Source organism: Bufo gargarizans, chromosome 4 (genome assembly GCF_014858855.1).
Source record: "Bufo gargarizans isolate SCDJY-AF-19 chromosome 4, ASM1485885v1, whole genome shotgun sequence".
Lineage (NCBI taxonomy): Eukaryota > Metazoa > Chordata > Amphibia > Anura > Bufonidae > Bufo > Bufo gargarizans.
In genome coordinates, this window is record NC_058083.1 from 518,064,920 (window position 1) to 518,137,008 (window position 72,089).

General features: G+C 43.8%; 1 protein-coding gene and 1 long non-coding RNA gene across 3 annotated transcripts; both read left to right on the forward strand.

The window, feature by feature from the left end:
- The first annotated feature begins 10,731 nt into the window (after window positions 1–10,731).
- LOC122934039 lies at window positions 10,732–11,229 on the forward strand. Its single transcript, XR_006388626.1, has 3 exons — window positions 10,732–10,786; window positions 10,916–11,095; window positions 11,178–11,229. It is a non-coding gene; the product is annotated as an uncharacterized LOC122934039 (long non-coding RNA).
- An 18-nt stretch (window positions 11,230–11,247) lies between these two features.
- LOC122934016 (gastrula zinc finger protein XlCGF57.1-like) lies at window positions 11,248–57,508 on the forward strand. Of its 2 annotated transcripts, XM_044289141.1 has the most exons (4): window positions 11,248–11,301; window positions 32,736–32,863; window positions 33,876–33,978; window positions 54,885–57,508. In XM_044289141.1, the coding sequence occupies exons 1-4, from the start codon at window positions 11,268–11,270 to the stop codon at window positions 56,735–56,737; spliced, it is 2,118 nt and encodes a 705-aa protein (XP_044145076.1). In that variant the 5' UTR covers window positions 11,248–11,267; the 3' UTR covers window positions 56,738–57,508. The 2 variants fall into 2 exon arrangements, with proteins under 2 accessions (XP_044145076.1, XP_044145077.1); XM_044289142.1 differs by lacking the exons at window positions 11,248–11,301; window positions 32,736–32,863; window positions 33,876–33,978 and adding an exon at window positions 40,110–40,246.
- The last annotated feature ends 14,581 nt before the right edge of the window (window positions 57,509–72,089 follow it).

Here is a 72,089-nt window from a genome sequence, read left to right on the forward strand (position 1 = left end):
TTAGAAAAACAAGCATCAGAGAGGGGTCAAAATACAAGGCGAGATCGGAACTAGATAGGAAGCACAGAACAAATCACGTGAGACAGAGTGTGGTCAAATGACAAGCCAAGGTAAAAAATAAAATAAAATATGAATAATCGAGGCAATTCCAATAATCAGGAACCTAGCTAGTGAGCCCAAACAAGACTATCACAAGCACTGTTATCTGGTAAGGAGTACCGAGTCCCTGGATCAGCATCACCATTAGTTAGAAACTACAGCACACAGGAACAACGTAGCTTAGCAATGAACCCCATAACTATCTCCTCCAGCACATGCCCGCTGCAGGGAGAAGCAGAGCATTGTACCCTGTTGCTAAGGATGCTGTCATGTCACCATGGGGCGTGGCCTGGCAGCATGTTTCTCCCGATGCAGCTGCTCTGTCGCTCGGACATGATTTACTATTACTGTCCATGTGTTCAAGAGCTTGGGGGGGAGCAAAAATTCCTTAAAAAGTAATGATAACAAGTTTTCCTAAAACTTCCGAGGAGGCTAGTGAGTGTTATAACAATTCCCAGGGCAATTGGAGTTAAACTGGTTCGGCCCAAATCAATTCTGGTCCAAACCAAACATTTAGAAAAATTCTGTGAACCTGAACCAAACTGAACCTCGACAGGTTTGCTCATCTCTACTGTCAACTAATATTCCCCAGTCCTTTTCCATGTCAGTGTTACCCAGTGTTTTACCATTTAGTATGTACGGGTGACTTTCATTATTCTTTCCCATGTGCATAACCTTACATTTATCAGTGTTAAACCTAATTTGCGACTTCTCTGCCCAAGCCTCCAATCTATCCAGATACATCAGTAGCAGTATACTGTCCTGTGTATATACAAACCGGATTCCAAAAAAGTTGGGACACTATACAAATCGTGAATAAAAACTGAATGCAATGATGTGGAGGTGCCAACTTCTAATATTTTATTCAGAATAGAACATAAATCATGGAACAAAAGTTTAAACAGAAAATGTACCATTTTAAGGAAAAAATATGTTGAATCAGAATTTCATGGTGTCAACAAATCCCCCAAAAGTTGGGACAAGGCCATTTTCACCACTGTGTGGCATCTCCCCTTCTTCTTACAACACTCAACAGACGTCTGGGGACCGAGGAGACCAGTTTCTCAAGTTTAGAAATAGGAATGCTCTCCCATTCTTGTCTAATACAGGCCTCTAACTGTTCAATCGTCTTGGGCCTTCTTTGTTGCACCTTCCTCATTATGATGCGCCAAATGTTCTCTATAGGTGAAAGATCTGGACTGCAGACTGGCCATTTCAGTACCCGGATCCTTCTCCTACGCAGCCATGATGTTGTGATTGATGCAGAATGTGGTCTGGCATTATCTTGTTGAAAAATGCAGGGTCTTCCCTGAAAGAGATGACGTCTGGATGGGAGCATATGTTGTTCTAGAACCTGAATATATTTTTCTGCATTGATGGTGCCTTTCCAGACATGCAAGCTGCCCATGCCACACGCACTCATGCAACCCCATACCATCAGAGATGCAGGCTTCTGAACTGAGCGTTGATAACAACTTGGGTTGTCCTTGTCCTCTTTGGTCCGGATGACATGGCGTCCCAGATTTCCAAAAAGAACTTTGAATCGTGACTCGTCTGACCACAGAACAGTCTTCCATTTTGCCACACTCCATTTTAAATGATCCCTGGCCCAGTGAAAACGCCTGAGCTTGTGGATCTTGCTTAGAAATGGCTTCTTCTTTGCACTGTAGAGTTTCAGCTGGCAACGGCGGATGGCACGGTGGATTGTGTTCACTGACAATGGTTTCTGGAAGTATTCCTGAGCCCATTCTGTGATTTCCTTTACAGTAGCATTCCTGTTTGTGGTGCAGTGTCGTTTAAGGGCCCGGAGATCACGGGCATCCAGTATGGTTTTATGGCCTTGACCCTTACGCACAGAGATTGTTCCAGATTCTCTGAATCTTCGGATGATGTTATGCACAGTTGATGATGATAGATGCAAAGTCTTTGCAATTTTTCGCTGGGTAACACCTTTCTGATATTGCTCCACTATCTTTCTGCGCAACATTGTGGGAATTGGTGATCCTCTACCCATCTTGGCTTCTGAGAGACACTGCCACTCTGAGAAGCTCTTTTTATACCCAATCATGTTGCCAATTGACCTAATTAGTGTTAATTGGTCTTCCAGCTCTTCGTTATGCTCAAATTTACTTTTTCCAGCCTCTTATTGCTACTTGTCCCAACTTTTTTGGGATTTGTTGACACCGTGAAAATTTGAATCAACATATTTTTCCTTTAAAATGATACATTTACTCGGATTAAACATTTGATCTGTCATCTACGTTCTATTACAAATAAAATATTGACATTTGCCATCTCCACATCATTGCATTCAGTTTTTATTCACAATTTGTTTAGTGTCCCAACTTTTTTGGAATCCGGTTTGTACAACTGTGGCCTACCACCACTACTACTATTACTTCGGGGCGGCAAGCTGGTGCTGCTACTACCAATATTCTTACTCTGAGAGAACAAGGCCTGCCCCAGGGTCATTCATTTGGAACCCGTCTGTATTCTGGACATTTTTTAGGCTTATGTACACAGTCATACAAAGTACAAAATGGTTTGAAAGTCTGTTTTCTGAAACTTAAAGGGGTATTCCCATCTGAGACAATGGGGGCATATCGCTAGGATATGATGTCTGATGGGTGCGGGTCCCACCACTGGGACCTGCACCCATATTGAGAATAGAGTGGGGAAGGTCTGGCCACCACCAAGTGCTCTTCCCCATAGAAGTAAATGGAAACAGCGCAAAAATAATCAGAAAATCAGAAAATCCCAACTGCATTAAATAAAGAAATAATATACTGGGAGGAACCAGACGTACATTTTCTGGGTCAAAATTGTGAATGTATTAAGGCAAATCTATACCTCAGATCAAAAAGAGGGACAATTAAGGAGCAAAGAGGGACTTGGTTCAAAAAGAGGGACTTGGTTCAAAAAGAGGGACTACACTTGGGAGGTCTGCTCTTCCAGTAGCACAACCTGGAGCGTGACTCCTCCCACACAGGATCACATTGTCACAACATCATCACAGGTCCTTTACCTCCTCCAGCAGCACAGCCTGGAACCTGACTCCTCCCACACAGGATCACATGGTCATGACATCATCACAGGTCCTTTACCTCTTCCAGCAGAGCCTGGAGCCTGACTCCTCCCACACAGAATCACATGGTCATGACATCATCACAGGTCCTTTACCTCTTCCAGCAGAGCCTGGAGCCTGACTCCTCCCACACATGATCACATGGTCATGACATCATGAAAGGTCTTATAGCCCACTAATTCCTTTCGGTAATGCTTAGAATGTATGGGCTCTAGAGAGCTTTTGGTCACGTAACGAGGTTAGTCTGAGATCGGTGGTGGTGATAAGTAAGGTTTAGGTAAGTGTCCTGTGTGTTGGGCTGCAGGACGTCCTCTCCGTGTTCTGTGCGGTCTCCTGTGGGGGTCAGGATTAGGGACAGGTTTAGAGTCGGGGAGGTTTTGGTGGAGAACAGTAGGTCATAGAAGCCCATACATTCTAGGTGTAATAACGCTGTGTACAGAGGTGCGAGTAGAGGTAAGTGTCATTAACTTCTATCTTCACCACCAGCTCTCTGCTCTAGAGTTACCGCCTGGTCACTATTCACACCAGGAGGCGGTTAAAGGGGTTCTCCGAGCGCAGACCTCCTGGGAGTGTTACCTCTATGCTGTACAGTGTTATAGGGTCATATGTTTCATCTTTCCTGGTATGTCTACATTGCATTTGGACAATATTGCTTCACTCAGCTTTCCACAAGCCTAATAGTGCAGCTTCTATCTCCCCTGGTAGATAACTTTGCATATTCATCAATGTATACTATTTTCTGTAAGTGTGATAGCCTGGTGATTAGTCCTAGAGATGTTCTTCCAATTGACCTGTGATTTATGTGACTGTTGTAATGCTTGTGATCTGTAGTGATTTTAAGGCCCATCCAGATCCTTAGCCTTGTTTGTTTACTTACATGTAGCATCTCTTCTCAGGTGCCTTACTTCAGTGATTAATGAGCTAAATTACCCCTAGTTCTCTGATCACACTTCCTATAAATATAGACCCAGTCTAATGGGAAGCACTCGCAGGGGTCGGCACGAGCCAAAAGCACCATCTCTGCCAAAGCGCCATTTTGCCTAAGTAGCAGTTGATTATGACAGTTGGGCAGGAGACGGAGATGCTGTGTGTACTACTCAGACAAAGTTACACACAGCACAGGTATGCTGCGATATTGTCTCACTCAGGCTCTGGCTGCTCTTCTCATCACTCTGGCTGTCTACTTTCAAATTCAACCACACTGTCCACCCTCTGTCCCTTCTCTCCACACGTTATACCCTCATACATCACCATGAACTATCTTTCTCCATGGTGCAGCATAAAAAACACCAATATAAATCTCTCACCCACTTGCTATCTCTTTCTGTTCTCCTGCTACTAGCTGCAGGGGATATTTCACAAAATCATGGCCCTCCGTCTGTTGCCAACTTCTCCTCTGCCACACACAGAAACCCCAAAAATCTGATTAATGTTCACTGCACATTCTCTCCAGTCTCTTTTAACTGCGCTCTCTGGAACGCTGTGTCTAACAAACTACCCACAATCCACGATTTCTTTCTCTCAGTCTCTGAACTTGCTAGCCCTTACAGAAACCTGGCTTCAATCCTCTGACACTGCTTCCCCTGCTGCCCTATCTTATGGTGGACTTCACTTCTCCCATACCCCCAGACCTGATGACCGGAACGGTGGAGGAGAAGGCATACTACTTTCTCCACAATGCACATTTCAGGTCATTCCCCCTGTACCATCTCTCACATTCCCCTCTTTTGAGGTTCACACCATTTAGACTCTTCGTCCCCCAGGCTCCCCCCCACCAATTTCAGGATCACTTTGCAGCTTGGCTTCCTCAATTCCTACCTTTTCAATCACCAACTCTTATTATGGGTGATTTTAATATCCCTATTGATGATCCTATCTCCCGATCAGCCGCTTACTTTCTCTCTTTAACCTCCTCTCTTGGCCTATCACAACTTACTTCTTCTGCCACGCATGAACAGGACAATATACTTGATCTAGTATTCTTCCGTCATTGCTCAGTCTCAAACTTTAGTAACTTATCCTTCCCACTTTCTGACCACAATCTTTTTTTATTTACCATAAAAAAACTCTCACTTTTCTCATGGCAATCCTAGTTTTCACACTTACAGAAACCTACACACCATTAACTGCCAGCAACTTATTAACACCCTACAACTAGCTCTTACCCCAATCACTTCCCTCCCCTGTCCAGACTTGGCTGCCAATCATTACAACCAGACCCTCAAAACCACCCTAGATGAAGTTGCTCCAATATCAATCCGACACAGAACACGGCAACCCTGGCACACACCTGAAACACGTTTTCTACAGCGCTGCTCCAGATGTGCAGAACGCTTTTGGAGAAAATCGCAAATATCAGCGGACTTCCTCCATTATAAATTTATGCTCAAAACATATAATTCGGCTTTCAACATTGCCAAACAAAAGTACTTCACCTCTCTTATCTCCTCACTCTCAAATAACCCAAAACGACTCTGACACTTTGCATTTTATTCTAAGCCCTAAAGTTCCAGAACCTGTCACTGACCTCTGCGCTGATGGCATGGCCACTTACTTCAGAGACAAGATTGGCAGTATCCAGCAGGAAATAATCTCCCTGTCCCCAAATAATTTCAATCCTCCTCCCTCCAATTCCTCCACATGCTCTCTCTCCTCTTTTGACCCTATAACAGAGGAAGATGTCTCCAGGCTTCTCTCTTCTTCTCGACCCACGACCTGTAGCAGTGATCCTATTCCATCACACCTCCTCCAGTCCCTCTCTCCGGCTGTCATCACTCACCTAACTACAATTTTTAACCTCTCTCCTCTGGTATCTTTCCCTCCTCTTTCAAACACTCTATTATCACCCCACTACTAAAGAAACCATCTCTTGACCCGACCTGTGCTGCTAACTACAGACCTGTTTCTAACCTCCCCTTCATCTCTAAACTCCTTAAACATCTTGTCTACTCTCGCTTAATAAGCAATCTCTCTGCAAACTCTCTTCTTGACCCCTTACAATTTGCCTTTCGCCCTCTTCACTCTACAGAAACTGCCTTTACTAAAGTGTCTAACGATCTCCTAACAGCAAAAAGAAATGGTGACTGTTCGCTACTGATTCTGCTGGATCTCTCTGCAGCATTTGATGCTGTAGACAAACTCCTCCACACCATGCTCCACTCAATTGGCCTTAAGGACACTGCTCTCTCTTGGTTCTCTTCCTATCTTTCTGGCCGCTCTTTTAGTGTATCATTCGCTGGCTCTTCTTCGTCTCCTCTTCCTCTTGATGTCGGCATTCCACAGGTCTCAGTACTAGGTCCTCTACTCTTCTCCCTCTACACAGCCCCCATCGGACAGACTATCAGTAAATTTGGCTTTCGATACCACCTCTATGCTGACGACATCCAACTATACATTTATCCCCTGACATCACCCCTGCTCTACTCCAAAACACCAGTAATTGTCTGGCAGCTGTCTGTAATATCATGCCCTCTTTGTATCTAAAACTGAACCTTTCAAAAACTGAACTTCTTGTCTTTCCCCATCTACTAACTCACCTAAACTTGATATTTCAATTTCGGTCTGCAGCACTATCCTAACTCCTGTGCAACATGCCCTCTGTCTTGGGCCCACATTTGACTCTGATCTTTCCTTTGTTCCCCATATTCAATCACTTACACGCTTGAATCCGCCCTTTTCTTACAGTGGAAACGGCAAAAACTCTTGTTGTTGCCTTGATTCATTCTCGTCTTGACTACTGCAACGCATTACTAATCGGTCTCCCTCTCACTAAACTCTCCCCCCTTCAGTCTATCCTAAATGCTGCAGCCAGGCTCATCTATCCATCCAACCACTACACTGATGTTACTAGTCTGTGCCAGTCACTTCACTGGTTGCCCATCCACTACAGAATACAGTTGAAACTTCTCACCCTCACCCACAAAGCTCTCCACAGTGCTGCACCTCCATATATCTCCTCCCTCATCTCCATCTACTACCCTACTCGTGCTCTCCGTTCTGTTAGCGACCTAAGATTAATAACCTCCATAATTCGTACCTCTCACTCCTGTCTTCAAGACTTTTCTCGAGCTGCACCTACTGTCTGGAATACTCTGCCCCGGAATACTAGGTCAATTCACAACTTCTCCACCTTCAAACGTGCCTTAAAAACACATCTTTACAGGCAGGCTTATCAAGCTACCTAAAATGATTTTTCCCAGACTAAACCTCTCCCCCACCAACTCTATCCTCTAGTAGTCCCAAACCCAAAGCAGGTCGGCCAGCACCACTCCTGTCAGTTCAATAATGGCTCAAATCATACTTATCACAATCAACTACCTTATGTGTCAACTCCAATTCCTCATAGATTGTAAGCTAGTGCGAGCAGGGCCCTGACTCCTAGTGTTTTAGTTGCATATTAGCCAGTTAGTTTTATTTTGTACATGAACCCTATGAATTTGCAAAGCGATGCGGAATATGGTGGCGCTATATAAATACTTTTTCTTGCAACTGTATAATAATAATAAAATGTATGTGAACCCTTTGGAATGATATGGATTTCTGCACAAATTGGTCATAAAATATGATCTGGTCTTCATCTAAGTCACAACAATAGACAATCACAGTCTGCTTAAACTAATAACACACAAAGAATTAAATGTTACCATGTTTTTATTGAACACACCATGTAAATATTCACAGTGCAGATGGAAAAAATATGTAAACCCCTAGACTAATGACATCTCCAAGAGCTAATTGGAGTGAGGTGTCAGCCAACTGGAGTCCAATCAATGGGATGACATTGGAGGTGTTGGTTACAGCTGCCCTGCCCTAAAAAAAAAACCACACACACCAGTTCTGGGTTTGCTTTTCACAAGAAGCATTGCTTGATGTGAATGATGCCTCGCACAAAAGAGCTCTCAGAAGACCTACGATTAAGAATTGTTGACTTGCATAAAGCTGGAAAGGGTTATAAAAGTATCTCCAAAAGCCTTGCTGTTCATCAGTCCACGGTAAGACAAATTGTCTATAAATAGAGAAAGTTCAGCACGGCTGCTACTCTCCCTAGGAGTGGCCTTCCTGTAAAGATGACTGCAAGAGCACAGCACAGACTGCTCAATGAGGTGAAGAAGAATCCTAGAGTGTCAGCTAAAGACTTACAAAAGTCTCTGGCATATGCTAACATCCCTGTTAGCTAATCTACGATACGTAAAACACTAAACAAGAATGGATTTCATGGGAGGATACCACAGAGGAAGCCACTGCTGTCCAAAAAAATACATTGCTGCACGTTTACAGTTTGCACAAGAGCACCTGGATGTTCCACAGCAGTACTGGCCAAATATTCTGTGGACAGATGAAACCAAAGTTGAGTTGTTTGGAAGAGCACACCAACATCAAAACCTTATCCCAACTGTGAAGTATGGTGGTGGCCTGGACGGATTGCTATCATCAAAGGAAAAATTAATTCCCAAGTTTATCAAGACATTTTGCAGGAGAACTTAAAGAATAACTGTCACATTTAGACCCTAATTTCAATTTTCATATATGTAGTTACTAATAACATGATATTCCAGAATCAGTTACTATTAGACTGACTTATCCCATATTTAATAAGATTCAGCCCTTAGCAACCAGTCTGCATAAAACTGCAATTTTACTATTCAGTCCTCATTAGCCAGTAACAATAGCCCCCCAAAAGTGTCAGTAACCAGAGCCCTCCCCCCTAAAGGGTTAATCTCCTGCAGCACAAAGGGGTCCTCTTACCACATGTTGCTTTCATTTATACACTGAGCAGACGGCAGATCTCCCTTCCCTGCTCTGTGCTGCTTCAACTCTGCATTCTCCAGATCTGCTGAGTGAGGGAGCGTCTGCCAAGCGCAGGGACAGGGAGAAGTGCACACAGCCCAGGCACTGTTATCAGCTGCTGGGGAGGACCTGGCTTTAATCATTTACTTACAGTCCCTGGCTGTCAGTAATGTGAGCCTGCACGCTGCCTGCTTCTGCGTCCTCCGTCCTTCTACAGATAGACGGACCATGCCTAGCAACCCTATTTTAAGCACAGGTAAAAGTAGGCATTACAGGGAACAAAAATGTGGAATTAAGGGGTAATTGAATACACAGTGAAAAGTTGAAATAGGGCCACCAAGGTGATATTAATCACCACAATCCAATACTCAAAATAATAATAATATGACAGTTATACTTTAAGGCCATCTGTCCACCAGCTGAAGCTCAACAGAAGATGGGTGTTGCAACAGGACAACGACCCAAAGCATAGAAGTAAATCAACAACAGAATGGCTTAAACAGAAGAAAATACGCCTTCTGGAGTGGCCCAGTCAGAGTCCTGACCTCAACCCGATTGAGATGCTGTGGCATGACCTCAAGAAAGCGATTCACACCAGACATCCCAAGAATATTGCTGAACTGAAACAGTTCTGTAAAGAGGAATGGTCGAGAATTACTCCTGACCGTTGTGCACGTCTGATTTGCAACTACAGGAATCGTTTGGTTGAAGTTATTGCTGCCAAAGGAGGTTCAACCAGTTATTAAATCCAAGGGTTCACATACTTTTTCCACCTGCACTGTGAATGTTTACATGGTGTGTTCAATAAAAACATGGTAACATTTAATTATTTGTGTGTTATTAGTTTAAGCAGACTGTGATTGTCTATTGTTGTGACTTAGATGAAGATCAGATCACATTTTATGACCAATTTGTGCAGAAATCGATATCATTCCAAAGGGTTCACATACTTTTTCTTGCAACTGTATGTGACTGATTAGCTGCAGAATATCTGCTTGTAATCTGCAGCAGAAGAAAACGCAGAAATGCTGCAGATTTCATTCTCTGCACTGGGCAGGGTGAAATCCGCAGTAGAAATTAACATCCAGCAGATTTATAATCCGCTCTACAGGTCGGTTTCTGCCACGTGTTACTGAGAATTAGGGCTCATGCACACGACCGCATGCCCCCTGTGGCCGTATTGCAGCCCGCAATATACTGGGCACCAGCCGGGTGCAGCCACATCACGGATCACGGACCCATTCACTTGAAAGGGTCCGCAATAAGAGAGATGCGGTGCGGAAGCACGGATCGGAAGCCCACAGAAGCACTACGGAGTGCTTCCGTGGTGTTTCTGACCATGCCCCCGCACTGCAAAAAAGTAGTGCATGTACGGTGAATGGGTCCGTGATCCGCTGCGGACGCCCCACGGCCAGTGCCCGTGCAATGCGGACCACAATTTACAGTCCGCAGCACGGGCACAGAGCCCTTACGTTCGTGGGAATGAGCCCTTACTAAAAGGATCATTTCGTGGATGCTGGGGGGTCTGATGAGGGTCTGAGGGTGGAGGAACTGCCTTGATACACTTTATTATCTCCTCCAGTGTTTCCTCTTCTTATCTCAAGTAATTGTATTTTACATGGGATTTTCTAGGATTTCACATCGGTTCATCTTCTTTCCATTCAGGTTCCTACAATATAGGATCCGCTCAGCGTATATCTTCTATATAAGATCATTCTCCTGATTGACCCATCAAGGATGGATAGGGATGGGGACAAGATGGCAGAGAGTATAATAAATCTCACCCTAGAGATCCTCCTCTGGCTTACTGGAGAGGTGAGAGATTCTGATGATGTCAAATTACATCATCTTCTCTATGTTACTAACAGATGGACATGACTGGAGAGGTGAGGGACTCTGGAGATGTATGGAGTGATATTTAATACTGCGTCTCTCCTTAACCAGGAATACACAGTAATGAAGAAGACCTCTAGGGAGCATTGTCAGGCCCCGGTATCTGAAGGACGAGGAGGAATCCTGAGCCCAATATCCAGGCCAACACCTCACATCCCGATACATGAGAACATCAACAGAGAGAAGATCCTAGAGCTCACCAACAAGATCATTGAGCTGCTGACTGGAGAGGTGACATAGCTGGAAATGCCGTGACATTATACAGTAACACTATGAAGGGATCTGGGTGATGACTGTATCATTGTGTTGTCAGGTTCCTATAAGGTGTCAGGATGTCGCCGTCTATTTCTCCATGGAGGAGTCTGAGTATTTAGAAGGACACCGAGATCTGTACAAGAACGTCATGATGGAGGATCACCAGCCCCTCTCATCATCAGGTAATAGACATGACTAAATATACATGGCCTTTCATTATTTATATGTAAGAAATTAATCAGGGGTGTAGCTAAAGGCTCATGGGCCCTAGTGCAAGAGTTTTTCTTAGGCCCCCCTTTCCTCAGTGCTTTGTGACAAGGGGCAGGGATGCACATAGCCTTTCTGTTGGCTGAGGTAAAAACTGAAACGGCACTGCCCTTCCCATGTTAAATTCTCAACCTAACCCCTTCCCTCCAGCCCTACTGTTAAAGACATACTTAGAAAACATTACACACAGCGCTACAGAACATACAGGGTAATAGAGCGCCACATGCCTCTTACATCCAGTGATGTCCCCTCTGATGTAGATGTTCTCTTTCTTCATCTTCTCCATTCAGACCAGACTGCCATGATGATTTCTTTCAGTCATCTCTTGTCTCTGCAGAGTATGACAATAAAACATCTTAGTTTCCTACTTTTCCATCATCCTCCCACCTCCTGAACACCCTGTCCTGCCACCCCCAATGCTGTGCCCACTGTGCTCCCCAATACTATACTGCAGAAATAGCCCCCTCTGAAAATATTAGTACCACACAGATAGTGTCACCGCCAGATCTCTGAGAAGTTCTGACAGACGTTTTTCAGTACCTCCTGCATGATGATGTTTTGTTTTTGGTTTCGCTTTGACATCTCTTCTCCCTCTTCCAGCTGTCATCTATTAGCAGTGATTGCCTCCCTTTATATCCCTTCCCATACTGCCTCATTTTGCGGTTTATACTACTTCCCGGATTGTGCTCACTGCTAGAAGTTTGTTACTGCTGGTTTCTCAGATAAGTCTATCCCTTTATTTGTGTTTTCCTGTTGGCTTGATTCTAGGTGACCCTGACTCCCACCGTATTAAGTGTAGGGAGCTGGTGGTCACGTCCCCTCACTATTATAGGGTTTTCAGGTGTCACTCAGTCTAGGTACGTGGACATGCAACTTGCTATCACAGAGATCTTTGCATGGGCTAGGCAGTCAGGGAGAGCTATAGGGCTTTAATAGGGGTCACCCTTTTGTTCCTTAGTTTGGGATCAAGGCAGTCGGATCTTTATTTGTTACTTCTTGTTTTCTGCAACACCATCCGTGACATTATAAACCGCCTAAACCGTCTTAAGCATGAATCCGGTTTCAGCCTTGATTCACTGCATGCAGGGTCTTTCACTGGAGGTAGCAGATCTCCGGAAAACTGTCTCTCATTTTGAGGTGACCGTTTCTGCTTGCGTTCATGGAATTTGTTCTGAGCCTAAAATCTCACTTCCGGATACGTTCTCCGGGGGTAGTGAGAATTTTGTTTGTTTTAGAGAGGCTTGCAAACTCCATTATCGCCTACTTCCCCATTCCTCTGGTGATGAGGAGCGGAGGGTGGGGATCATCATCTCGCTACTCAGGGATAACGCTCAGTCCTGGGCCTTTTTGCTGCCGGTCGGGGCACGGCCCCTCCTTTCAGTGGATGAATTTTTTTAGCCCTGGGTCAGATATATGATGATCTGGATTGTATTGCTCTGGCTGAATCTAAACTGCATCATTTATGCCAGGGTAAACAGTCCGCAGAGATATACTGTTCAGAATTTCGGAGATGGGCAGCTGATACTGGTTGGAATGATGCTGCACTCCGAAGTCAATTTTGCCATGGTCTTTCAGAGGGATTGAAAGATGCATTTGCCTTTCATGAGAGACCTACCTCCTTGGAGTCTGCCATGTCTCGGGCTGTTCTTATTGACAGGCGTCTTAGAGAGAGAGAGGAGAGATCACTCCTTCCTGTCATACTCAGTCCAAGGACAGTGGGGTGGTCTCATTCAGTGCGCAGGAGCCTCAGTCTCTCTCAATCCTCTCTGAGCAGCTGGGTTTGCTTGCCTCTAATAATAGAGGATTCAGCTCTCAGAGGAGGGTTTGTTTCTGTTGTGGAGGTATAAATCATTTGGCAAATGTCTGTCCCTCTAGGAGATTCAGGGAGTTTTTTGAGGGTAATAAAGAAACAAAAAGAAAAAAGTCCTCTAAAAACGTTCCATCTGTTACTATTGGCAAGGTTGATGTAGAAATTGAAGGTTTTCTGTTTGCTTGTAGTTCCCGTTTTGTCCTACCTGCCAGGGTGGCGCTAGAGAGCAAGAATATTGTTTGTGAGATTTTTGTAGATAGTGGAGCAGCTGTCAATCTCATTGATAATCAATTTGCTATAACACATGGTTTCCAGGTATGCACTTTGGGAAAGGACATACCTGTTTTTGCTATTGATTCCGCTCCACTTTCTCAAAAATCGTTAAAGGGCATAGTTCACAATATCCGTTTGACTGTGGGTGATGCTCATGTTGAGGATGTGTCATGTTTCGTCCTAAGCAGATTACCAACTCCTCTGGTGTTGGGGCTACCCTGGCTCACTAAACATAACCCCACCATTGATTGGCAAGCGAGGCAAATAAATGGTTGGAGTGACTTTTGAAGAGAGAATTGCCTCTCGACGTCTCTTTCAGAGGTTTCTACTAAGACTATACCATCTTTTCTCTCAGAATTTTCAGATGTGTTTTCTGAGAGTGGTGTTCAGGAGCTACCCCCTCACCGGGAGTATGATTGCCCTATTAATCTCATTCCAGGCGCCAAGCTGCCTAAATCTCGCTTATACAATCTCTCCCAACCTGAAAGGGTCGCTATGCGTACTTATATCTCTGAGACCCTCGAAGTCACCTGTTGCCGCTGGTTTTTTTTTGGTCAAGAAAAAATATGGTTCTTTAAGACCATGTCGGGATTTTAGGGAGCTAAACAGTATCCCAATTCGTGACCCTTATCTGCTTCCTCTGATCCCGGATCTCTTTAACCAGATTGTTGGGGCTAAAGTTTTTTCCAAGTTGGATTTGAGAGGGGCATACAACCTGGTCAGGGTCAGAGAAGGGAACAAATGGAAGACGGCCTTCAATACCCCTGAGGGCCATTTTGAGAATTTGGTTATGCCTTTTGGTTTGATGAATTCTCCAGCCGTCTTCCAACATTTTGTGAACAGTATTTTTTATCATTTAATGGGGAAATTTGTACTAGTGTACCTAGATGACATTTTGATTTTTTTCTCCTGATTTAAAGACTCATAGGGACCACCCATGTCAGGTTTTGCTCATCCTGCGGGAGAATAAATTGTACGCTAAACTGGAAAAATGTGTGTGTGCGGTTCCAGAAATTCAATTTCTGGGTTTTCTTCTCTCCGCTTCTGGTTTTCGCATGGACCCCGAGAAGGTCCGCGCTGTGCTTGATTGGGAGCTTCCTGAGAATCAGAAGGCGTTGATGCAGTTTTGGGGTTTTGCCAATTATTACAGGAAGTTCATTTTTAATTATTCCTCTGTTGTTAAGCCACTCACTGATATGACTAAAAAGGGGGTAGATTTTTCCTCCTGGTCGGTAGATGCGCGTAAGGCCTTTTCTAGTATCAAAGAGAGTTTTGCTTCCGCTCCCATCTTGATACAACCTGATGTCTCTCTGCCTTTCATTGTTGAGGTGGACGCCTGTCACGACCCTTGGTCATGGTCGTGACGCCTTGGGTGCCGCATGCTGTTGCCCGCGGTTTTCCGTTGTCAACCGCAGCTGGGAGCACTTCGTTGTTGCCTCAGGTGCGGTTGCCGCGGACAATAAGCATGCGTGTGGTTGCCCTTGGCAACGTGTGATATTGTGCACTTCCTTGTTTGTTTGTTGTGCACGAGGTGATGTTTAATATGCACCTGGACTCCTCCCTTCACCTGCGGTTGTCCGCGGCAACGTCTGGTGATGTTTGCATGCTGTGGAAGTGTCTCGGCCTGTTGGCTGTTCTGGAGGACACGGTTGCCACGCATGCCGTTGCCGTCGGAGACAGGTGAGTGAGGTTGTGTGCTTTCCCCTTTATGTGAGTTTCCCTTCTGTGTTGCTGGAAGAGTTAACTCCCTTCCCAGTGTGTGTGATTTCACTGGGTGTGTGCTGATCGTTGGGTGTGGCCTCTTGGCCTATATAGCCTCAGTCCCTGGCTGGGTTCAGTAGGTTGCTCTCAGCCATGCTGGCTGGAGCAGCCTCCTGTCTCCTCCATCTGCCTGGTGGGGACCATCCTTCTGGTCATAAACCTCTGTTGGGAATTTCTATGTTTCACGGTGTTATTTAGGTGTGTGTGGGGTTTTATGTTAGTGCAGCTTGTGGTCCTGGGTTCCTGTGGGATGTCTGGTGTGTGCTGTGTTCGTTGGTGTCTGAACTGCAGCACCTGCACATGGGATCCAGGGTTTGTTGTCTGTGGCAGGTGAGTGATGTGTTGGTCCCATTTGCCTGTCACTGCCATAAGTCTGTTATTGTTTTCCCCTGTGTTGCTTGGCCGTTGAGACTCCTGCTCCTCCGTGCCTAGGAGGAGCAGGTCGTCTCACTCTGTCCCCTAGTACAGGGCCGACTTGAGGGCTCGTAGGGACTTTAAGGTTCCGGCGTATGAGTCCTCCTACCACCAAGGTCGGCTCATACAGATAGGAGACAGGGTCAGCGTTAGGGACGCAATAGGAGGTGACCTGCTCCCTAACTCTGTGGTCCCGGCCAAGGGGTAACCCTACCATCTCCTGGCACCGCACGGCTGGGGGTTTCCCCCACCGCCAGCCGTGACAACGCCTCTGAGGTGGGTGTGGGTGCGGTCTTGTCTCTGGGTCCCTCTCCTGCCAAATGGCAACCGTGTGGCTTTTCTCGAAGAAACTCTCCTCCGCAGAGAGAAATTACGATGTGGGAGATAGGGAGTTGTTGGCCATCAAGTTAGCTTTTGAGGAATGGTGCCATTGGCTAGAGGGAGCCAGACACCCTATTACCGTGTTTACCGACCATAAGAATCTGGCCTACTTGGAGTCAGCCAAGCGTCTGAACCCGAGACAGGCCAGATGGTCTTTGTTCTTTTCTAGGTTTAATTTTGTTGTCACGTTCCGCCCTGGGGTTAAGAATGTGAAGGCGGATGCCCTGTCACGTTGTTTTCCGGGAGGCGGGAACTTTGAAGACCCGGGTCCCATTTCGGCTGAAGGTGTGGTGGTCTCTGCTCTTTATCCTGAATTGGAGGCAGAGGTGCAGGCAGCCCAGGCAGAGGCTCCTGATCCTTGTCCTCCTGGGAGGTTGTTTGTACCTCTCGCTTTACGACATAAGGTTTTTAAGGAGCACCACGATACTGTCCCTGCTGGGCACCGGGGGTAGAGCCACAGTGGATCTCATTGCTCGGAGATTCTGGTGGCCGGCTGTTCGTAAGTCTGTTGAGGGTTTTGTGGCAGCCTGCGAGACCTGTGCTCGTGGCAAAGTCCCTCATTCACGGCCATCAGGTCCTCTCCTCCCGTTACCCATTCCTTCCCGTCCTTGGACACATCTCTCCATGGACTTAATTACGGACCTGCCTCGTTCCTCGGGGAAGACTTTGATTCTGGTCGTGGTGGATCGTTTTAGCAAAATGGCACATTTTATTCCTTTTTCGGGGTTGCCCAATGCTAAAACGCTGGCATAGGCATTTGTTGATCACATTGTCAAATTGCATGGTATTCCTTCAGACATAGTCTCTGGTAGGGGCACGCAGTTTGTTTCCAGATTCTGGAAGGCTTTCTGTTCTCGCTTGGGGGTTCAGTTGTCATTCTCTTCTGCTTTCCACCCGCAGTCGAATGGCCAGACAGAGCGCGTCAATCAGAATCTGGAGACATATCTGCGCTGTTTTGTGGCGGAGAATCAGCAGGATTGGTGTTCTTTTTTGTCCCTTGCTGAGTTTGCTTTAAATAACCGTCGTCAGGAGTCCTTTGATAAGTCGCCATTTTTTGGTGCATATGGGTTTCATCCGCAGTTTGGGACATTCTCTGGAGAGAGGTCTTCTGGTTTACCTGATGAGGAGAGATTATCCTAGTCTTTGTCATCTATTTGGCAAAAGATTCAGGATAATTTAAAGAGGATGAGTGAGAGATAAGCGTGTGGCGGATAAGAGACGTGTGCCTGGTCCGGACCTGAATGTTGGTGATCTGGTGTGGTTGTCTATTAAAAATATCAAGTTGAAGGTTCCCTCCTGGAAGTTGGGTCCTAAGTTTATTGGGCCTTACAAAATCTTGTTCGTCATCAATTCTGTTGCCTTCCGTCTTGATCTTCCTCAGACTTGGAAGATCCATAATGGTTTTCACAAGTCCCTATTAAAACCTTATGTCCAACCCACTGTACCCTCCTCTTTGCCTCCTCCTCCGATTGTGGTTGATGGTAATTTTCAGTTTCAGGTCTCTATGATTGTGTATTCTCGTGTTATCCGCGGTTCTCTCCAGTACCTTGTTCATTGGGAGGGTTATGGTCTTGAGGAGAGGATGTGGGTCCCAGTGGCGGACATTAAGGCTACTAGTCTTATCAGGGCGTTCTATAGGTCCCATCCTGAGAAGGTGGGCTCTGAGTGTCCGGAGTCCACTCGTAGAGGGAGGGGTACTGTCATCGCCAGATCTCTGAGAAGTTCTGACAGATGTTTTTCAGTACCTCCTGCATGATGTTCTTTTGTTTTTGTTTTGCTTTGACATCTCTTCTCCCTCTTCCAGCTGTCATCTATTAGCAGTGATTGTGTCACGGACGGTGTACAGGAAACAAGGCAAAGCAACATGCATAAATGACTTGCTGGATCCAAAAACTAAGGAACCAAGGGGAGACCCCTGCAGAAGACCTGGCACTTTCCCTGGCTGCTCAGCCTATGCAAAGATCCGAATGGTGGAGGTTTGCATATCCACGTACCTTGACTATATAACCCCTGAGCACCCTACAATAGTGAGGGGACACGACCACCGGCTCCCTACACAAGATACGGAGGGAGTCAGGGTCACCTGGGATCCAGCAAACAGAAAATAACAGATAAATGTTCAACCCTTAGCTTTTGTAGCAGACAGGAGAACAAGATCAGCATGCACACACACACACTCCAGGAAGAAGTATAAGCCGCCCAGAAAAGCATTCTGGGGAGGAATTTAAAGGGAAGCAATTAGTCCAACACATGACAGCTGAGAGAGGCTAACGAGATGAGGAACTGAATACCACAACAAAGAAAGTCAAGGAGGAGGTTCTGAAAGGCCTCTGTCAGAGCTTCTCAGCTGTCTGGTTGTGACAGTACCCCTCCCTCTACGAGTGGACTCCGGACACTCAGAACCCACCTTCTCAGGATGGGACCTATGGAAAGCCCTGATGAGACGAGAGGCCTTAATGTCCGTCACTGGGACCCACATCCTCTCCTCAGGACCATACCCCTCCCAATGAACAAGGTACTGAAGAGAACCGCGGACAAGACGAGAATCCACAATCCTAGAGACCTGAGATTCAAGATTCCCATCAACCACGATCGGAGGAGGAGGCAAAGGCGAGGGTACAATGGGTTGAACATAAGGTTTCAATAAGGACTTATGAAAAACATTATGGATCTTCCAAGTCTGAGGAAGATCAAGACGGTATGCAACAGGATTGATGACAGACAGGATTTTGTAAGGCCCAATAAACCTAGGACCCAACTTCCAGGAGGGAACCTTCAATTTGATATTCTTGGTAGACAACCACACCAGATCACCAACATTCAGGTCCGGACCAAGCACACGTCTCTTATCTGCCACACGCTTATATCTCTCACTCATGCTCTTTAGATTATCCTGAATCTTTTGCCAAATAGATGACAAAGAGGAGGAGAATCTGTCCTCATCAGGTAAACCAGAAGACCCCTCTCCCGAGAAAGTCCCAAACTGCGGATGAAACCCATATGCACCAAAAAATGGTGACTTATCAGAGGACTTCTGACGACGGTTATTTAAAGCAAACTCAGCAAGGGGCAAAAAAGAACACCAATCCTCTTGATTCTCCGCCACAAAACAGCGCAGATATGTCTCCAGATTCTGATTGACGCGCTCTGTCTGGCCATTCGACTGCGGGTGGAAAGCAGAAGAGAATGACAACTGAACCCCCAAGCGAGAACAGAAAGCCTTCCAGAATCTGGAAACAAACTGCGTGCCCCTATCAGAGACTATGTCTGAAGGAATACCGTGCAATTTGACAATGTGATCAATAAATGCCTGCGCCAGCGTCTTAGCATTGGGCAAACCAGGAAAAGGGATGAAATGCACCATTTTGCTAAAACGGTCCACCACCACCAGAATCACAGTCTTCCCCGAGGAACGAGGCAGGTCCGTTATGAAGTCCATGGACAGATGTGTCCAAGGACGGGAAGGAATGGGTAAGGGAAGGAAAGGACCTGATGGCCGTGAATGAGGGACTTTCGCACGAGCGCAAGTCTCGCAGGCTGCCACAAAACCCTCAACCGACTTACGAAGCGCAGGCCACCAGAATCTCCGAGCGATGAGATCCAGTGTGGCTCTTACCCCCGGGTGCCCAGCAAGGACCGTATCGTGGTGTTCTTTAAAAATCTTGTGTCTTCAAGCGAGAGGCACAAACAACCTCCCAGGAGGACAAAGATTAGGAGCCTCTGACTGGGCTGCCTGCACCTCTGCCTCCAATTCAGGAAAAAGAGCAGAGACCACCACACCTTCAGCCAAAATGGGACCCGGGTCTTCAAAATTCCCGCCTCCCGGAAAACAACGTGACAGGGCATCTGCCTTCACATTCTTAACTCCAGGGCGGAACGTGACAACAAAATTAAACCTAGAAAAGAACAAAGACCATCTGGCCTGTCTCGGGTTCAGACGCTTGGCTGACTCCAAGTAGGCCAGATTTTTATGGTCAGTAAATACGGTAATAGGGTGTCTGGCTCCCTCTAGCCAATGGCGCCATTCCTCAAAAGCCAACTTGATGGCCAACAATTCCCTATCTCCCACATCGTAATTTCTCTCTGCGGAGGAGAGTTTTCTTGAGAAAAAGGCACACGGTCGCCAATTGGCAGGAGAGGAACCCTGAGACAAGACCGCCCCCACACCCACCTCAGAAGCATCAACCTCAACTATGAAGGGTAAAGAAACATCAGGTTGCACCAAGATGGGAGCGGAAGCAAAACTCTCCTTGATATCAGAAAAAGCCACTCCAACCATTTATTTGCCTCGCTTGCCAATCAATGGTGGGGTTATGCTTAGTGAGCCAGGGCAGCCCCAACACCAGAGGGGTAGGCAAACCGCTAAGGACGAAACATGACACATCCTCAACATGAGCATCACTCACAATTAAACAGATATCGTGAACTATGCCCTTTAATGATTTCTGAGAAAGTGGAGCGGAATCGATAGCAAAAACAGGAATATCCTTTCCCAAAGTGCGCACCTGGAAACCATGAGTTATCGCAAATTGATTATCAATGAGATTGACCGCTGCTCCACTATCCACAAAAATCTCACAAAAAATGTTCTTGCTCTCTAGCGCCACCCTAGCCGGCAGGACAAAACGGGAACTACAAGCAAATGGAAAACCTTCAATTTCTGCCTCAACCCTGCAAATAGTAACAGACGGAACATTTTAAATTTTTTTTTTCCTGTTTGTTTCTTTATTACTCCCAGAAAACTGCCTGATTCCCTTACGTCCTAACCAGTGGCACAGATGGGGTATTCTGCCCCTGTGGACTGGTTAGGACAGGTGGAAGTTTAATGAAACATAAAAATAAAAAACACTGGCATGCACACGCCCTCCCTGCCCCCTATAAAGAGGGGCGTAGCCCTCATGCTGTTGTGTTTCTTTCTGTCCTGCGGACAGGACGGGACGGGTGGTGCACTCCTCCATCCTTGTGGTGGAGAGAGTGCGATTCCCTTTTTTCTTTATAGGTTCCTAGGACCTGTGCCGCTCCCCCTATGCGGCCGGAGGATACCCTCCGGCCTTAGCTGGTCTCCTTATGCCCTGTCTAGGTTGTACCTCTGTTCGGGGTGGAGTGGCTGGAGCGGCGGTAGCGGTGCCCGCATGTTCGGCTGGGCGCCGCCATCTTGCGGAAGTGACGTCGGGTTACGTCACTTCCGGGTTTTCGCTCCGACCGACGGATGGTTGGCTGGAGCGGTGAAGCGGCGTCCCGCATGTTGCTGGGCGCCGCCATCTTGCGGGAGTGACGTTAAGTAACGTCACTTCCGGTTTTTCGCTCCGGCCGTTTGTTAGCGCGGCCGGAGGTGTATTTTAGTGAAATTAGGCCAAGGGGCCTTTAATATGTGCTGGGTCCCTTTCTGGGCCCTAATACAGAGATCTTTTTCCTTGTTTTTCAAGGAATTAAAATCGGAGGTTTACCCCGCCCCCTTTGGGGGCGGGACTTTCGTTTTGGCGCCAATAAGCCCTATTTAAACCTGGTGAAGCTCCAGGTTCAGTCTCCTGGAGCGCAGCTTGCTGTCAACCTTGAGTGTGGTTTGGTGCTAGAGAGTCTTGTTACCTCTGTGCTGTAAATCAGTTGTTGTCTTATTATAAAGAGCTTGCTAGGATCTTCTGGGTAAAGATCCTGAAACTTGCGATTAAGCTCTATTTTTCTTGAATTTTGTTAAATTCATGTTTCTTTGATTTTCAGCCATGTCGTCTACCGGTGACGGAGGAGAGCGTGACCCCAGCCGGAAATCCGCGGGCAAGAGGCGCCACTTGCAGTGCCATGATTGCCAGATTGTCCTGGAGGACTCGTACGATTTCTCCCGCTGCCCACCCTGTAGGGCCAAGTCACTCCCCCAGTTGGAGCCATCTGTCCACGATGTGGTGGATTGGGTAAAAGGGTACATGGAGTCAAACATGTCCCAAGTCAACGCCTCCATACAGGAGCTGAAGAGTGCCTTGGTCGCCAAGCGTCATCGTCCCTCCTCCCCCCATCGTGCGATGGAGGTCTCGGGGGGTCAGGAGGCGAGGGAGGGCTCCGCTTCCTCCTCGGACGAGGAGGATGGTTTCTCCTATTTTTTCCCGCTGGAGAAGGCCCAGCGGCTACTAAAATCCGTCCGGTCGGGGGACCAGGACGTTGACCCGGGGGAAGCCTCATCCTCTGCCTCTAGGGGGCCTAGGGCCTTCAAAGCGGATGATTCTCTCCTGTCTCTGATGAAAACAGAGTGGAGAAAGCCAGAAAAAGGTCCAGTGTTGACCAAAAGGTTTAAGGCCGTGTTTCCGGTCAAGGAGGACCAGGTATCTTCCTGGGGGCCTGTCCCTAAGGTGGACATGGCCATCGCGAAGCTTTCCAGGAGGACCCTGATCCCTTCAGACGACGGGTCAAGTTTGTTGGACCCGATGGACAGGAAGGCGGACTGCGCCCTTAGGCGCGCTTATTCTTCAGCCTCGGCCTCCGCCTCAGTCGCGATTGCGTCGTCCGAAGTGGCGAATTTCTTAAAAACGAGGTTTTCCCAAATTGAGTCTGACCTGGACCAGGGGGTCTCTAGGGATGACATTCTGGCCTCATGCAAGACGGCCAGCCTTGCCATTGACTATTTGTGTGACGCAGCTCCACAACAACTTAAGCTGGCATCTAAGTCTATGGCTCTGTCAACCGCGGGCAGGCGTCCGCTTTGGTTGAAGCCCTGGAAGGCAGATACGACCTCGAAGCACAATCTTTGTGCCATGGCGTACGAACCCGGCAGGCTCTTTGGTGCAGAGCTAGACCATATAATGGAGGGGCTGTCGGACAAGAAGGGCAAGTCCCTTCCCCAGCAGTCCTTTCGTGGTCGGGGCAGAGGGTATGGTTCCAGAGCGGAACCGCAACCCAGACCCCAGAGGAATTGGGGTTCCCGTAGAGGAGGGAAATCCTCTCTGGGTTCTAGACCCCCCAAGAAGTCCTCGGCGCTCTGATTGCGGGCCTCCTCGAGGCTCTTGGTATTTTGCCGGTCTGACTGGAGATCTCGGGCTCCCTTCTCCCCACATTCCCGTAGGCGGTCGCCTACGACACTTTCTACCTTGTTGGCAGGATCATATCCAGGACAGTTGGGTCCTGCGTGTAATCTCCCAGGGCTACCTTGTAGACCTGAGCAGTCGGCCTCTGGACAAATTTGTCCAGACAAGGCTTCTTCCCAGCAACAAGCAGAAGATTCTAGAAAGTTACGTACTAGAATACTTCCAGAAGGGGGCCTTAGAAGAGGTTCCTCTCCTAGAGAGGGGAAAAGGTATCTACTCCCCAGTTTTCCTGGTACCCAAGAGTACAGGAGGGTGGAGAATGATTATAGATTTGAGGTTCTTCAACCGTTTCATAAGACAAAAGAAGTTCCGTATGGAAACTATCCAGTCAGTGACCAATCTTCTTATGCCGGGAGATTTCTTGGCAACCTTGGACCTCAAGGATGCTTATCTCCATATTCCCATCCATCCTGGGTCCAGAAGATTCTTAAGGATCGCGGTAAATATCGGGGGGGTCCTAAAGCATTTTCAGTTTGTGGCCCTCCCGTTTGGGATCTCTTCAGCCCCACACACTTTCACCAAGGTGGTGGTCTCTGTGGTGGCCGCACTAAGGCTTCAAGGCTTGAGTATAGTTCCATACCTGGACGACTGGCTCCTCAGAGCCCCTTCCCAAGCGATCCTGTCCCAACACATCCAACAGGCTGTTACATTCCTACATCAGTTAGGATGGGTAATCAATTGGGACAAATCCCAGCTTCAACCAGCCACCTCAGTAAGGTTCCTGGGGTTCATGGTGGATTCAGTCAGGATGATGATTCATCTCTCTCCCGAAAGAAAGCAATCCGTGCAACAGACAGCCCATTCCCTCTCTGTACCCAAACGGGTAACAATCCGAACATGGATGAGGATGTTGGGACTAATGTCTTCAACCGCAGAGGCGGTACCTTGGGCATTATGGCATCTACGTCCGCTCCAGTCGGAAGTATTAGCCAAGTGGAATCACAGTCCAAGGGGACTCAATTCCGTGCTCTCCCTGCCTTACAAAGTCCGATCCTCTCTGAGGTGGTGGTCCCACCTCACGGACGGCAAGTCCCTGATCCAGCCCTCTTGGATCATACTTACTTCAGACGCATCCCTAGTAGGCTGGGGTGCGCATCTTCAGGACAAGACAGTCCAGGGAACCTGGACACCTCAGGAGAGGTTATTGTCATCGAATCTCCTGGAGATCAGAGCAATCAGGCTAGCTCTTCTTCATTTTGCTCCCATCATTCGGGGGAAGGCAGTGAAGGTACAATCAGACAGCATGACCGCTGTGTTGTATATCAACAAGCAGGGAGGCACGAGGTCACAAAGTCTCCTGAGAGAGATAGGGGTGATTTTGGATTGGGCAGAACTGAACCTCACCCACCTATCAGCCGTTCACATTCGCGGAGTTCACAATGTGATTGCGGATCGCCTGAGCCGAGGTCTTCCTACCGGAGAATGGTCACTTCATCCAGAGGTCTTCAAGGAGATAACGCTCAGGTGGGGCATGCCAGAGATCGATCTCATGGCAACGAGGTTCAACACCAAGGTGGAGAGGTATTGCTCCCTTTACAGGGAGGACAACCCGGTGGCAATAGATGCACTGTCAATCCCATGGAGGTTCAGGCTGGCCTACATCTTCCCTCCAATTTCCTTGATACCAAGGGTCTTGATGAAAATCAGGCAGGACCAAGCGTCAGTTATAGCCATTATCCCATACTGGCCGAAAAGAGCTTGGTTTACCCAACTCTTACAGATGAGTCGGGGTCAATTTCTGAGGCTTCCCCCAGAGAGAGTACTGGTGTCGGGGGGCACCCAGGTCTCCTCAAATCTTCAAATGTTCAACCTGACAGCCTGGAGGTTGATCAGTCCCTTCCAAGGATAGAAGGGCTATCGGGGTCTGTCTTGAGAACCCTGGAGCACTCCAGATCGGAAGCTACCAACAAGGCCTACTCCAGAATCTGGAAGATTTTTTCGTCCTGGTGTTCTAGGCATCAGCAAACATCCGCTGAAGCTTCCATCCCGATGATCCTACAGTTTCTACAGGACGGTCTGGATAAAGGGCTATCACCTGCTACCCTTAAAGTGCAGATTTCAGCAATCTCTGCTTGTCTCAACAGAGCGGTTTCTCAAGACCCCCTTATCAAGAGATTCCTGAAGGGAGCCTCAAGATTAAAGCCTACAGTAATCAGACCTATCCCTGTTTGGGATTTATCGGTCGTGCTCAGGGGGTTAACATCTCCCCCCTTTGAGCCCCTAGAGGAGGCGGGATTCAGGTTCCTGACCTGGAAGATCACCTTCTTGTTGGCTGTTACCTCTGCAAAGCGAGTTGGGGAACTCCAGGCTTTTTCTGCCTTTGAGCCTTATACAAAGTTCCTGCAGGATCGGGTACTCCTCAAATTTTTACCCACCTTCATCCCAAAGGTTCCCTCCTTTGATAATATTAACCAGGTGATCTCCCTACCAACATTGGCTCCATCCCCCTCCTCTGAGGAAAGAGGGCTCCATACCCTCGACATTGCGAGATGTCTTAGGATTTACCTGGAACGCTCCAAGGTATTTAGGAAGGATGAAAACCTCCTTATCCTTTTTTCCGGTACCCATAAGGGGAGGAAAGCCTCTAAGCCCTCCATCAGTCGCTGGATTAAAGAGGCAATTCGGGAGTCTTATATGTCTCAGGGCTCGGAGCCCCCTGAATTTGTAAGGGCCCACTCTACTCGAGCAGTGGCCACTTCTTTTGCAGAGAGAAGCTCGATCCCATTGGATGTGATCTGTAAGTCAGCTTCTTGGAGTTCTCACTCCACTTTTATCTCACACTATAGAGTGGATACTAGAATACATAGTTATTCCTCATTTGGCCGGACAGTGTTATCTTCCGCCAGGCATGAGGACCCTCCCATGGGGGTTTCTACTTGCTAAATCCCCATCTGTGCCACTGGTTAGGACGTAAGGGAATCGTTAATTTCTAACGATAATTTGTTTTCCCTTAGTCCTAACAGTGGCACACAAATTTCCCCCCCTTGTTTTTTAATTATGGGTTTGTCTACTTGTTACTACACAACAGCATGAGGGCTACGCCCCTCTTTATAGGGGGCAGGGAGGGCGTGTGCATGCCAGTGTTTTTTATTTTTATGTTTCATTAAACTTCCACCTGTCCTAACCAGTCCACAGGGGCAGAATACCCCATCTGTGCCACTGTTAGGACTAAGGGAAAACAAATTATCGTTAGAAATTAACGAATCTCCTAGAGGGACAAATATTTGCCAAATGATTTATACCTCCACAACAAAAACAAACCCTCCCATGCGAGCTGAATCTTCTATTGTCAGAAGCAATCAACCCCAGCCGCATGGGCTCCTGCTCAGAAGGGGCTGACGGCGACTGAGACCCCTGCGCACAGAATGGGACCGCTGCACTGTCCTGGGACTGCGTATGACAGGAAGGGGACATCTCTCCTCTCTCTCTAAGACGCCTGTCAATACGAATGGCCTGAGACATAGCAGAGTCCAAAGAAATAGGCCTCTCATGAAAGGCAAATGCATCTTTCAATCCCTCTGAAAGACCATGGCAAAATTGACTTCGGAGTGCAGCATCATTCCAACCAGTATTAACTGCCCATCTCCGAAATTCTGAGCAGTATATTTCTGCGGATTGTTTACCCTGGCATAATAGACGTAGTCTAGACTCAGCCAGAGCAATACGATCCGGATCATCATATATCTGACCCAGGGCTAAAAAGAATTCATCCACTGAACGGAGAGGCCGTGCCCCCTCCGGCAGCGAAAAGGCCCAGGACTGAGCGTTACCTCTGAGCAGCGATATAATGATCCCCACCCTCCGTTCCTCATCACCAGAGGAATGGGGAAGAAGGCGAAAATGGAGTTTGCAAGCCTCTCTAAAACGCACAAAATTCTCACTACCCCCGGAGAACGTATCCGGGAGCGAGATCTTAGGCTCAGAACAAACTCCATGAACGCAAGCTGAACCGGTCACTTGAAGCTGAGAAAAAGTCTTACGGAGATCAGCTACCTCCAATGAAAGACCCTGGAAGCGTTCAGCCAAAAGTGAAACCGGATCCATGCTTGAGACGGTTTTGGCGGCTTATAATGTCACGGACGGTGTACAGGAAACAAGGCAAAGCAACATGCATAAATGACTTGCTGGATCCAAAAACTAAGGAACCAAGGGGAGACCCCTGCCGAAGACCTGGCACTTTCCCTGGCTGCTCAGCCTATGCAAAGATCCGAATGGTGGAGGTTTGCATATCCACGTACCTTGACTATATAACCCCTGAGCACCCTACAATAGTGAGGGGACACGACCACCGGCTCCCTACACAAGATACGGAGGGAGTCAGGGTCACCTGGGATCCAGCAAACAGAAAATAACAGATAAATGTTCAACCCTTAGCTTTTGTAGCAGACAGGAGAACAAGATCAGCATGCACACACACTCCAGGAAGAAGTATAAGCCGCCCAGAAAAGCATTCTGGGGAGGAATTTAAAGGGAAGCAATTAGTCCAACACATGACAGCTGAGAGAGGCTAACGAGATGAGGAACTGAATACCACAACAAAGAAAGTCAAGGATGAGGTTCTGAAAGGCCTCTGTCAGAGCTTCTCAGCTGTCTGGTTGTGACAGATTGCCTCCCTTTATATCCCCTCCCATATTGCCTCACTTTGCGGTTTATACTACTTCCTGGATTGTGCTCACTGCTAGAAGTTTGCTACTGCTGGTTTCTTAGATAAGTCTATCCCTTTATTTGTGTTTTCCTGTTAGCTTGATTCTAGGTGACCCTGACTCCCTCTGTATTAAGTGTAGGGAGCCGGTGGTCGTGTCCCCTTACTATTATAGAGTTTTCAGGTGTCACTCAGTCTAGGTACGTGGACATGCAACTTTCTATCACAGAGATCTTTGCATGGGCTGAGCAGTCAGGGAGAGCTATACGGCTCACCCTTTTGTTCCTTAGTTTGGGATCAAGTCAGTCGGATCTTTATTTGTTACTTATTGTTTTCTGCAACACCATCCATGACAGATAGTGCCCGATCAATAATTATTAGCACACAGTGCTCTAAAAAATAACTGCACCTAGCAAAAAGTGACTCTGACGCTAATATAATGTCCTCCAAAAATAATTGTGCTGAGCTGATATTGTGCCAGGGTGCACCCCACAGTAATAGTGCTCCCCTATTGTGCTTATACTAGTAAACATGTTCCACGTAGCCCCCCAGTACTATTACTTCTCCTTATGTGTGCCAGTAGAAAAACGCCTCCTAATATGTGCAAGTGCAAAAAATACCTGCCTATAATGTGTGCCACCCCCTTACATAGCCTCTTACCTTTCAGATCAGACTCCCATATCAGACCTCAAATTCGAGCTCAATATCAGAACTCAAATTAGACCCTCATATCAGATCTCAAATCAAAACTCCATTGTCACAACCGTAGGCAGGGAAACACTCACAATGTGAGCCCTAACTTGCACCCAACCCGCTGTCCATGCCTACTTTCAGAACAAGCCCTAAGCGACAAGTACACAACTGGTAGGATCGTCTCTATGCTGGTAAGTGCAGGAAGCAAAACCAAGCACCTGCGGTAAAAACTGCAGGGACCTGTTCACACTACGTGAACTTAAAACGGATAAACACACAGAGAAGTGTCGTATAGACAAAAGGTCAAAGCCGGGAGGTCAATACTGTACCAAATCACAGAACGGAGGGTAGTCAAAATAGCCAAGTCAAGGGTCAAAACCAGACTGGAAACAGAGTACAAAATCGCTATGCAGAGAGAGGTCAAAGGAAAGCTAAAGTCAAATCCAATAGCAACAATCCAAGACATGACCAACAGCGACCGGAGCACTGCAAAGGAAAACCTATAACTGGTAAGGGTGTATTGCCAGCAGGGGATTTATATAGAGTGCAGAGTCCCTGGATCAGAACCTAATAGGTCCAGAGACTCGGCGCCCCAGTGGACCAGAATACAATGCTCCACATACTGGTGATAAAAAAGAAGAAGAATTGTGATGGCACACTCGCATTTGGTTTAAACTAAAAGGTATTTATTATTATTGATTCAAATATTTGTTGTTTGTTGAGAATAAAATAGGTAAAAATAAGTAAATAAAATGGTAAGGTAAAGTGATAAATCGTGGTCGTTATTTGGGATGGGATGGGGTTAATCTGGAATGTATAATAAGAATGGTCAATAATGAATGGGATCAAAACGTCCCAAAAATGCAGCTGATATTCAATTGCTCAAAAGTTCTTTCAACAAGTTCAGTGAATTTAACAAAGTTAGGGCCCTTTCACACCTGCGTTATAGTCTTCCGGCATAGAGTTCCGTCGTCGGGGCTCTATGCCGGAAGAATACTGATCAGGATTTTCCTAATGCATTCTGAATGGACAGTCCGTCCTTCAGGATGCATCAGGATGTCTTCAGTTCCGGAACGGAACGTTTTTTGGCCGCAGCAAATAGCGCAGCATGCTGCGCTTTTTGCTCCGGCCAAAAATCCGGAACACTTGCCGCAAGGCCGGATCCGGAATGAATGCCCATTGAAAGGCATTGATCCGGATCCGGCCTTAAGCTAAACGTCGTTTCGGCGCATTGCCGGATGCGACGTTTAGCTTTTTCTCAATGGTTACCATGGCTGCCGGGACGCTAAAGTCCTGGCAGCCATGGTAAACTGTAGTGGGGAGCGGGGAGCAGCATACTTACCATCCGTGCGGCTCCCGGGGCGCTCCAGAGTGACGTCAGGGCGCCCCAGGCGCATGGATGACGTGATCGCATGGATCACATGATCCATGCGCATGGGGCGCTCTGACGTCATTCTGGAGCGCCCCGGGAGCCGCACGGATGGTAAGTATGCTGCTCCCCCGCTCCCCACTACTACTATGGCACCCAGGACTTTAATAGCGTCCTGGCTGCCATAGTAACACTGAAAGCATTTTGAAGACGGATCCGTCTTCAAATGCTTTCAGTACACTTGCGTTTTTCCGGATCCGGCGTGTAATTCCGGCAAGTGGAGTACACGCCGGATCCGGACAACGCAAGTGTGAAAGAGGCCTTAATAAAAGGTCACACAGGTCCTTCAGGATGCATTAGTTCAGTCCTATAAGGTAGTGATGAAAAAATGAAGTAAATAGATTAAGAGTCTGTGCAAAAAGGATGGTGTGAAAAAATAATCAAATGAGTGAAGATATATATATATATATATTAGTATGCCCAAAAATTTGAATAGCATAAAAGCACTTAAAAGGAAGCTGAAAAACAAAGTTTAAAAAACAGTATTAGGGTCCATTCACACGTCCGTTTTTTCTTTCCTGATCTGTTCCGTTTTTTTCAGGAACAGATCAGGACCAGATCTGGACCCATTCATTTTCAATGGGTCCTGGAAAAAATCGGACAGCACAATGTGTGCTGTCCGTTTCCGTTGTTCCGTTCCGCATGTCCGTTTAAATATAAAACATGTCCTATTCTTGTCCTGAAAAATCGGATCCTGGTACAATACAAAGTCAATGGATCCGCAAAAAACGGATGACATTCGGATGTCATTCCGTATGTCATCCGTTTTTTGCGGATTCAGTTCCTGGAAACACATAACAAATTTTTTTTTTTTTTTTTTTTTTTTTCTTCAATTTTTTTTTCAAAGAAATCCAAACAACTTTATTTGATTATTGAAATGTATACATGTTTCCGTTTTTTGCGGATCCGCAAAAAACGGATGACATACGGAAACATTTTCAGGAACAACGGATCCGCAAAAAACGGACCGTTTTTCAGGATGAAAAAAAACAGGACGTGTGAATGGACCCTTATTGTTTTGAGACAATGTAAATGAACTGCAATTGTGGAAGCAGAATATATTCGGTCTTGTATTCACAGGGTTTCCAAATATTCAGTCACCCGCCTGTTAAGGAGAGAGCGTCTCTCCTGATAGGTTTTCAACTCACTGGAAAGAAATTCACAAGTTGGCTTTCCAGTCTGTGTTGTTGGGTACAGCCGTTATCAGTATTGAAGTACATATATTATATTGCGGATGGACAATAAAGGGTATATCTACCTTACCACTCTTCAGTCTGTTGAGTTGTCCTCCGTCCTGCAAGGACCTGTGTGCCGTCCCACCTGATCACTTGCCTTACCATGTGATGTTCCACGTGATAGTGATGCAGCCTGATGTCACACTGTTCCGGGTTCCTGATTGGCCAGTCTTGTTGGCTGTAGGGAATTTGAAGAATACAGCTGTTGGTAATATTTGCGCCGTGTATTCTTTGGCTGGAACAAATAGTTTTTAGTTCAAATCCCTGTGTTCTTTATAGTCCTCACTGCTTCCTCAGACCAGGCGCGTTTCGGGACACTTTCTAGTCCCTTCCTCAGTGGTCAAATAGTGATATGTCCGGAGCAAGTGAGGGTTTATGTGTAGTCTTCTTTAAGGGGGTGTTACCCTAATTTTGTTTGGGTTGACTAGAAGTCATGGACTGGATTTCATTAGCAACTGAAGTTTTTTTTAAGATGTTGTTTATTTTAGACATGTCAGAGGAAATGTTATGTTATAGTATTTCATTGTATCATAGTGTTTCCTTGTGCAGCGGATATAGATGTACTCTTGTGTTGCAAATCATGTCAGTAAAATCTAAAAAATATTTGCTTTGAGAATAATGCATTAAGAAGTACCTGCGTTTATTGTGCGGTTACTGTGCGACTTTTTGGGGAAGTATTTTTGGGTTAAAAAACTGCTGAATATATGTGTTTCATATTTTACTATGAATTTCTTCTCTTACTTAGACCTCATATTGGTGTATTTGGTGATGTTAGTAACTGATATTGTAGTGATGTCTTACTTAAAATTTTGATGGACTGGTAGGTGGTGTACAGTGTCTTTTTTTCTTTAGGTGGATATGGTTGTTAAAATATATGTGCATAGAAAAAAGGCCTCAATTTTGAGATTTAAAAGGTCCCTGCGTTTGTTGTGCCTCAGAACAGACCACCATATCAGATTCTCAGATCATAATCCCATATTAGATCCTCAGACCCCCATAGTATAGCCTCAGGTCACACCCCCTATCAAACCTCAGATAAGACCCCCATCGGACCTTCATGTTACATCCCTCATTTAAGACTTCAGATCAGACCCCTTTAGACCTTCATTTCAGACCCTAGATAAGACCCCCATTAGACAAATATTTCAGACCCCACGCATCAGACATCAGATCAGGCCTCCATATCAGACCACCCCCCTACCCCCATATCAGACCTCTTTTAGACCTCCTTGGCAGACCCATATATTGGACCATAAAATAAATAAATTAACTTACTGTACCTCAACTGTCTCTCCTGCGGTCGTACTCACCGCGTCAGGCATCAGGTCATAGTGTGCACAGTCTGCCCTGACACTGTACAAAGTCTGGAAAGTGCAGTGTAGTCTGGAGAGTTCCTGGGAGGGGTGAGTACAGTGCTTCACTCATCGCTCCCCCTGCCTTCTGTAGACTATTGAACACTTTCATATTGGAAAGACTCACTACTATTTGCTTTATAAGACACTCTTATATGCACAAAATACAGAAGTTGGCAGTGTGCCACTGGCAATGGGGATGCTGTGGACCCCCCCTGACTTAGGGGACCAGTCGCGACCCCCTATAGCTACGCCACTGGAATTCAGTCACGGTATGTTTTTCCTACAGTTAAAGAAGAGAGAACAATGCTGAAGAGATGTCCCAGTCCTCTTCCTCTACAGGATGAGAGATGTCCTAGTCCTCTTCCTCTACAGGATGGTTCAGAAGAACATGAAAACGTCCCATATGATTATCAGGTAGATGGAAATAAGGTCTCATGAAATGTTCCCTATTATCTGGAGAAGGGTGTGAAGATCTTGTGTTCAGTCTTGTTTTATAAACCAGTATTATGTGTTTTATAATGAGAAAGGTAGAGATGACAGGATTACAGCTAACTATAGACCTTACATGTCGTCTGGATCTTCTCAGTTTTCTGCTGTGTAGAGACTGCTGGTTGGAATAAGAAAGCAATTAGAAACATATATACAGGAGACCTGCAGATATTTTTGGGTCAGACAATGAAACATGGCACATGTAGATCCACTGTGTCTCTTGAACAGATTTGACATGATTCTGCTCCAAAGTGTGTTATATAAGTGACCCCCCCTCCCTCCACTTTATCCCCTGTACAGGGATGTGGACTTTGTTGCAGGGGAACCACTAGGCTGCTGCACTTGAAGTAGTTTCTGTACAAGTGACTGGTGACCCACGGGGTCAGGAAAGGCAGAATACATGCAGTCCGATAAATGGTCCATTGTGAGGGCAAGCAGCTCAGGATCAGAACGGAGATCAGGCAAGGGTCAGGTCAGACAGCAAAGGGTCCAATCTAGAAGTCAGGCAGAAGTCTGTACACAGAACAGGCAAGCAAGCTTTGCATGAAACTAGCATACTAGAACCTATTGATCAGGCTCCTTTCCATGGCTTGTAGAGATCAGAGTGCGTGCATGCCGGCCCTATAAGAGCCAGAGATAGTGTGTGCACACATGACCTATGGGCAGAGAAGGTCATTATCGGCAGGAAGCAGGCCTCAGCTTGTGTGGGAGGACAGCGTTATTCCAGCAGCCGGGACCACTGGGAAGGGAGAGAGGGATGTCTGTGGGACTGGACCACTGGAGCCCTAAAGCTATGGAGCAGGTAAACCAGGCAGCAGGCGTGCCCACCAGCAGGAAGGAGAGGAGCTATAGGCATGGACCGCTGCTGTCATTTCATTATTTTTTGTTGTGGTAATTAATAATCAGTCTGCTGACTTTTACAATATTTGTTTCACAGCTTTTGAACCTGGGTAAAGATCTGAACAATATTAAGGCTGAAGATACATATGTGAGGAGTGATGAGCAGATCATAGAGGACATTCCCACCGATAACCACCCAGGTGAGTAGTAACCACTACATAAAGCAGAGAAGACTCACAGATTCTGCTCCTTCACTGCCTACTGACTACCCATTCCATAGTCAGGTAGTGGTGGCAGTTTGGGGGGTCACATATTGTACTTTCTGGCACCAGGATCCTTACATGTGCAGCAAGTGTAGATGCATGCCCAGGAGATGCCACGTAACAGGGTCTTCTGCGCCTGCACGAGATTTTGCACTGCCAGGATCTGACGTCCGGAAGCCAGCAGAGGTTTGTGAGCACAAGTTGGGCTGGATAAAGGAGATGACTATGATCTATAACTATGATCTAATAAATGATGGGAGAGACGTCAACCCTGATCAGTCCCCTGGAAGGAAGAGGGGGGGGGGGGGGGAGTATACATCACCGCAGGGTGCGAATATTTGCCCTATCAGGGGTGACGTCTCTCCCATCATTTATTAGATCATAGTTATGAGCGGATCTCTGTACAGCATTAAACAGAACTTTTGTGCTAAGCGACTTCAGATCTAGGATGCGAAGATCATTTTGCTCATCCCTACTGACTGCGGCATACAAGTGGTTAATATGCTGGCAGGTACAGGTACGTTATCGTACGGGTTAAAAGAATCAATGAAGTGATTTTGTAACTTGAACAAGGACACCTTGAGTCTGATGTTTCTTGAGGAAAGCCAGACCTTGTCCCCACGAGAAAATTGAGGTGGAGCCCCGAATCTGCGAATAGTAAACTTCTTCATCCTTAATACGGTTGAAAATGACATGAATCCGTCAAGTTCAACCAAGCGATAGGTGGGGATTTGATAAAAAAAAAAGGGGAATGAGACCCAGATTTCTACACCTTTTCATAAGCATTAAAGGTCATTTACTTTTAAGAATTCATCTAAGCTTTTTTTTTAAACTGCCCACTGTTCCTGGCAGTTTTGCCTCAAATCCGAATTTCCTGGCACTTCGTGGTAATGAATACCTTTTTCCTAAAATTATTACGTCACCGCGTCCACCCAGTGTGATGACGTCCTCACGGCAGCGTGCGCCCCAGTTGACGCGTTTTCTTCAATCAAGATGGCCGCTACAGCCAATGGATGAGGTGAGTGTATATATTTTTTTCTTTTAACCCCCTGATAAGCTGAATGTGACTCTCAGATGCCGCAATCAGCATTGAGGGGTTAAATAATGGGGGGGCAGTGGGATCGCCAGTCCCCATCATTGCGCCTGGTCGATGCAGTAGAATACGATCGTGACAAAGTAATTCGGAACAAATAAAATTTCTTACCGAGGTTTGGCGAAGCAGCCAAATGGATTTTTTTTTTAAACTTCGCTTATTTCTAGTGGTAATAATAAATCCCTGTCTCGTGAGTCCATGCCTTATTTAATACATGATAATATTCTGCTAGCCTTAGAAGCAGCTGACTGACATTGTGTGCTGTTTAATCTATGATCTACAAGGACACCCAAATCCTTCTCTATAAGTGCCTCACCCTCTGTTACATCCCCTCCTAGGACATATGAAGCAAGGAGATGCAGAACTTTACCTTTATCCACATTGAACCTCATTTGCCAAGTTGATGCCCAATCGCTTAGTGTCCAAGCAATGGCATACATAGAGAAGTAAGGGCCCCATGGCAAGGATCGAACCAGCCCCCCACACAGGACAGAAGGGTTTCCGCCTAAACCCCTTTCAATGTTCCTTGGGCTATTTTTTTTCACTGCTTTATGTGCTAAAAGTTGTTCCTTTAGATGGAAGAGTCCTGACCAAGTTTTCACCCTCAGTAGAAGAGGGGATGATCCCCTCTTGCCCTGGGCCCCATAGCAGTTGCATGGTCTGCCGCTATGGTAGTTACGCCCCTGTTTCCAAGTTGGCTTGTAGTTTTTGGACATCTTCCATAGACTGCACAGTACTACACAGCTTAGTGTCATCTGCAAAAATAGAAATGGTGCTATTAATCCCATTCTCTATTTAATTAATTAATAAAATAAAATAATAGGGCATCGGCACTGAACATTATAATAACCTGGAATCATTAACCACAACTCTCTGGACACTGTCCTTTAGCCAGTTTTCAATCCAATTACAAACTATACTTTTCAAGCCTATAGACCTCTTTTAACCTATTAAGTGTCTATGAGGAACAGTATCAAAAGCCTTTGCAAAATCCAAGAACACTACATCCACAGACGCCCCTCTGTCCAGGCTTCTACTTACCTCCTCATAAAAACAAATCAGGTTAGTCTGACAACGTCTGTCCTTGGTTTTCCCATGCTGGTTATCCCTTATGATATTAACAGTCACATACTCCTGTATATAGTCCCTTATGAGTCCTTCAAACATTTCTCCCACAACAGAAGTTAAACCTACTGGTCTATAATTACCTGTAGAGGACCTAGAGCCCTTTTTGAATATGGGCACCACATTTGCCTTGCACCTATTACTTGACACTGTACCAGTGCCTAGAGAATCTCTAAACATTTTGAACAGGGGCACATCAATAACTGAACTCTTGGGTGTAATCCATCTTGTTCACATTTACCTTATTTAACTTAGCTTGGACCATATTTACAGTTAGCCAGTTCAGTATATCACTGGGTGTACTAACAGCCCTGGCACCACAGATATCAGCTAATTTCTGTTCTTTTGTATATACAGAGCTAAAAAAAAACTATTTATTAACTCTACTTTTTCTTATCTTCAGTTACTATCCCCGATATACTATTATTTAGGGGCAGAAAATGAAAAACAAAAAAATTAGTGGCAATTCTGGAGGAGCTGCTCAGCCCATGACACTGTAGCGTGTCTTTAGTTAGGGGAGCAGCCCGACCGCATGTGGACCGCAGTAATCGACTAACCCCAGCAAAATATGCATACAATGGAGGATATCGACGCGGTCCACATGCACCACAAGAGCAAACTACACAGAATGTAGCAATCATATGAAACACAGAGAGAGAAAATGCACCAAACAGATGTAACACTGACTATGCTGGCAAGACATGAATAAAGGTATTAAAAGCTGAGACTTTCGCCAATATGTTCCAGTCATGGAGATATCGGAGCCCACATGCACCACGTCACGGTTTCTCAGCATGGCAAGGGGTCCTAACCACTGCTCTGATTATTTAGGGGGCCTACCTGCTCTGACCTTGGTTTTTTAGCATTCATATATAAAAGATTTTTAGGGATTTGTATTGCTCCTTTTTACCACTTGCTGTTCATTTAGTATTTTTGCAGATTTATTTTTTATTTTTTTATTTCAAAGCTACAGCTGATTTGTCAGGTTTGTATTTTTAAATGCCCCTTTTTGTAATTGATTTCCCTTTTTACTGTAGCTGTATGGGGGGGGGGGGGGTAATTGTAGCTGTCTATACTTGTTACCTACAGGAATATATTTTGCAGTGGTTTTAAAGATCTGCCATTTATACTTTAGTATAGTATTAGTATAGTATAGTATTATCATGTAACAGTAGCTGCTCCCAGTATATGCTCTTAAATGCTGCCCTCAACCCAGGAAAATTGTCTTTTTTTAAAATTCTGTGTTTTTGCTCTCCCAGCCAGAGTTTGATTTTTATAGTTCAGGGGGAATATAATTATATTTTTATCACTGTTACCTAGTGTTTCACAAACAGTAACTTTTCCAACAAGCTCTGCATTGTTAAAAAGTACCAGATCCAACAGAGCATGGCCCCTAGTGGGAGATTCTACAAACTGGCTAATAAAGTTTTCCTGCATTAAGCTGGGACATTTTCTCCCTTTTGTAGTTGAGGCAGAACCATGACCCCAGTCAAAATCTCCCATTATGACCACTTCACCAGCTTGTGCAGCCTGCATTATTTTGTTATACAGCTGAACTTCTATCTCCTCTGTGATGTTAGGATGGTCTATAGATCACACCAAGTATAATTTTTTTTTTTCAGAATCTACTTCCTTTTGTAATTCCACCCATAAGGTTTCACCATACTCACCCAGCCATACAGGCACAAGCCACCGCCTTTACTATTGGCTTTGTCTTTCCTAAAGAGTGTAAAGCCATGAATATTAATATCCCATCTGTGTTAAGAGTCCAGCCATGTCTCAGCCACACAAACTACATCTATGCGTTCTTCTAGTACCATACATTCCAGGTCCTCCATTTTGCTTACTTTGCTAGACTTTTGGCAGAATAAATCCCTGGATCAACGACCCCTCTCTAGTAGCTATAGCCCAACAGAGAAGTCGCCCAGTTCTCCATGAACCCAAACCCTTCCTTCACCAGCTCCTAAACTACATATTCAACTACCTAACCTCCCGCTGTCTCTCTAGTGATGCGCATGATACTGGTAGTATTTTTGAAAACACTACCTTTGAGGTCCTGGACTTCAGCTTCTCTCCTTGTTCCCAAAAATCTTTTTTAAGGACCTTCCCTCTACCCCTGACTTTGTCATTGGTACCAATGTGTACCATAACTGCCGGGTCTTCCCCAGCCCCATCTAACAATCTGTCTATCTGATTCGCAATATGCCGAACACTAGCACCCAGAAGTCAACACACTGTTCAGCAGTCATGATTGCGGAGACAGATGACCCTGTCTGTCCGCCTAATAATAGACTCCCCTGCCACCAGCATCTGTCTGACCTTTGCTGCACTCCTCTGTCCATCCTTCCTACAGCAGTTATCCTCCTGGTTGGTAGGAGCAATGCCCTGCTGCAGTGTTCCTGGCCCTAGGCTTGCATCCCTAATATCAGCCAAACAGAGATATTCACTGTTTCAGCTCAGGGCTAGCCTCCATGGCACTCCTCTCCTTCTCATAACAATAACCCAACTACTGACCCCATAGTCCTGCTTTTGCCCTTGTCCACTCACCTCCATTTCACTGACCCTAGTCAGTGCCTGCACACTGAGGTCTAAGCCCCTCTCTAGGTCTGCAATGCTTCTGTGTTTTGCAAGCTGCACATTGAGAACCAGAATCTGGGCTTCCAAATATGCAACATGCTTGTAACTGTGCAAATGTATTCACCCTCAAATGGCTCTTTAAGGCATGCATACATTGCACAGGACACGCACTTAGTAGCATTGTCCATGGGACACATGTTTAAATGTGGATAAATGGGGTGTGTGGCTTGCCTATTGCTCTGTGAACAGCACGCATGCTGAGCTCCGGGTTCGTTCCTCACCTGACTCTGGCTCCTGAGGGGTGATGTAGTTGAAGATGGGACATTTTTGGGGATCTAATACACCTGAGGGACATTTACTAAAATGGGGGCAGTATGTCTATTAGACATCTACCGGTTTATTTTTTACTATCACAAATGCGTATTACTGCTACTCTCCAGGTGCCCTATCTGCTCTGTTCTTTTTCTTGCTTATGTTTTTCATCTTTCCTTTTTTTAATCTGTTTTTTCTCTGTCTGCTGCAAGAGATATTTCTAATCATTGTTGTGGGATTTTCAATCCTACAAGGTGTTTGCCCTGATGGTGTTTTTATAGCACCAGTTATATATAGGCTGTTTAAACAGTTATGTTTTCGGTATAGTGATATACTGTTATAGTTATTTTCATATTGCGGGAGCCTTGGACACCCAAGTCAGAGGCTTCCAATTCCCCAGATAGAAAACCCAGAGCAGAGTTCGTAGGAGCTCTGGTTTGGGCTTTAAAGCCCAAAGTGTTGTGCCATGTGGGGGAAGGAGGGCACCGAACACTCTGTCCAGTTTTCATGTTATTGTATGTTGCCTTGTCCCTAGTGGTGTCGTCCTTTTTCCTCTTTTGTTCCGTACTTAGTTTATGTTGGTCCCGCCTTCTGCTGATCCTCTATTTCTTTTTGTATTATTTTAGACATGGCTAGCTTAACCCTTTGCATTAAAATAACAAAGGGGTTGAACAAACCTGAAAAATGTAGACAGATATTTCAGTATATGAAGCAGAAAAAAAATAGACATAGTTCTCTTTCAGGAGACACATTTCAGGTCCTCAAATATCCCCAAATGTGAGCATAGGTTTTATCCGAAGTGGGTGCACTGTCCTAACCCCTCAGGGAAATCTAAAGGAGTATACATTGGCTTCCGCCATACTATTAACCCTAATATTTTAGCAACAAAATGTGATCCTCAGGAGAGGTTTCTATTTCTCAAGATAGACATTGCCGGCTGAGTATTTACTGTTGCTAACTTGTATTTTCCAAACTAGGGTCAGGTGGAGTTTGGCCTGTGAGTCCTCAGAGGATTGGTAACCTTTGCCAAGAATTCCTACATGATCCTAGGGGGAGACTTCAATATGGTACTCGACCCGGTGGTCGATACATCCTCAGGTAGGTTGTCGGTCTCTAGGGTAGCGACCCGTGCACTGCGGAGATTTCTCTACTCTATGGAGGTGGTAGATCTTTGGAGAGTATTACATCCCGGAGTAAGAAATTACACTTTTCATTCAGCTGCTCACAACTGTTATACCAGAATAGATCATGGTTTTTTTTCCCACCCTTTACTGGATGGGGACCGAAATGCTCACTGGATTTGTTTCTGTGGTCAGACCATGCTCCTATATTATGCTCCTTGGGTTCACCCCTTTGAGGACCAAGGGACGTATTTGTCCCATGTTTTTAATTTGTCTGTATTATCTGATTAAGAACTTAAAATACTTTTTTCTTTTTTGGTTTGAGTCAAAATATTCTTATCGACAAATGGATCTAGCTTTTTGCCATTTATTTCATGAAATGGCTTAGTTACAGAAACTGAAGTGTGCGAAATTTTAAAAAATGCTTTCCTCTTTTGGCGTTCCATAAAAAGTGACCTAAATAGTCAGATTTTATTGGATCATCTGATATTTGTTGATAGACTTGTGTTTGACAACAACAAATAGTTTTTTGAGAGTTTTTATCATTTGAACCAATTTGGCTGACATTTTTTGCTCTGGGACACATATGTCCCTATGGTCCTCAACGGACCATACCTTAAAGAAACCCCGCCACTATGCAGAGTTGTTTATCAAATAACTTTGGACAGGTATAGAAGTCATTCAGCCTGTGCTTTATCTGAGCTCTGTGGAACTTTAGGGACCGTCAATTAAAAAGCAGTTTTCCAGTTACTGTACAGTTTTACCTCTTGGAACTCAACAGCAACTGATAAAACTGTCATTCAGCATGACACTAGATGTACACAGGCATACAGCTAATGCTATGCTAAGCAATAGCAGCGTTAGAAAGTAAAAGCTAATTTGTACAGAATAAGTGGGACAAGATAATGTGCTACACTCACTTCTGTAACCATTTGAGAAGAAGGGAGGGGGGAGTGAGGAGATGCAGCACAAAGAAATTCTGTATAACTGAAGTCAGTCAGCCATCAGTGAGAAAGGTATGTTTGTTGGACAGTGCTGTCCCATTGCTGTATGATTGAAGTGTGCTGTACAGGAGACATTTTCATTACACAAGTATTATTATCTAATTACAGCAGTACATCAGGAGGCAGCTGAAGGAAAGCATTCACTTCTTCAGCTATATGAAGTGGCAGAGTCACTAACTGTCGTCACTATCTGTTCTTAGCAAGGCCTCGAACACGGTGGCACGGCGTGAACGCTTGTTTACAATACGTGAAGAGGATATACAACGGCTGTTGTTTGCCGACCACAGTGATGAAGAGGACCTCACTCTTGATGACGAAGATCAGAGTTTCTTGCTTGAAGCTGTTGACAGTGTTACCCAGAAAGTGATCATAGAGCATCCTGATCCTTCATCATCAACTGAACCCAGCTCTAGCACAAACCTAGCTTGTACAACTCTACCTGTCAAACCTTTGATGTTCTATGGCTTACCAAAACGTAAATGTACACTTCAGACGTCAGCAGTGAACTCCGAAGAAGGAGAGCAACTGCCTCTGCCGAAAAAGTCGCGATCTAGTTCAAAAACTCAGTCAGTGATCACTGGTTTTGACTTTAGGTGGAAAAGGGGAGCAACTAAAGTCCTAACAAACACTACTGAATATGACTATGGACAAGTGAACTTGAAATTAGATGACTCTGCAGATATTGATGCTGTTGAAGTCTTTGAACAAGCATCTGATTTCAGCACTTTAGTCTCACTCGTTGTGGAGCAAAGTGAGCTTTATATGAAACAGAAGGGCATTCCATTCCAGACAAATGCAGATGAGCTTCGAGCCTTCTTTGGAATATGTCTTGTTATGGGGTATCATGTTCTGCCATCGAACAGAGACTATTGGTCTACTCAGCCAGATCTTTAGGTACCATTTATAGCAAATTCAATGAGTCGTGCTCGATTTGAAGCAATTCGCTCTGCTTTGCACTTTGCAAATAATGCGGACATGTTACCTAGAACTCATCCCCAGTGTGATAGAGCTTTCAAAGTTCGTCGAAAAAAACCTCCCAGGCTGTGAGCTGTGCGCTGCGATTGGCCAGCGCTGCAGCCTAGGAGAAGGAGACGCCCACAGGACAAGGGAAGACCCGCCTACTATAACTTAAGGAGCAAAGGTACCGGAGCCTATAACGGGAGAACGGAGCGGCGCCCGGGGATAATAGTAAGTGCAGTGAGATCCCCGGGCGCCGCTCTATATGGCAGCATACTCAGTTCACATAGTTTATTCAAGTGAAAGGTCCTCTTTAAGAGTAGCAGAATTTGACTTAATTTATTATGACCTTCTTTAGAATTGATTGTAAAATAAATTTTAAGTTCCAGAAACAGACAATGCTTGCAACCTTGTCTCCCTTGAGGACCATAGGGACACATTTGTCCCGTATTCATAACTCCTCCCCCAAAAATGACACAAGTGTGGAAATTGTTTTATTTATTGTTCAAATACATTCTTAAAAAGAAAAAAATATAATTATTTTTATAATGATGACGGTAATCTTATGGTCCTCAAAGGGTTAACACCTGTCAGAGGCAAGGGGGAGATTTACGTCGAGATTACATGATAATTTACTAAATGATCCTCTCACTGACGGCAGTACAAAATAGTGACATAAATTCTGATTTCAGCTGTGTGTCACTAATGAACTAAAAGTAAGTGGTTGCTGAGAATCAGCATCATAATCATTGCAGCCCAGGCCTTAAAAAGAGTCAAATCTACTTGAGAACAATCATGGTTATTCATAATCTCCTGCTCTTTTACCCATTTGCTGTGTCTCTTTTAAGTTCTGCTGATAACGGGGGAAAAAATTAGCTCCCTAACTGTGCTCGCCAACTGATATCGCCGTTTGCTCCTTTGTTTCGTTCTCACAACCGAAAACGACCGGTTGTGCAATTCCACCAAAATAACATGACAGAGACATTCTCAAGTAGGATCCAATAATGTGCCTGCTTCCAACAGCTAGGCAAGTTTATTTATACCAGAAGATGGAAGGCGGTCTTACAATCATGACCAATAGGGGGACAGGTTATGGTATGAAGTGATTGGCTGGCGAAGATATGAATGATCTTATGTTTGCGTGTTCGCACACTTATTCGCACCCTTTCTGTTGCCGCGCTTATCCTCGTGGATGAAGAAACCTTTGTTCGACGGTCCCCATCCCTCCCGCCTCAGCCGACACCATGACACTGGCATTCTGCAGTAATACCAGGCCGGGCACAAATCAGCTACAGGTTGGGACGACCAGACCATCGTGCGAAAGTCTCTGCGCAGATGCGAATACGAACGAATCTGCGCATCTCCATAGGATAGATGGTGACCATACTGCGAACAATAATTTTTCCACAACATTACCATCCCAGGGGTTGAAGCCTCTCATCTGAAGGAATCCTTCCCATTTAAATGGTGTACAGATTATATTACCTACCTGGGTGTGAAACTCCTGGCAAACCTCGTACGGGCTTTCTGGTTGAACTATCAGGCTTTTCTGGGCTGCGTTGAGAGATATTTGTGCAAATGGTCTGGTCTACCGATTTCTTGGTTTGGCAGGATAAATGCTGTGAAAATTGATATCCTACCTAGGTTTCTGTATATAGCACAGGCACTGCCGATCCGACTGCCAAGGGTCTTCTTCGTCACCCTCAGAAAACTGATTGTTAAGTTTGTTTGGGGAGGAGTGGACCCTAGAGTAGGTTACAATATATTATACAGGAGGAAGGAGAAGGGGGTCTGTTATCTACCTGACTTCTCCCTCTATTATAAAGCTACGGTCCTAACTGCTATGCTCAATCTCCACTTACACCGGGCTACCAAACTGTGGGTGCAAATGGAAGCTGATATACGTCTTTCCTCCCACTGAGGTGTCACGGCCTTTGGTGTGCGCTGTGAGACTTATGCCACGCTTGCTGTTGCCTGTGGCAACGTGTTGCTGTTTCAGCATGCAGGGGCAGTATCATGGCCTTTGTGGTGTGTGCCGTGACATGGTTGCCTTGCATGTTTAAGCTGGTGTGTGCACTTCCCCTTTCAGTTGTTTCCTCCTCTGTTCGGTGCTGGAGGGGTTAACCACCTTGTTGGGTGTGGTCATTAGGTGCTTCATCTTACCTGGGGCTAGAGGCCAGGAGTGAGTGGTACTCCAGCCATGGTGTGTGCTGGAGTTATGCTCCTGGTCTTCATGTTCCATCTCCCAGAGTGAGGGCCTCCTAGTGGGACATAAGGTCACGGTGGGGAGTGGGGAAACCCCCCACCGTACGATGAGTGGGGGATAAGGAAAGCAACTAGGCCTGAACACAAGGATAAGGGAGCAGGTCACCTCTTAATGCAAGGCAACCATGTCATGGCACATGCCACAAAGGCCATGACACTGCCCTCGCATGCTGAAACAGCAACACGTTGCCACAGGCAACAGCAAGCGTGGCATAAGTGTCACAGCGCACACCAAAGTCCGTGACATGAGGTCCCTAATTTGGCTTGACTCGCAAGATAAAGGTGACTTATTCTCACTTTCAACTTTTCTTCGTTACCTCATTAGATGTTGGATAAGTTTAGACTTATTTACACTCTTGCAGGTCCAAGGGGTCCTATGACACCTTTGTTTGGTAATAATAACTTTGAAATGGGGCTACACTTGGGCGAGCTGTTGGGGCACTCAAGGAATAAGGGGCTATTTCTGATGCAAATATGCCTAGATGTTCGGTTAAGGCCCCGTTACTTCTTTTATCCCAATGCCACTATCCCAAGAGGAGCTTGGTTTGTCCATAACCAGTTGAGCAGCTGGGTAGGGTCCATATTCACCCGTGAGAAACTGGCCCGTCCAATTTTACCATTTGAGCAGATTTGCTTGTCTTGTTTCCCAGCCACACATTTGGTCTCCGCGATGTATGGGTTGCTCCTAGGAGGGACGACCACCAGTGCCCCTCCTTTCTTGGTGCATGGAAGTCCAATGGCAGTCCTTATTCTACAGAGGAGTGGGACAAGGCCATGGTACCGGACACCGTCTAGATCAGATAAGATATATCACTCGTGCTCAGCCTGCTGGAGATGTGGTGCAGAGGTTGGGACCATGAAACATATTTGGTGGTCCTGTCCCAGGATCTTTCAACTCTGGACTGATATAACTGCTTTATATAACCAGCTCTTTCATGTCTCCTTCTCTATATCCTTGGAAGTCGCATTGCTGTTTATGTTCCCAGGCCCTGTTCACCACCTGAAAAAGGGTATTTTTCGCTGTTTTGTGGCTTTGCGATTGGTGATACCAAGATTTTGGAAGTCTTCAACTGCACCTTCTAGGGTGAATTGGGCCGAGGAATTGCAAAGGATCATGATAATGGAGGATATGATGCCCTCTGAAACAGGTACATACTCCACATTTACCTCCTTATGGCTTCCATGGGTTTCATTTAGAGACTCGCCCTTATATCATAGTTAGTTGAAGGCTTGACTTGAGATGGTTTTTTCTTTTTTCCTCCTGTTCCTTCCCATTTTTTACTTTTTCTGATTGCTTGGTTTTTTGACTCAAGTCTTTAGTCAGATCTCTACAATAGAGTGGACGCACAAACTTCTCATAATCTAGCTAGCTTTTCTACTCTTCTTTTATTTTGTTATTCTTTTTACACTAATGCATAATTGCCAGAACTAGGACCCTCCCCTTTTGTGTTGCATCTTGTGCTGTCTTTCCTAATTATCTTTGTTGTAATTATTATAGCAGATTTTGATCTCCCCTTATACAAGCAAAGTTAATTTACAGGTGAAACTCGAAAAATTAGAATATCATGCAAAGTTCATTTATTTCAGTAATGCAACTTAAAAGGTGAAACTAACATATGAGACTCATTACATGCAAAGCGAGATATTTCAAGCCTTTATCTGTTATAATTTGGATGATTATGGCTTACAGTTTATGAAACCCCAAAGTCACAATTTTGAGGTACCCTTTGTTCAGGGGGTATAGATTAATTAGCTAGAATAAATGCACGATATTCAAATTTTTCGAGTTCCACCTGTAAATGTCTAAAGCAGGGCCTGCTTCCTCCTGGCCACAAGAAAAAATGTCTTGCCATGTAATGTTTTAAAGCTGTAAATTGAGCAAGAACAATCACCATTGAGCTTGGAAAGGGTTGAGATGTTCCACTGACTGGAGATAACTTAGGTTCTTGAGGTTGACGATGACTGGGTGGCAGGCACCCTCCAGCATATGATGCCATTCTTCAAGGGCTAACTTAAATTGTGAGCAATGTTACCAATGGAATAATTTTTGTCAGCCAAGGAAAAAGCCTGTTAGAGGAAGCCGCAGGTGAGCACCTTTCCAGGAATTCACTTTTAAGTAAAGACTGTTTTGGCACCCTTGATGATGCATCCACCTCAGGAAATAACTACTTTATGACATCGGGACGCTGTCATATCAAGGTGCATGCATCTAGTATAGTAGACAACTTCTCAGGATCATAAGAAAATACACTACTTTCTATAGTTCGCTTTGTGTGATCCTATTTGAAGTAGAGCTCTTCAATAATACACAGAATGTTTTTACTGGATCCATGCTGCCTTATTTTTACCACAAAGTGTTTTAAAGAGGAGAGCTCCAAGACAACCTTCTTGCATCAACTTCTATTTGAGTATTAACTTGTTGAGTGTGTCACATGCATCAATTATGCTCTTTATTTATTTTACTCGCTTATAGTGCAGACATATTCCTCAACACTTTACAGACATTGGGCCAGATTTATCACGACTCTGACAGCTCACTCCACTTTCACATATGGCTAAAGTCAGTTTTAGCCAAGTCAGATTTATGATCACCCCTTTAAGACTGTAATAAATGTGGTTTGACGGTAGCAGTTTATCCGTCAGTAAGCAGCTTTACAAAAGTCGCACGTTTTTATGAAAAAGTCGCATGTTCTATTAAAAAGTATCATAAGATAAGCATGGTCCTCACTGGAGTGAAGTTGCGACTTTTTTGCGACTTTTTAAAAAAGTCCCAATAGTAAATCTGTCTAGAGATTCATTTACATACGAAAACACGCCCACTTTCAGAAAACTGGCGAGCATAGTGCAGAGCAGAAAAAAGTCACAAATTTGTGCGCAGTTTTAGCCTTTTGGGACTTTTTTGCGACTTTTCCACTCCGCAAAAGTGACTTTGCCTAATGATATATCTGGCCCATTATCTTTGTTTGCTGTCTCCAGTGGTGCTAACAATCTGAGTTCCTTGTAAGGATGTCTTTAGAGTATGGGAGGAAACTGGAGTAGCCAGAGGAAAACCAAGCAAGAACAGGGAGAGCATACAAACTCCACGCAGATGTTGTCCTTGGTCTGATTTGAACCTAGGACCCCAGCGCTGCAAGGCACCAGTGCTAACCACTGAAAAAGCAATGTTAAAAAAGGGTCACGGGACTCTGGAATAAGATCTGTGGTTCTATTATTATTAATGATATGCGCGTGAGGTTTTACCTTCTGTGAATATAATAAATGTCTGAGTTTTTACCCTAAGTCCGCAGTGCTTCACTATCAGATCTCCTACTTGTGCATTTTAATTAAGATCTAGAAAGAATAAGGCAGCACAGATCCGGTAAAAACTCAGCAGGAACCATCTCTGTGCCTTTGTTAGATATAATGTAGTCCAGGAAGGCATAAGAAGTTTCTTCAAAGATGTACTTTTAAAACTTAGTGTAAAGTCTGTTTTCTCTCAGGCACTGGAGGACTGAGCATAAATGTCCCCAGTGTGAAGTCTGGTCAGAAGAGAAGACCAAAAAGTCATCCAAGTTGACGAATATCCAGGTATAGAGAAGGTCACAAAATACATCACTGACAAAGTCTTTAAATAAAGCTGGAGCGTTACTGAGAGAGAAAAGCATGACTAGTGACCATCTCAGGTGTTAAAGGAGTTAGCTGGGAATCAATATTGATGACCTATCCTTAGGATTTGTCATCAATATTAGATCGGCGGGGGTCCGACAACAAAGACCCCTGCCGATCAGCTGTTAGAAGAGGTTGGGTGCTCAGTGGGCCTTTTGGCTTCTTCCTAGGCTACATGACATGACTGTACATTGGTCACATTGAAGTGAATGGGGCTAAGCTGCAATAAAAGCACAGCCACTGTACTATGTAAACTGCCAGGATAGGTCATGATTATCATTTACCAGATAACCCGTCTTCAATTCATCGCCTTCTTCTATCTGGATCAAATTATAAGCTCCTCCTTAGTTTAGTGGAAAACCTGGCTCCACTGAGCCCATCAAAGCGTTTAGGAAGCAGAGGATATTTGGTTTTTGTTTTTTTACTGTAATTTTATTTACTCTGTGGTAGTCGATACACAGTTGGAGAGACCCTTCTTGACAAAGAAGAAACAAGTACCTGACTGTGAAGAAGATTTCAAGGTTTTCTTTAATGTAATCCAACTTGGTTGGAGACTCAGTTAAAGACAAGGAATAGACACAGCCATGTGGTGAAGTAGTTCCTGAAATTCGGCTTTGTGGTGAATCAAATATTTCCTGAATTTCGAATCAAATTCCACTTCGGATGCTTTGATTAGCTCAACACTAATTATAGCAATAGTTTTTTTTATTTCTTTACATAATGTGTATATATACACACTGTATATAGGCTTGTAATGGAATGAGTATACATATGTAAAGGGTATACACTGCATGTATAATATGTATACCGTATGTGCATTTAATTTTTGTGTCTTGTAAATTTGTATGTGTCTATGTATTTACATGTGTATAATTTAATTTTTGATGGACCTTTTTATATGTGTGAGTGAAAGTATCTTATTATATAGGCTGAGCTAATATGTTTTAGATTTATGTTTAGTGTGTGCATTGGGAAAACTGCCAACATAAAAGCTAAATGTGTCCAGAGGCCAGTATGTTTTTGGTCTCCATCTAGCTTATATACATCAGTATTCCATACAACTATATCCAGTAAAAAAAAGTAAACCCCCTTCGCTACCAGTGCCTTACATGTATGGCGCTGGAGCCATGAGCAAACATGACGCATGCTCAGTGTTTCAAACAGCAGAGACCCGCGGCTAATTAAAGGGAACCTGTCACCTCCAAAACACATTTTAAACCGACATAATTACCTTACAGTAGCCCCCAGTGTGTTCCTAATCATGTTTTTCATTCCTCCACTGGTTGTTGTATATTTTATAAAAACGCTGTTTTAACCCCTTAAGGACTCAGCCCTATTTCACCTTAAAGGGTACCTGTCATGTGGATATTTGATTATAATCTAACTAATTATATACAATCATTAACTACTAAAAAGTACCTTGGATGTATTCACTTACTGGTGTGACAGATGGTTACCTCATAATATACACACAAAGATGCCGCATGCTAATGAGCTGATTGGAGTCCAGCGTGATGTCATTGAGTCCAGCGTATATTTAATTCAGAGCTATAGCCACTCCCCTGCCCTCCTGCTGCTGATTCCTATGGAAACAAACTGTCATTCAGCAGCAGGTGGGCGGGGAGAGTCAGGAGCTCATGAATATTCATGACTCATCATTATCAGCTGGAGCTTTTCAATACAAGATGTTGGCAGATTGACTGGGTCAATTAAAAAAAGTGACCCAGCATTTTGCTAAGCGAATCAGTCACTTATTTATGTTGCCCTTAGTTAGGACACCATAAAACTGGTGACAGGTTCCCTTTAAGGACTTTTTTGGAAATCTGACCCGTGTCACTTTACGTGCTGATAACTTTAAAACGCTTTGACTTATCCAGGCCATTCTGAGATTGTTTTTTCATCACATATTGTACTTCATGACACTGGTAATATGAAGTAAAAACAATTCCTTTTTATTTATAAAAAAATAGCAAATTTACCCAAAATTTGAAAAAAATAGCACATTTTCCAAGTTTCAATTTCTCAACTTCTATAATACATAGTAATACCTCCAAACATAGTTATTACTTTACATTCCCCATATGTCTACTTCATGTTTGGATCATTTTGGGAATGATATTAAATTTTTTAGGGATGTTACAAGGCTTAGAAGTTTAGAAGCAAATTTTCAAAAACCCAATTTTTAGGGACCAGTTCAGGTCTGTAGTCACTTTGCGAGGCTTACATAATAGAAACCACCTGAACCTGACCCCATTCTATAGACTACACCCCTAAAGGTATTCAAAACTGATTTTACAAACTTTGTTAACCCTTTAGGTGTTCCACAAGAATTAATGTAAAATAGAGATACAATTTCAAAATTTCACTTTTTTGGCAGATTTTCCATTTTAATATTTTTTTTCCAGTTACAAAGCAAGGGTTAACAGCCAAACCAAATGCAATATTTATGTGGTCGTAAACTGCTGTATGGGCACACGGCAGGGCGCAGAAGGAAAGGAATGCCATACAGTTTTTGGAAGGCAGGTTTGGCTGGACTGTTTTTTTTTGACACCATGTCCCATTTGAAGCCCCCCTGATGCAACCCTAGAGTAGAAACTCCATAAAAGTGACCCCATCTAAGAAACTACACACCTCAAGGTATTCAAAATAGATTTTACAAACGTCGTTAACCCTTTAGGTGTTCCACAAGAGTTATTGGCAAATGGAGATTAAATTTCAGAATTTCAATTATTTAGCAAATTTTCCATTTTAATCAATTTTTCCCAGTAACAAAGCAAGGGTTAACAGCCAAACAAAATGCTATATTTATGGCCCTGATTCTGTACTTTACAGAAACACCCCATATGTGGTCTTAAACCGCTGTACGGGCACACGGCAGGGCGCAGAAGGAAAGGAATGCAATACGGTTTTTGGAAGGCAGATTTTGCTGGACTTTTTTTTTTTTTTACACCATATCCCATTTGAAGCCCCCCTGATGCACCCCTAGAGTAGAAACTCCAAAAAAGTGGCCCCATTTTAGAAACTACGGGATAGGGTGGCAGTATCGTTGGTACTAGTTTAGGGTGCATATGATTTTTGGTTGCTCTATATTACACTTTTTGTGATAACAAGAAATAGCTGTTTTGGCACCGTTTTTATTTTTTGTTATTTACAACATTCAGCTAACAGGTTAGATCATGCGATATTTTTATAGACCAGGTTGTCACGGACGCGGCGATACCTAATATGTATACTTTTTTTTATTTTATGTAAGTTTTACACAATGATTTCATTTTTTAAGCAAAAAAATCATTAGTGTTTCCATAGTCTGAGAGCCATCATTTTCTCAGTTTTAGTGCAATTACCTTGGGTAGGTTATGATTTTTGCAGGATGAGATGAGGTTTTATTGGCATTATTTTGGGGTGCGTGTGACTTTTTGATCGCTTGCTATTACACTTTTTGTGATGTAAGGTGACAAAAAATGGTTATTTAGCACAGTTTTTATTTAATTTTTTTTACGGTGTTCATCTCAGGGGTTAGGTCATGTGATATTTTTATAGAGCCGGTCAATACGGACGCGGCGATACCTAATATGTATACTTTTTTTTATTTATGTAAGTTTTACACAATAATATAATGTTTTAGTGTCTCCATATTCTGAGCCATAGTTTATTTTTATTTTTTGGGCGATTGTCTCAGGTAGCGGGATCAGGTGACGGTTAGATTGGTACTATTTTGGTGGGCAAAAGCCTTTTTGATCGCATGCTGTTCTACTTTTTGTGATGTAAGGTGACAAAAAAAATGTTTTTTATTTTTTACGGTGTTCATCTGAGGTCATGTGATATGTTTATAGAGCCGGTTGATACGGACGCGGCGATACCTAATATGTATACTCCCCCCCCCCCCCCTATTTTTTACCAATTTTTTACCAATTTTTTTTTACTTTATTTGGGGAAAATGACGTTTTTGTTTATTTTTACTTGAAACTTTTAATTTTTTGGGGGGAGAACTTTATTTTTTCAACTTTTTTTCACTTTATTTTTTGTCCCACTTTGGGACTTGAACTTTGCGGGGTATATTCCTTTACAATGCATTCAAGTACTTCTGTATTGTAATGCATTGGCTGTATGAGTAATACTGTGTGTATTACTCATTCAGCTTCCGGGGCCTGTGAGATCTTCACCGGAAGGCAGCGCCGCACCAGGTAAAAGCCGCAAACTGCAGGTCTGAATCGACCTGCGGTTGGCGGCAATCGCCGACACGGGGGGGGTCACGGGACCCCCCCGCGCATTTAGCCGAGGTGCCTGCTCAATGATTTGAGCAGGCACCTTGTTCCAATCACCGCCCGCCAGGCGGCGGTGATCGGAACAAAACATGACGTACCGGAACATCATGTGTCCTTAAGGACTCGGGAAACATGCCGTACTGGTACGTCATGTGTCCGTAAGGGGTTAATCTGTGTTTTCGCTATGCTCAGAGTCAGCTTGAAGTCAAGTCAAGCTAAGCCCGCCCCTTACCCATCCTCCCTTCACTCTAATTGACATCCTGCTGTGAGGCTGGGATCGTGCAAGTCTTGCGCATGCGCGGTGCGCTCCTTGTCGCCCCGCGATCCCATCTCCAGCTCCCGCACTCAGCCGGCCGCTTTCCTCTCTGTGCATGCGTCAGGCTTCTGTGAGGCCGATGCCAGGACACTGCGCAGGCGCTGACATGTGTGTCCAGGGCGTGGGATTACAGGCGCTGCACAAACATCACGTCGGCGAAGAGGCGTGAATAAATTAGCAGTGGGGCGCTGGGCTCCGAAGTAATGGGCGCGGCTAGGCCCCAACTTCCGGAGGGACGTCCCCTTGGGCACCTTATTGAGGTACTTTGCATATTAATAAAACCGATTTTATAGACAAAATAAAAGACACAGGGCAGTAATACTAGTATATTTTAATGTAAATAGTGGAGACTGATGTGGTGATGTTATTAGCTCAGTAAGTAAAATCCAGGTGACAGTGTCCCTTTAAGCTGCAATTCTTATTTTGTCTAGCAGGTGGCAGGCCAAAATAAGAAATAAGCAATTCTGAGCAATAAATTGAGATAAAAAAAATCCATGATTGTTCAGAATAAATAAAAAAAAAAATGATTATGCAGGCTCAAATATGAGCTTCAAAATCACAACAAAAAAGTAAAAAAAATTATAAAAAAATCATTTGAAAGTTTAAATGGAAAAAGGGTCAAAATGGCCATTTTGCAATTTTTTTATCGCTTCTCTTACCAAAAAAATGTAATAGAATGTGATCAAAAAGTCACGCACACTCCAAAATCAATAAAAACTAAAGATTGTCCTGCAAAAAATGAGGCCCCACACAGCTCAGTAGAAATAACTATAAAAAAGTTATGGGGGTCAGAATATGATGTAAAAAAACAAATAAAATTCTCAAAATTAAAATGTTTATTTTTACACTATTTAGACATAAAAACCTATTCATATGTGATATTGTTGTAATCTTACTGACCCAGAGAATGAAGGGCACAGGTCTGCTTTTCCGCAAATGGAACGCCGTGGGAACAAAACCTGTAAAACTGTGGAGGAATTGCGTTTTTTTTCCAGTTATACCCCATTTGGAATTTTTTTTTCCGCTTCCCACTACATTGTATGGCATATTAAAGGGGTTATCCAATTTCTCAAACCCCCCCCCACATAAGCCGGGCCCCTCACCGGTAATATACTTACCCCGCTCCCTGCGCTGCTCCTGGTCCCCGCACCGTCACTGCTGCTTCTTCCTGAACACGGATGAAAACATCCGGGGTCGGGGCAGAGTAGCCAATGGCAGACGGGGACGGGCAAAAGTTATTGCTCAAGGAAGATGGGGAAGAAAAATAACATGAATTGTTATGTAACATGAATTCATGTAACATGAATTAGAGGATTTAAAAATAAATAGGCCTAACAGGGTTAGTGATAAAAATATTTACTAAGTGTGATAAGGTGTAATAAGGTAAAACAGACAAATCACATGGCCTGCCCAATACAATATGAAGGGACTCCAGCTGCCATGTTGTGGCACATTGCCAACACCTCATGGTGCTTCAAGAAAGAAATAGTGTTTCAAATCAATTCATCCTACCTGGATGATGTTCCCTAGTTAAGTGCCAATTAACTGTCTGTGTATACCAGGTTTATACTTTTCAGCCCCTCCTCCGGTGTGCAGCAATCATTTCTCTTAGGAAAGCATTTAAGATTGTGACCTTCTCAGCACAATAGGGGTTGGGTATGCTATCTAACTATCCCTAACTCACTACATGAATATCATTGCACAGAATATAGAATGTAATATTAAAGGGGAAAGAATTAAAGTTAAACCAACCAATACCTAATTAAAGTACACTTACAACACAAGGGTATTTCCATCTAGGACATTGGTAGTGTATCACTAAGATTTGCCCCCAATGTCTAATAGGTGCGGGGCTCCACCTCTGTTAACGGCACCTATAGCCGTCAAAGTCCAAGAGGGCACACCGTGCATGTGCATCACTTCATTTCCATGGGAGTGGCCAAAAAAGCAGATCTTTGGCTTGGTTAGTTCTATAAGCGCTATAGAAGGGGCATTACGCTTCCTATTCATTTCAATGGGACTTTCGAAAATAGCCGAGCACGCCACTCGTCTATTTTTGCCATTCCCATAGAAATGAATTAACATAGTGATCTATTGGTCGAGGCTTTATTATTACTATTACTGTTATTTAAAAATTATAAAAATCTGATTTATTCTTGGCAGATGACTATACCAGGAGCTCAAAGGAACATTTTATATCATCAGATTTTAAAACAGATGATTGTGGTGTCATAGAAGATACACATAAAGAGCATGCCATTATCCCACATGTATCCTCAGCCTTGCACAGCATAGATCTATCATCTGATCCTTTGGATGGATTTCAATCTTCTGATTTATCACAGACTATTGAGCAAAATAAAAGTCACAGAAGAAGTGTTCAACATCAAAAAACTTACCCAGGAAAGAAGACATTTTCATGCTCGGAATGTGGGAAATGTTTTAACCGCAAATCAGTTCTTGCTATACATGAGAGAATTCACACAGGGAAGAAGACATTTTCATGCTCAGAATGTGGGAAATGTTTTAACCGTAAATCAGTTCTTGTTATACATGAGAGAGTTCACACAGGGGAGAAGCCATTTTCATGCTCAGAATGTGGGAAACGTTTTAACTATAAATCAGATATTGTTAAACATCAGATAGTTCACACAGGGGAGAAGCCATTTTCATGTTCGATTTGTGAAAAACGTTTTAACCGAAAATCAGATCTTGTTCTACATGAGAGAATTCACACAGGGGTGAGGCCATTTTCATGTTCAGAATGTGAAAAACGTTTTAACTATAAATCACACCTTGTTATTCATCAGAAAATTCACACAGGGGAGCAGCCATATTCATGCTCAGAATGTGGAAAACGCTTTAACCATAAATCAGAACTTGCTAGACATGAGAGAATTCACACAGGGGAGAAGCCATTTTCATGTTCAACATGTGAAAAATGTTTTAGCCAAAAATCACAACTTGTTCTACATGAGACAATTCACACGGGGGAAAAGCCATTTTCTTGTTTAGAATGTGGGAAATCTTTCACAAAGAAAGCAAGTCTTGATGCACATTACAGAATTCACACAGGTGAGAAGCCATTTTCATGCTCAGACTGTGGGAGACGTTTTAACTATAAATTAGTTCTTGTTAAACATCAGAGAATTCACACAGGGGAGAAGCCATTTTCATGCTCAGAATGTGGGAGACGTTTTAACTATAAATCAGGTCTTGTTAAACATATGAGAACTCACACAGGGGAGAAGCCATATTCATGTTCAGAATGTGAAAAATGTTTTAATCAAAAATCAGATCTTCTTAAGCATCAGAGAATTCACACAGGGGAGAGGCCATTTTCATGCTCAGAATGTGGAAAACGTTTTAACCATAAATCACATCTTATTATACATGAGAGAACTCACACAGGGGTGAAGCCATTTTCATGCCCAGAATGTGAAAAATGTTTTAACTATAAATCACATCTTGTTAGACATCAGAAAATTCACTCAGGGGAACAGCCTTATTCATGCTCAGAATGTGAAAAACGTTTTAACCAAAAATCTGATCTTGTTATACATGAGAGAATTCATACAGGGGAGAAGCCATTTTCATGTTCAACATGTGAAAAATGTTTTACCCATAAATCACAACTTGTTATACATGAGAGAATTCACACAGGGGAGACACCATTTTCTTGTTTAGAATGTGGGAAATCTTTTACAAAGAAAACAGGTCTTGTTGCACATTACAGAATTCACACAGGGGAAAAGCCGTATTCATGCTCAGAATGTGGGAAATGTTTTATAGATAAATCACATCTTGGTAAACATAAAAAAATTCACACAGGGGATAAGTTGTTCTCATGCTCTGAATGTGCGAAATGTTTTATGGATAAAGCACATCTTGTTGTACATGAGAGAATTCACACAGGGGAGAAACCATTTTCATGCTTTGAATGTGGGAAATGTTTTACAGATAAATCAAATCTTGTTAAACATCAGAGAATTCACACAGTGAAGAAGCCATTTTAATGTTCAGAATGTGGTAAATGCATTAATCATAAAGCAGATCTTATTAGACATTAGAGAATTCATATAGGGAAAAACTTTCCATGTTCAGGATGTGGGAAATGTAATAGAATTAAGGCAAATCTTATCACATATCAGAGAATTCACACAGAGATGAAGACATTTTCATGTCACCTCTAATTGCACATTAATGAACTTATAGAGGAAAAAAAAATGTTGGGTTCACAATGTGGGAAATGTTTTATTCTCACATCATATCTTTTTAAAGATTAAAGGGAGTCTGTCACGAGAAAATTCACTGGTAAGCCAAGCACAAAGCCCAGCTGAATGGAATGATATTTGTTTCTTCATTCTGGAGAAATCAATTCAGCAGGAAAGCAGCCATTTTTGAAGTAGCACTCCCTGAAAAAAATGTTTCTCTGACCTGTATATGATGTAAACTGTAGTGATGGTAATCTTCTTACCAGTGACAGTATGTGTTATAACCTTAGCTGTGTCATGTGACCAGCACTCTGATTTCCAACAGACACAGGACAGGAAGTCGGTTACCTCTCTATTCATTTCCATGAGACTGACATTGAGGCTCCTATAGTAATACATGGAGACAGGGACGTAGCTATAGAGGGAGCGGCTGCTTTGGGACCCGAACTCAGAAGGGGCCCAAAAAGATATTATTCTCAGGGCATCCTCAAGAGTATTATACAATGACATTATATACAGAGACAGTGTAGGAATTGGACGGAGCGGCTGCCGGGCCTTGTCTGAGAGAGCGATCTTGACTAGCCACAGGAGTGGGGGTGCATGGGAGGCGGGGGTTGCAAAGAATTTGCTGGGGTGGGGGGCCTATGGAGAAACTGTTTACACATAAGATGTAAAGTCGGTGCTAGTTACATGACACAGCTGAGAAATAGAAGTGAGGGGATAACTCATAATTACAGACACTGAGAAGAAGATTACCTTCATTATCGTTTACATCTGGTATGTTTCTAACGGGTCAGAGAATAAAAAGTTTTGTGGTAGTGCTACTTTACCAAGGTGCTACTTTAACAAGTAATGCAAGAAAAAAAACAGCAGTTATCATCAAAGTAAGTCACTTGTCATCCAAAAGTCAGTTACAAGCACTCAATGACGATTAGGGCTTCTCATACATGATGTGGCCCTGGCAGTGGGGTCTGCGTGCAGCTCATCACTAATTGCTGGTACACACCTGTAATTGTTGGTTTGCACCTGTACAAGCTTTGTGCATGGGGAGCCTAAGAAATATATGTACTAATAAATGTCTGTTGTCTAAACATAAAATAAAATCCAGATAACGCACCTATATGTCCACAATATGCAGATAATATATTCTGTTGAAGGCAATGTGTTACCAGGTTATTGCTGACCAATCCGAGAGGCCATGCAGGGTCACTTACTTTGTTTCTTCAGTTTTCTTAAAATCGGGAGCAGAGTTCTAGAGTCCAGTAAATCTAATGCACGTGCTCTTGGGTACTGAGTAATTTTAAGAAAAACTACTATATAAAACATAGTAAATGACCCTGCGCTGTAATCAGGGGAGCCGTCACATGATTCCCTTAGACTTTATATAACTGTGTCAAACATGTTGTTACCATATGTTAATAAATATCTGCATTCTGGGCCTATGTCTCTTTATTCTTTAGATGATAAGGTATGCCCCCCAAACCTAAGGAGTTAAAAGGGTTGTCTGGCTGTTAATATTAATGACCTATTGCTAGGATAGGCCAGCAATATCTGATCGGTGGGGGTCCGATACCCCCAATGATCAGCTGTGAGATGATGAGGAGGCGGCGCTCCATGTAAGCACTGCTTCCTGGTCATTACATTACATTTCGTCTCCAGTGGAGCGGTGGTATAGTGTTATTACAAGTACCTGCTCCATTCACTTGAATGGAGTGAGTAGTTGTATTGCACTACACTTTAGAGACTAAGCGCAGTGTAATGTACAGAAAGCAGCACTCTTGGGTGTAGGACCCATGCCGATCAGATATTAATGACCTATCCTGGCGATAGGTCATTAATATTAACGGTCAGACAACCCCCTTTTTTTTTTATCAGATAATTTTTATTAAAGTTTTTTTGAAAGGCCTTAAATCATACAATAACACAAACCCTTATCCTCCCCCTTTCCTTTACCCACCCTTTCCCGCCTTCAGAGTTCGTTTTTCCTCCATGGCTCTTTCAATAAAGTACACCGATGATATGCTGCTCCTGTCTCGTTTTTTTGTTTCTTTATGCTTCTTACATGTTGTTTGTCTTTCTCCTAAATTAGTACTTTGCACACCTGCCATACAACCATCTTTCATACTACCCTAAAGTGGTAATAAGCTATATCTCTGATATGATTTATCCTGCTTTCTCACTGTGTCCTCAGGTAATATCATGTTTCATCCATGAAAACCATATTACTTACATTTTTTTAATAGAACCTCTCTTTTGGTACACATATCTTTCCAATTGCAGTAAATTGTGCACTCTGCTCACTAATTCCTGTATCTTCAGAGGCTGCTGATCAATCCAGTGATATGCAATACATTTTCTTGCCTGGTATAAGATACGCATAATAGCTGTTTTTTTCTTTACCAAACTAGGCATTATTTTAACATAGAGTACCATTGGTTAGAAAAATATACGTTTTTAATAAATTCATGATAAAAATACACATAGTGAATGCCAAGAATAGGGTAAGGGAGCAGGGGAAAAGAAAACGAGCGCCATCCTGGATGGACACACTGGTCACAACATATAATGATCTATCAATGAGGTTACTGCGAATATGGGAAAAGCAACTACTGATGTATGGTACAATGACCAACCCATAGGTGCAGACCAGATAAGTAAATAATGGTAGAGGGTGAGTGGAGATCAAAGAAATGGTCAGACCGCCATGGCTATAGTGCATAATGACTGGTACAGAGAACATAGGTCATGCTAAATGTAGACAGTGTACCAATAAATCTGCAATAATGAACCAGGCAAAATAGCTCAACATTGGCAGCACATAGCCATGGCTGGACACCTGTGATCAAACACTCACCAAAAAGGGACCAGATGTGAACAGAAAAGCCAGGATGGCGCTACCCCAACGCGCGTTTCGGCGTGCCTTCGTCAGGGGGTAACGCCATCACTGCGGACCAGATATTTATGTCTCCTTCAACCAATGGCAGAGATAATACTCACTCATCTCCTGGTGTGTTGGTGAAACGGCGCGCGCAATCCGTACACCGTCACTTCCGGCAATCCCACAGCCGGCGTCCCGTCGGCACGCCCACACCACATGACAAGTCACATGATCGGGCGGCGTGACGTCCGGACGCTCGGGCGTGAGATGCCGTAGGCGGTGACGAACGACGCGCGCACACAACACAGAAGGGGAGGAGGAACGGGACGTCTGTACCTCAAAAGAGAACGTAACATAACATATAGAATACAGATTTAAAGGCACCATATATGCTGGCATGTCAGATTTTACAATTTTGTGGACAGCCCTGTATTCGCTCATTATAAGAATGCACATATAGAAATGACAACATGCGTTTTTATAGATAAATAGCATAATGTAAATATGAGAATGACGTATAAGTAGATATATAATAATGTAAACACTAGATATATTATATACATAATAAGCACATATATGTAGAATTTCATCATAATGTAACATGGCATGGGCATATAGATATATAAATGTACAATTCATTAGCATGATAAACAAAGTTGAGGTATGGGCGACAAAGGACACATCCCAATTAGGATAATGCCAACAATGATTAAATAAAGATAATAAAAAATTACAAAATACATAAATCAAGTATATAGTGGATTCCGGTAAAAAACCATATGTGATGGGTCAACCATGATTGAGGGTATATATATATGGATGATGATAAGAATAAATAGATATGCAAATATAAGTGTTAAATATACAATGTACAATAAAGATCTATATATATGATAAAACAGGGTACAAGACCCAGTGGACCGATCAAAGGATTCAATGAAGAAAGATAATAGAAGTGACAAAAAAGTGTTACATGCCATTTAGAGAATTCATAAATGGCCTTAAGAATAAAAGTGCATATAAAGTGCTGGTGCATAGGTATAAAGAGGTAAAGAATGGTGAAAAAAAGGTGAAAAAAAAATGAAGGATGTGAAAAGAGGTGAAAAGGAATAAGGTGCTAGGAGACGATGATTATCAAATAGATAGTCGATCCGAAATCCAAAAACACATGATAATGTTCGAACAGCATCCATAATCAGAATATCATAAAAAATAGGTTAATCAACAATGGCGTAGCTGGACTTCTGAAAAGATGGACAGCCACAACAGCGGAATCCAATATTGCTTCAAATAGAAGAATAACAGAGCAGACGTCCCTACACAGCGATGTAGAAGTACTGTGGAAGGAGACAAAAGAATAGATGAAAGGAAGAAAAAATAAATAAATGAAGTTTGTAGATACATAACACACATGCTGTTAAAAGAAAAAATTGGGTCCACAGTTGCGGGCCCAGCGGCTACAGAAAGGCAGAAAATCCCAGATTTTCATTTAGACCCTCAGGACAGATACCCCTGTCAATACAATATGACAATTTGAATAAGGATCAACGACACAGCCTTGGCAGGATAAAAAACATCAAAGACGTGGTCTATAAGCCGGCTGACAAGGGAGGAAATCTGGTGGTCTGGCCTCGGAGGATGTATCTGGCGGAGGCGTATCGACAGCTGAATGACCCAGTCTGTTACCAAAAATTAACGTTTAACCCCTCCATCTCTTACAGAAATGAACTGATGAGACTCCTGGATATGGGTCTTGAGAAGAATATCATCTCTAAGAAACTATACGAGGCTCTTATTATCCAGGAACCTGCCATTCCCACCTTATAGCTTCTGCCGAAGGTTCACAAGAACACATCTGTGCCCCCAGGTAGGCCCATTATTTCTGGGTGTAACAGTATGCTAGAGGGGGTGTGTAAGTTGCTGGACTTCCACTTGAAGCCCCTTGTAGAGACCTTACCATCCCATGTTAGGGACACATCTGATTTCCTTAAAAGGATACAGGGAATCACACTTGAGGATGACTATATCATGGTGACATGTGATGTTGAATCTCTGTATACCAGCATTCAACATGCGGATGGGTTGAGGGCAGTGGAATTTTTTCTATCAGCCAGCAACTTACCTAAGGAATTCTCCTCATTTTTGCTGCAGCTCTTGAGGTTTGTACTCACACGGAATTTTTTCTCCTTTAATGGGTCCTTCTTCCTACAGCTCCAGGGAACAGCAATGGGTGCAGCATGCGCACCCGCATATGCCAACCTGTTCCTGGGGCTGTGGGAGAGGGACCTTTTCCTGTCAGACGGACACGTCGTCATGGACCGCGCCATTTTATGGGCGCGGTACATTGACGACGTCTTCATGATCTGGCAGGGCACGGAACAACAACTCCATGACTTTTTCAGGCTCCTTAATACGAACTCCAGGAATATTAAATTAACATATACACACCATAAATATAGGGTGGATTTTCTGGATGTGTCCGTCTTTAGACACCATGATGGACAGATCGGAACTGATGTCTTCCGTAAGGAGACAGCCGTGAATTCCTATCTGCATGCAACCTCTCTACACCCCAGGAATACCATCTCCGCCATTCCCATCGGCCAATTTTTGCGCATCCGCCGGATATGTTCCGACGATGCAATTTTTGAGAGGCGAGCCTGTGAATTGAAGGATCGTTTCCTCAAGAGAGGCTATAGCCATCGCTCTATTAAAAAAGCATATCGGCGGGCAAAGCTGCAGGGACAGGTCCAACTTCTCCAAACAAAGGGAGATAAGATACCCGACAATAGGATTCGCTTTATAAGTAAATATCACTCCCATTGGGATGAAATGAGGAATTGTCTAGCCTCACACTGGCCGATCCTATTGACTGACCCGGTCCTGGAAAGACTTTTACCTCCACGACCTTTGGTTACAGCTCGCAGGGCTAACACCCTGCGTGATAACTTAGTCAGAGGTTATCTTCAACCAACTCTCTCCCCCCTGTTCTTCGGACAGGGTAGCCCTAAGACTGGCTTTAGACCGTGCGGCAAATGTTCTGCGTGCCCCAATATGGAGCGGTCCTTTGACTTCACAGATTCCTCGGGCACCAAAACATTCAGGATTAATCATACTCTCACATGCTCCAGCACACGAGTGGTCTACTATGCCCACTGTCCCTGCCCCAAGATCTATGTGGGCCTCACGACACGAGAACTTCGTGTTCGTGTGAGGGAGCATGTGAGGGATATCCTCAATGCACAGGAACAAAAGGACGGTGAGGTTCTCAAACCGATTGCAAGGCACTTTAGGGAATTCCATTCATGTAACCCGAAATTCCTCAAAATAAGGGGGATTGATTGTGTTCAGGTGGACCTCCGTGCGGGATGTGTATCTAAAAGGCTTGCCCAGTGTGAAAGCCGCTGGATTTGGACCCTGGGGACATTACGTCCCGAGGGTCTAAATGAAAATCTGGGATTTTCTGCCTTTCTGTAGCCGCTGGGCCCGCAACTGTGGACCCAATTTTTTCTTTTAACAGCATGTGTGTTATGTATCTACAAACTTCATTTATTTATTTTTTCTTCCTTTCATCTATTCTTTTGTCTCCTTCCACAGTACTTCTACATCGCTGTGTAGGGACGTCTGCTCTGTTATTCTTCTATTTGAAGCAATATTGGATTCCGCTGTTGTGGCTGTCCATCTTTTCAGAAGTCCAGCTACGCCATTGTTGATTAACCTATTTTTTATTTTTTATGATATTCTGATTATGGATGCTGTTCGAACATTATCATGTGTTTTTGGATTTCGGATCGACTATCTATTTGATAATCATCGTCTCCTAGCACCTTATTCCTTTTCACCTCTTTTCACATCCTTCATTTTTATTTTATTTTTTTCACCTTTTTTTCACCATTCTTTACCTCTTTATACCTATGCACCAGCACTTTATATGCACTTTTATTCTTAAGGCCATTTATGAATTCTCTAAATGGCATGTAACACTTTTTTGTCACTTCTATTATCTTTCTTCATTGAATCCTTTGATCGGTCCACTGGGTCTTGTACCCTGTTTTATCATATATATAGATCTTTATTGTACATTGTATATTTAACACTTATATTTGCATATCTATTTATTCTTATCATCATCCATATATATATACCCTCAATCATGGTTGACCCATCACATATGGTTTTTTACCGGAATCCACTATATACTTGATTTATGTATTTTGTAATTTTTTATTATCTTTATTTAATCATTGTTGGCATTATCCTAATTGGGATGTGTCCTTTGTCGCCCATACCTCAACTTTGTTTATCATGCTAATGAATTGTACATTTATATATCTATATGCCCATGCCATGTTACATTATGATGAAATTCTACATATATGTGCTTATTATGTATATAATATATCTAGTGTTTACATTATTATATATCTACTTATACGTCATTCTCATATTTACATTATGCTATTTATCTATAAAAACGCATGTTGTCATTTTTATATGTGCATTCTTATAATGAGCGAATACAGGGCTGTCCACAAAATTGTAAAATCTGACATGCCAGCATATATGGTGCCTTTAAATCTGTATTCTATATGTTATGTTACGTTCTCTTTTGAGGTACAGACGTCCCGTTCCTCCTCCCCTTCTGTGTTGTGTGCGCGCGTCGTTCGTCACCGCCTACGGCATCTCACGCCCGAGCGTCCGGACGTCACGCCGCCCGATCATGTGACTTGTCATGTGGTGTGGGCGTGCCGACGGGACGCCGGCTGTGGGATTGCCGGAAGTGACGGTGTACGGATTGCGCGCGCCGTTTCACCAACACACCAGGAGATGAGTGAGTATTATCTCTGCCATTGGTTGAAGGAGACATAAATATCTGGTCCGCAGTGATGGCGTTACCCCCTGACGAAGGCACGCCGAAACGCGCGTTGGGGTAGCGCCATCCTGGCTTTTCTGTTCACATCTGGTCCCTTTTTGGTGAGTGTTTGATCACAGGTGTCCAGCCATGGCTATGTGCTGCCAATGTTGAGCTATTTTGCCTGGTTCATTATTGCAGATTTATTGGTACACTGTCTACATTTAGCATGACCTATGTTCTCTGTACCAGTCATTATGCACTATAGCCATGGCGGTCTGACCATTTCTTTGATCTCCACTCACCCTCTACCATTATTTACTTATCTGGTCTGCACCTATGGGTTGGTCATTGTACCATACATCAGTAGTTGCTTTTCCCATATTCGCAGTAACCTCATTGATAGATCATTATATGTTGTGACCAGTGTGTCCATCCAGGATGGCGCTCGTTTTCTTTTCCCCTGCTCCCTTACCCTATTCTTGGCATTCACTATGTGTATTTTTATCATGAATTTATTAAAAACGTATATTTTTCTAACCAATGGTACTCTAAGCTCTTTTCTTCTGCTTTCTGCCGTTATGCTCGGAGCTTGTACCGAGTCATTCTTTTTTAGGTGTCCCCCTTTATCTGTTTATTTTACGGGCATTGCCCCTGTTATATATGTTGGGGGACTTCTGGGGTCTTTTTCTTCTCTTTCTGATTATTTTAACATAACCTAGAACACACGTCAACGGTGAAATATCTACATTTAAGTGGAATACGGTATTAATTAGCTTCATGACTTCTGTCTAATATCTTCTAAGTCTTGGACAGTTCCACATAAGGTGTATTAGATCTGCATTATGTGTATCACATCATTGTCAATTGTCATCCACCCGATAGTCAATTTTTTCAACAATACCGGAGTTCTATATACCCTGTGTGGTAAATTTAATTGAGATACCCTATGTGCCTCACTCACCGCCAGCACTGGAAAGTCTTTAAGTACTTCCTCCCATTGTTCCTCTGTCAATTCTCCAATATCATTTTTCCATTTATCATATAATTGTAGTGGTCTGTTTTTATGTTGCATTTCCATGAGAGTTCTATAGTGGAGGGATATTACCCCAGCTGTAGTTCCGTGCGATGCCTTGAGATCTATAATGGTATGTTTTGGCGCAGGTGTAAAACTCTCTTGTGTCTCCTGGGATTGAATAGCATGCCTTAGTTGTAAATACAGATAAAATAACTTTTTGGGTATGTTAAATTCTCGTTGTATTTGTGCAAACTCTTTTAAGGTTTTATCAGAGTATAATTGAGTCATCCGACTAAGGGTACTTTCACACTAGCGTTTTTCTTTTCTGACACTGAGTTTCGTCATAGGGGCTCAGTACCGGAAAAGAACTGATTAGTTATATCCCCATGCATTTTGAATGGAGAGCAATCCGTTCAGGATGTCTTCAGTTCAGTCTTTTTGACTTTTCAGGACGGAGATAATACCGCAGCTTGTTGCGGTTTTATCTCCGGCCAAAAAAACATTTCCATAGTAAAATACCACAATGCCGGATCCGTCCTTCCGGTCTGCGCATGTGCAGACCTTTAAAAATGTAAAAAAAATTAATACTGGATCCGTTTTGCCGGATGACACCGGAAAAACGGTTACGGTATTGCAATGCATTTTTCTGACTGATCAGGCATTTTTCAGACTGATCAGGGTCCTGATCAGTCTGAAAAAATGACATGCGTTTGCATACAGTTTGCCTGATCAGGCAGGCAGTTCAGGCAATGGAACTGCCTGCCGGAATCCAACAACGCAAGTGTGAAAGTACCCTAAGTCCATATCTCTCCCATATCTGTATATCTGATACTTTGTCTATCTCTTTATATATGTAGTTGGGCCAGATTGGGGTTTACATTGTAAATCCAGTTATTTTAGCTATGTCTCTGGATTTCCACCAAACTTTATGTATTGTACGTAGCAGCTGATATTGGGTGCCTCTGACTTGGAAAGTACCATCTTCTAAGGCTGACATTAGACATTGTCGGTTAATGAGATGTCTCACTATCCTTCCTGCTGTATTTATCTTTTCGCCATTCCCCCAACCTCTGATATGTTGTAATTGGGCTGCTAGATAATACACCAACGAGTCTGGTATAGCTAGTCTCCCTTGTGTTTTTGGCCTATGTAGTGTAGTAAGTTTTATACACGGGGTACCTCTTTTCCATATTAGATCTCTAAGTATTGCATTCAACTTATAAAAGAACCTGAGTGGTGCTTGTAATTTACCTCTAAACCCATTAATCAGTGGTGTTAGATTTAAGTCTTCAAATTCCTGTGTATTGGTAGATACCTGTATTCCCAAATATTTAAAGGATGTGACTACTTGTAGCCCCCTGTACTATACGGGGTTGAATTTCCCCCATTAGACAGTGGCATCAGGACAGATTTTGATCAGTTGATGACTAGTCCAGATAGCTTACCAAAATGATTTATAATTTGTCATGGCTTCCGGAAGAGATGATTCCCAGTTATCTAGAAATAAAAGCAAATCGTCCGCATATAGCGCAACTTTTTCAGTTAGGGTTCCATATTGAAAACCTGTGACCGCACTCGGGGCCTCTGCCAGAGGTTCCACTGCCATCGCAAACAGTAGCGGCAACAGCGGACACCCCTGTCTCGTCCCTCTATGCAGCTCAAACGAATCTGAGAGACTACCATTCACTCTTATTGCAGACCTGGGGCAAGCATATAACAGTTGTACCCATTTCATAAACACAGGTCCAAAGCCCATTCTCTCAAGCACAGTCTACAGGTATCGCCATTCCACACTGTCAAATGCTTTGGCCGCATCAAGAGATGCCACCGCTGCATTCGAGGTGTGGACCTGGCTCGCCTGGATATTCAGAAATAATCACCTAATATTCACTGCTGTCGACATATTTGGCATAAAGCCAGCCTGGTCAGTGTGAATGAGATGGATTATTACGGTATTTAAATGGTTTGCCATTACTTTTGCTAGTATTTTTAGATCTACCGGGAGTAGAGAGATGGGTCGATATGATTCTGCTTCCAGAATATCTTTGCCAGGTTTTGGTATGAACACTATTATAGCCTCATTCATAGATACTGGTAAACGCTCTGTCTCTTTGGCCTTCTTCCAAACTTCTAATAGTTAGGGAAGAAGTATTGAAGCATACTTTTTATATATTTCCAACGGTAGCCCATCCTTCCCCGGGGCCTTATTATTGGACATATTTCCCAGAGCCACCTCCATTTCTTTTATAGTTATGGGACTATCAAGTATATTTCTTTGTTTTTCAGATAAGGTGCAAAGTTTTAATGGTTGGAGAAACCTCTGTATCTCTTCATCTGATGCTCATCTGATGCACACATCTTAGACTCGTATAAAGAGGAGAAAAACCTAGAAGATCCTAAGTATTTGTTCTGGCAATGTATGGATTTCCCCCTCTGTGTTTCGAAGAGCAGCTATAAAAGTTGATTGTTGTTGAGCTTTAGAAACCATTGCTAACAGTCTACAAGCCTTTTCCCCTTCTTCATAATATAATTGTTTTTGAAAAAATCTTTTATTCCTTGCATTTAATATCAATCTATCATTCCGTTTTTGTTGTGCCTCTTTCAATTTTTCCTCTAGCTCAGTCTCTGGGCGAATAATATACTCCGCCTCTGCTGTCTCTACATCTTTTATTAGTTTCTGTATTCTGTCCCTAGTTAATAATTTTTTTTGGTTGACATCTGCTATCAATAACCCTCGTAAGAAGGCTTTCATAGTTTTCCAAACTACTAGTTTGGAAGCCGAAGGTAAGTTATATTCAAATAATTCTTTTAGCGTATCTCCTATTCCACCAACATCTGGCAGTATGTGTAACCAGTATGGATTAAATTTAAAGATCCTACTGCCTTGTAACCTGGGAGGCAAAAAATTGGCTACCACCAATACCGGAGAATGGTCCGATATTCTGCGAGGCAAGTAATGTATGTCTTGAAGTGTTTGTCCCATGGGGGCATTACCTAGGATTAAATCTATCCTGGATAGGGAGTCATACATACTCGAATAACAGGAGTATTGTTTTGTCTGTGGGTTCTTCAATCTCCAGTAATCTAGCAGGAGTGCTTCTTGTATTAATCTCCCAAATTAGGTAATTTCCCTGTTGCTGACCCATACTCATCCTATCAAGACCTAGGTGTATAACATTATTGAAATCTCCCAATATTATTACTGGAATGTCAGGGAGCCCCGCTACAAAGGCCAGTACACTCCCAAGCATCTGCGGCGAATATGGCGGTGGCACATATAGACCTATTATAATACAATGGGTTGTATAGATTTTACACTGTAGGGATATATATCTCCCCTCTGCATCTATCTTTTGGGATAGACATGTAAATGCTGTATTCCTATGAATAAGGATACTCACTCCTCTCGCATATGTAGAATAAGTGGCATGAAAACTATGCCCGCCCATTGACGATTAAGTAACTGGGTTTGGTCCAGCATTAAATGGGTCTCTTGTAGGCAACATATTAAAGGTTGATACTGTTTTATGCTATCCAATATGGCCCTTCTTTTATTAGTTTATTTTACTCCCCTAACATTCCAGCACAAAAACCTAATCATCCCCGCCATACGTAAATTTGATGCAGTAAATACGTTTCTGGTCCTGTCCATGGACAGCGGCCTGAAAATGGCATATCCTCAGTGCACAGTAATGGTTCTGACCTCTTTCCTCCTAACTTCAAATAACATGGTTGCAATTCCCGGAATACAGAATACTACACCCCTCAAACTTTTTGCCTCTAGAAAGGCAATTTTTCAAAACTTTGGCCTCCCAGCAGGTCCCCACTAAAACACCTTTATTACAGGTCTGTGGGACAAAATAGTACCTGCCACCGAGGTCGACTGCTTTTGGTTAATTCCACCACCAAATCACAGGGTGGCGCTACTAAGGCAAATAACTGCATAACCTTTTAACTCTTAATTTAATTTGCAAACGAAACACATCCTAGCCCTCTGCACCTCTTTCAGACAGTCTACACTGTAGACTGCCAAATTTTATAACCTTTAGGCTATTTTATTATATCTCTCATTTTTATCTTATAGAACCGACCCATTTTGCCTGTCATGTTGTACCATACACTTGGTCTAGTCATTCTCACGTACATACATACTTGGGTATAGTTCTCATCACTATGGGTCTTTTAGTTTCTCTTCTCTGCCAATTGTCGCTCATGACGATCTAGCCATCTCGTCGCCTCTTTCGAATCCTCAAAGAATGTAGTATTCCCCAATGCGACTATTCTTAGTTTAGCTGGATATATCTTAGAGTACGATACATTTCGTGACCTCAAGGGTCGTTTAATGTCCAGGAATCTTGCTCTCCTTTTCTGTATTTCCTGGAAGTAGTCAGGGAAGAGCGATACCTTGTGTCCATTAATGGTAAGGTCAGCCATTTCTCTAGCTATCCCAAGATAGTGTCCCGATCTTGGAGGTGCACCTGGTGGTAATGGGCGGGTTGGGACTCTATGAGCCTGTTCAACAGCGAAAAGCGGAGTCAACACCTCTGTTCCAATTTTAGCCATAATTCTAAAAATTCCATAGGATTCGCCCCTTCTGTTTTCTCGGGCACCCCCACCAGTCCATCCGCTGAGTATATTCCTTTAAGTCTCTTTTTATTGACGGTATGACATCTTCCACATATCCCTTTCGGCCCTCTAGGGCTGCTGTACGTTCTGCCAACTTTTTCAAATCATGCCAGACAATGGTAATGTCTGCCTTTATAGCTCCCACTTGTACAGTGAGGGTGCTTAGAGATTTGCCACATTTAGTAATAGCGTGCCCCCAAATCTACATCCTTGTCACCTCTTTGTAAGACGTGATCTCTATTAGGTTTATCAGTGTGCACCCCTCCAGCCTCCTCTCCTTCAGTATCAGACTCCATAGTTAACACATCTTGTGTATGTACTTGCTTTTTTTGTGCTCCCCTTCCAGATAGGGCAGAAGATGTTCAGGCATATTTCTCCAGTTTCGCTGCAGCCTCACGTTGCACTTCTGCTGCGCGGACCTGGCGCGCCGGAGTTGCTGCTCCGGCTCTACCTTAGATTTCTTTCCGTGTTCCTTTGGCGTCCTTTTTCTTCGTCATGGTTAGAAGCTGTCAGTCCCGCTGCACACCGGAGGAATCTCAGTTATGTAAGAGGCACGTTCAGCGCTGTGGTAGCTTGATATCAGCAGGTTTTCAGGATAAACTGGCTAATGGCGCAGAGGAGCTCGGCGACGTGTGTCTTCTCATATACCCTGCTTAACCACGCCCAAGGCTGGACCGGGGTTAGTCGTGGGATGCCACGTATCTTGATTTCTCGAAAGCATTTGATACTGTGCTACATAAAAGGTTATTAATGGTAAATACTCAGACTGGGTCACCATCACTATTGGTGTACTATAGGAGTCAGTGTTAGAGGGGTCACAGTCACTAGTGGGGTACCTCAGGGGTCAGTACTGGGCTCTATTCTCTTCAATATATTTATTAATGGTCTTGTAGAAGGGTTGCACTGTAAAATTACCCAAATGTGTAGATATTGACAGGCACACTTTTATCTAGATCATATAGACATAAGTTGTGAATACATTTAAACATTTATTGTCTCCTATAACTAAATTAAAACTGTAATATAAACCACTATCACAAATAAAAACTGTATTTCCTATTCACCACATGTGGGAAAAATATGTCTAGCATATACTATACACCATACGATGGTTATACTGTGTGTGGTACACAGCATATGCTGCACACATACATATACAGTATCATAAAAACATACTATATCCTATAATCAGAGGCAAAACTATAGGGGAAGCAGGGGAAGCGGCTGCTTTGGGGCCCTGACCCAGGAGGGGCCCATCCAGGAGGAGGAGGACTAAAAGATTTTGTCAGGGCCCCCTCAACAGTATTACACAATGAAATGATATACAGTGGCAGTATAGACAGTGTAGAAAACGGATGGAACAGCTGCCGGGCCTGGCCTGAGAAAGCGATCTTTACTAGCCACAGGAATGGGGGCGGCATGAAAGAAAGCGGTTTGCGAAAAAACTGGGGGAGGGGGGCCCCATTAAAAAATATGCTGTGGGGCGCAGTCATCTCTAGCTACACCACTGCCTATAATGATTCTAACATATATTTGCATCTATAATAAATCATAGTATTATTCAATTTTTTATATGTAGTTCCGGCTATTATCTTGTTTTGTAATATAAATGCCCGGTATTGGGAAACAGGTCCTCCGATATGTCCCACAGTGCGGGTATAGTTATCCTTATTATATTAGAGATGGTAAGGATTGTCTTATAACTCCAGTAAGTTCCATCTGGAATAAAGTAGATAGGAGTACGTGCTTACGAGCAATGTTTATTAGTCTCCGTGACTTT

Bases quoted from the DNA above. Each gene is read 5' to 3' on its own strand.
- LOC122934016 (XM_044289141.1), top strand. From the start codon at position 11,268: ATGATGGAGGATCACCAGCCCCTCTCATCATCAG. The intron at 11,302-32,735 runs GTAATAGACATG...TTTTTCCTACAG, and splicing joins CCAGCCCCTCTCATCATCAG to TTAAAGAAGAGAGAACAATG. The intron at 33,979-54,884 runs GTGAGTAGTAAC...TATTCTTGGCAG, and splicing joins TCCCACCGATAACCACCCAG to ATGACTATACCAGGAGCTCA.